General features: G+C 37.3%; 1 protein-coding gene across 4 annotated transcripts; it reads right to left on the bottom strand.

The window, feature by feature from the left end:
* Positions 1-707: 707 nt before the first annotated feature.
* On the bottom strand, positions 708-45,965 carry TDP1 (tyrosyl-DNA phosphodiesterase 1). Of its 4 annotated transcripts, none has more exons than XM_088057593.1 (16): positions 45,909-45,965; positions 44,451-44,995; positions 42,951-42,994; positions 42,221-42,276; positions 39,815-39,911; positions 38,673-38,707; positions 37,495-37,587; positions 35,778-35,948; positions 34,115-34,193; positions 31,123-31,308; positions 30,312-30,360; positions 28,181-28,247; positions 23,276-23,383; positions 21,611-21,713; positions 12,102-12,216; positions 708-1,206 (listed from the first exon to the last, which is right to left on the bottom strand). In XM_088057593.1, the coding sequence occupies exons 2-16, from the start codon at positions 44,989-44,991 to the stop codon at positions 1,133-1,135; spliced, it is 1,818 nt and encodes a 605-aa protein (XP_087913719.1). In that variant the 5' UTR covers positions 44,992-44,995; positions 45,909-45,965; the 3' UTR covers positions 708-1,132. The 4 variants fall into 4 exon arrangements, with proteins under 4 accessions (XP_087913719.1, XP_005520255.1, XP_087913718.1 ...); XM_005520198.3 differs by lacking the exon at positions 45,909-45,965 and adding an exon at positions 45,696-45,812; XM_088057592.1 differs by lacking the exon at positions 45,909-45,965 and adding an exon at positions 45,641-45,715.
* Between the last annotated feature and the right edge of the window lie 15,071 nt (positions 45,966-61,036).

Genomic DNA, 61,036 nt, shown 5'->3' with positions numbered 1-61,036 from the left:
ACTCAATGATCTTGAAGGTCTCTTCCAACCTAGTGATTCTGTGATTTAAGATGATTTAGTCCACACATTAGCAAAATACTACCAACTCTACCCATACCACTGAGTGTTACATCCACACATCTTTTAATACATCCACCACGTCCCTGGGCAGTCTGCTCCAATGTCTATCAACCCTCAGTGAAGTATTTTTCCCTAATATCCAATCTAAACCTTCCCTGGTGAAACTTAAAGCTCCTCTTGACCCCTCGCTTGTTACCTGGGAGAAGAGGCTGATTCCCACCTGGCTACAACCTCCTTGCAGGTAATTGTAGAAACAGTAAATTCTCCACTGAGACTCCTTTTCTCCATACTAAATATTCCTAGCTCTTCAGTTACTCCTCAGACAACTTGTGCTCCAGACCCTCCACCAGCTCCATCCACTGCCCTACTCAGGACATGTTCCAGCCCCTCAATGTCTTTCTTGTCATGAGGGATACAGCACTGGACACAGCATGAACTGGACATAGCACTCGAGGTGTGGCCTCACAAGGGCTGAGTATGGGGGAACAATCACTGCCCTGGTCCTGCTGGCCACACTATTTTTGATACAAGCAATGTGTTCCATTAATGGAATGCCACTGATTTTACAGAACACCTGGTAGTACACTTGCAAGATACAAGTCCCAACCCAATCTGAGATGTACACATTTAGAAGACAGAACAAAGGATATATTAACAAGATTGCCTTTATTTTTATTTGAATTTTACATATAACAACTTTTATTCCAGTTACTGGAATAACTGGAAGAAGTTACTGGAAGAACTGACAGTCTCACAGAACAGTAATTTTTAAATTAATTACAGCTAAAAATTCAGAGAGACTCTCTGAGAACAGTTCTCATCTTGAAAACTATATTAGGAACCACAGTAAAGAAAAAGCATATAAAAAGGTATTCAAAAAAGAAGGTTCACTTGTAATAATACGGTTATAGATTCTCCAAAAATCTCTCCCTTATTAACATTTTAATGTTTCAACTACAAATTAGCCATTATAGCAGACATTACAGATTACAGAACAGAAACAAGGAGTTTTTGCAAGTAGCACGGCAGGCTCAGTGTCAGCAAGTGGAACATCACAGAGTACTGGAAATATTTATGATGGAACCCACATATTTCCATGTGTATCAGGGGCATCAGTGTAAGGAATATTCCAAATCCACGGCTGATCTGTAAATCAAAACAAAAACATACTCATGACAAATCAATTTATCAAATGCAAAATTTGGTTCTCATCCTCTTTCTCCTTTGGAGGAAGCAGAAAGTCAAAATTCCCACTGATTTTCAGATAACATTATGTGCAATTTCAGTTTAGTGGAAATTTTTGGTAAATTTTTTTTTAACTGGAAGATACAGAGTTTTGAAAAGGCTTTGCTTTCCCCCCAGATATTTAAAGTATAGTTATAACCCAACATGCTCACCAGATGTATAAGAATTGCATTTCGGACAATATACAAGTACAGTAATGCAGCCAAATTTGGTTTGTCTAGTGCCAGCAAGTTTTGTGCTGCATCTCTCTTAACTCAATGGAATTATAAATAAGCACTGTAACTTATTAATATTTTCCACAGAGACAGTAAGAATTCAGTACTTCAGAAAGACACCTCAGTTTTTCAAATGTTACACCTTCAGATGAGCAACAGGTTTGCACCACAGCTCCCTCCCACTTCTCAGAATACAGCAGCTCTTTCCAATCTTGGGAAAGAGGAAAGGCAGTACACCAGGAGTTAGCTGCTAGCGCTGCAACCTGCTCTGTGCCCTACCTCCTACCTACATGTGGCAGAAATGCAGCTGTTCTATGAATCCAAGGTATTATTCTACTTCTTGCAGGCTACTCCTACTGAAAAGGTGAAAATTCCTTTAACCGTTTTTTCAGTGAGTTTTCTCAATTAAGAAATTGATATAAATCTAGCTTGTTTCTTCTCTCCATGTAGAAAATGAGCCCTGAAGGAATGCAATGACATTAATCTGTAATATATATATGTAGATTAAACTGAATTGTATCAAGGATGACAGGAATAGCTACTGATTGAGATTACTTTTATCCAATATTAAATTTACAGGATCCAATGACAACTCTGACAATAGAGGAAGTGAGAACAACTGTAGCAAGGAGAGAAAGAAAGAAAATGAAAGGTTATATAAATTACACAACAGCACACTGTGACAAGTACCACAGCAATTAAACGTGGGGCAGAGGGACCGTTGCTGCTAAGTACTCATTACTCGCTTCTAGAGTGTCCTTAATTCTCATACTGCAGTTCTGTACATTGCAGTAAAACATATCCCAACTATGCAAATGTTTTAAAATGTGTCTGTTTACAGAAGGAAGAGAGCAGTTGGGTAGTTGGTTCATTTTTTGTTAGAGTGGACAGCTGATTTCAAAGCATATAAAAATAAAAAGCATCAGAAACCAGAAGAAATGATACCACTTATCTTTCTGGCTCAACTGCAAGGTATCTAGAGTTTAAGTCATCTCTTAAAAAGAAAAAAAGAGTAGCACCATTATTTCCCTAAGCTTGTTTTATCAGTCCCCTGCTGGAGACCCATGTGTACTTTTTGTATTTTAGGTGAATTCCTTACCAGATAGTAAGCATTAACAGTTAAAAAAATGGGTACAGAATAAAGCAAATGTTGGGAAAAGGAATTCAAAAATACATTCAGATTTGAACACTGACCTCTATCTGTGACATCAGAATAAATCCAATCCCACTCAAGCACTGGAATCTGTCACTCAAGAGCACATTATGCAGCTTAGATCTATCCATCTTCCCTACTTCCCTACCATCTGGCAGTTACTCTGCTTAATTCAGCAAAACATGCGGGCAAACTTAAGATGTACAGAAATAACTTCAGTCACCCCCTTAAAGCATGCTGAGAGGCCTCAATATCTAATTTAGTTCTTTCTAATTGTAGCTATCTAAATAAAATTTGCTCAAGGTAGCTATTATTGTACTTTGGACTATTGTATTTGAACTTTGTTCCATTAATGGGATACTGTTAATTTTATAGAACAGCTGACACTATTACAGTAAGTCATGTGTAGAACTACTGCTGATACAAATTATAATTCAGTTATTTATAAAATGTCAGGTTCAATTTAAAATTATTCATCACTTTTAACAGTATCTGTATCAGCAAGACAAAGACAACGACTGTGAACGTATACCATATGATGGTAGCTGCTTGCTGTTGCACATGAAAATGACTGCCAAGCTTCTCAAAGTTAATTCCTTTGATCTTCTTGGAGGGGAGGAAACAAAAGCCCCATTAAATAATTTTTGAAGTGTCCTTAACATACTTACCTTCCACACATTTCAAGATCAGTGCTTCATTTCTGATATGCCAACTTTGTCTCAACTGCACCTCACTGGAGTTAGTGTTATCTACTAGGTCGGTACCACAGCTTCGCTCTGGCCTCATTTACAACCAGCAAAATTCCAGCAGCAGACTCAGCAATCAGTAAAATAAATGGGGCCATTCCAGTCCTATTGCTACTTAAACACTACATGAAAGCTCAGGAGGAACACTATTTCAGTTATACTCAGATTTTTGAACATTCTCTCACAACTGAATAGACTACTACATTTTACTTAAAGATAGAGAGGCTCTGGAGAACAAGACAAGTTCTTTTTGAGTAACACCTTGAGTATCACTCAAAGAATCCATGCTGGCAGGCCAGCTCAAGCCTTCATGTTCTCATAAATATGACAGGTGGCAGTACAGTCAAAACCAGGAACATGCAACTGAATAGTAAAGTATAAAACATAATGAAAGCACCTTTGTGATCCTCTTCCTATGGGTGTCTTGTGCACTGAGTGGAGATCTGGATGAGAGAATTCCTGGTTGACTTCTAAACCCAGAGACTAGATTCTTACTTCTACTTAATTGAAAAAGGTAGCTTAAAAGCAGTAAGTATTCACATATATAGAAAGGTTACAAATAACCAGACTTCTTCAAGTCCTTCTACATATACATAGCAAACTCACTCCCTGCTGCATGAATCTGGAAAGTTCTTCCTTAAGTGTTTGCAAAAAGTGCACACTTCAGTCTCTCTTGTCCCCTCCCTCTGGATGAGCATGGCATTTGAAAATGAACTAATCTTGTTCTTCTCAATGCAAAAATCATAAAGAGCTCAAGAAGGAGGAAAGGCAGATGGGGAATAGATGTGGGATCTGTATGAATATTCACAAATGAAGTGAAAATTTCTGAAGGCCAAGACAATGACCACTAGAGTTTGGGGGAAAAAAAAGAATAACCCAGAACTACAGTTTCAAACACTGGATTTACTTTGTTTCTCAAAGTGCTGAGGGGAAAAAAAAAAAAAAGTATTTTGAACTTCTCTGAAACCTCCCCCAAATTGTTATAAAAAACCCCTTGATATACTTGTGAATTAGAAGTTTCAAGTTCCCTCCACACAACAGATGATTTTCTCAGTCATTAAACTGTGTAATATCTAAATCACAAATGAAGAGAAATTCCTCAACTACAGCAAGCAACTTGTATTGGTAAGAGAGATAATTGCAATATTGCAACTGAGATGTGATGATGGGAGCTCAATGAGAAGATAATGTTATACAACAAAAATGTTATACAATAAAGTCACAGTACTCATTAAAAAGATTCTACAAGAAAATAAAAATCTGAGCACTATTAAAGACAAAAGAAATTTTATTTATAATGATATCTTGCTAAGGAAGACAGGCTATTGTGTGCGTGATTCCTAAATACCAGACTAGATAATTTTCAGCTTCCCTTTCAAGGAACTCTTAAATCGTACTGCTGGTCTATAGGTTTTATTCATCTTCGTATCATTGACACATTGAGCTTTGTGATAGTCTTTTTAATTATGACAGACTAAATCTGCTGGTTAACTACAGAGGCCTTCAGGAGATTGATGTATCTATAAGATTTATTTATCTAGATACTGAGTAGTACTGTCAGCTACTAGAATTATTTTTTTAATTCTTTAAATGCTTTGCCCTAAAGATGTGCTGCCCACAAATGGCCTTCTGCTGCTCAGCTATTGGAGGTGATCAATTGCAATTGCTCAAAACAGCAATGTGAAAAGAGTTAATAATGTACATGTTGCATGGAACAGATGTTGTCTACTAAAAATTAATGAGGTCCTTTGTCACATCAGAATAGCAATGATCTTATTCTTTATTTCAAAATTGCCAGATGTAAAATATTCATGTTATTCTCTGCAGCCAGGAAACATGCAAGTAATGTTGCATAATATAACATAATATAATAATGTTATATATCATAATATAATATATATTTATATATAATATAATAATATCATAATATCATATTAATAGATTAAATAATACATTAATATTATTATTTCTTTAATATATAAACATTAATATATTTAATATTTTAACATTTATAGTATTTATATTAATATTATTGATATTAATATAATAATAATAATATGCTGCATAATATAATAATGCATAACATAACTCCTTTGTGCTAGGAATTTAAAGCATTTGTGAAGAAATAGTCTGAAGGAAAAATGCCCAGGTAAAAGTCCTCTGTGCAAACTTAACTCTGATGTGTCAGGATGTCATACTGTTAATTTCCTCAGACTTCAACTACCAATCTTGCATTCTGTACAAGATGGCTCAAATCACATAAGTTCCAAAACTAGACTGAGCATCATACATCTGCCCTGAAAAAGAATACACAAGCCAAACTGCGTTTTAAAATTCTTGAATTGACCAACTGTTGAAGCAAAATACCAACCATCTGGTGAATCTGCCATCTCATGAGAGTGCACTCACCTAATAATCTGAAGCAATCTCCCCTAGCCAAGCATAAGCTTTGAGCTCAAAGAAGTATCATGTGGCAAATCAGACAATCAAGTGGTTCCTTCTGGCCTTCAAGTCTTCAGTCAGATCACAACATTACACAAAACTAAATAGTGACTCTGGAACTTGAGTTCCTTCTCATGCAAAGTGTTAATTTCTTCACAATCATTATAAGCAGATGAGAACAAGTGTACTCAAATGTTACACTTGGACTCTGGGAGGTCCTCTGAGGCAGTTTCTGATGTCAAGCTGCATTATGAGAGCTTCAGTCTCAAAGTGCAGGTTTACCAATAAATAATAATGCTTTTGGTTCTGCCAAGGAACGAAACTGAGATGGATGAAATTGGTTCCAACCCTGGCTTCCTCACTCTGGGCTATGATTTACAATGACAGTATAAACTTGTTGCTTGAAAATTTGAAAACTAAACTTCTAAACATACTCTGATTTATATTTACCATTGCTCTGAATGTTAAATAAGTGAAATATTTTCTGTTCAATGTATTAAAAATCACTAGAAACTGGACTAGCTTCTAGTTGTCATCTACTAAGAAGAAAGGCTATTTTCTTAGACTTTGTACTATATTAGGCACCATACTGAAGTTCTCTAAAAATTCATACAGGACATTTCTAGTCTAGTTCTTTCACCTAGAAAGTGGAAGTTCTTTTACCCTAGAAAGTATACAGGTTTCAAGCAGTTATGCAACGTTAATTAGGAAAAAAAAGGTGGTTACTGAAAAATATTACTTTCCCGGAAGTCTTCTATCTTAATTTCTTTAAAAATATGTTAACTACTTGTCAGAGAAAGTAGTTGAGCATTCTAGAACACAGAACAAGAAACAAAGGTGAGAGAAAGGTAGAGACCACATACAGTGACATTTTCCCAGAATTTATATGACCTCCTGAGGATACAACAAGACCCTGTGAGGGAGCTCAGAGTAACAAAGAATTCCTATAGCTCTGCTGGACAAAACACTGATCCCTACTTTTAAGCATTGTGCCACTAGAACAAAGCAGGATAGATGAAAATTCTTTCTGCTCTTTAGGTAACAGGTTAAACACAAATACCTAAGCCTGCCAGAGCTGGAGGCAAATATATGCCATAAAGTCTTTCTTCCTTTTATCCAGCACAACACGCTGTATGTAATAAATGAGATGCAGTGTTACTATAGTTTCCTGAAATCATTATAAATATTTACCAAATGTAATTTCACCATACTCCCAATTCCCACTCGTTGAAAATCAGACAAAATAACAAGCACTGAATATCTGAAGTTACAACAAGAAGGTCAATTTGCTTTTCCATGTAAGTGTGGCAATGGAACATTGAACAGGGCCCTTCAAAAGGGAGAGCAAGCTGTTCTTGTGAGCAATGTTAAAGATCGTTATGTGCATCCTTAACGAAATCACAGCTGTCAGAGGTTGAAAACTTCAGCTAGAGAACTAATGAATTAAGTGGACTGTCAATTTCTGCACAATGCCTGAACTTGTATTAAAGATAATTTTCATCTCATTTCCCCACCATTTTTTGCAGCCTCCTCACCATTTTTCCAGCATGAGATGACAGCTTTAGCCCCCAGTTACCAAGGGTAAAATAGATTTTCCCACAGGGACATAATGAAATGCATCTTAATACATTTTTACAAGTTTTGGGAATTGTTCAGAAAATAAATCTTCAATGAAGGGCAAAACATCTAAGGTAATTCATGTAATTAGCATGTACAGAGACTAATTTATAAATTAGACTAATATATAACTTCACTCTAGATTCATCTCAACTGAGCTGGAACCTTATTTTCTTGCATACACATTTATGTTCTATATACTACTAATCAACTAATAATTTATTTCTTTGATCTGAATATATACACTTAAGAGAAAATTAAATGAGAAACAACTTGATTATTAGAACTCATTCACCCCACTATTTTATAGGGTTCTCTTCTAGAGGGTTTAAGAAGTTTCAGAGCATTTTTAACTAAGAGCTCAGAAAAAGCTTTTATAAATTCCTGCTTATAACCCAGTCATAGCTCAAAGAACTGCTGATAGATATATTTTTTAATTCATCCCCTTTTCAATAGCACTTAAAAGTTCTGCAACAAGTACACCTGATTAATAAATCTAAAATCTGACAGAATAATAATGCAGAAAAATGTTTCACTTGCTGAAGTCTCCATAACAAAGGGGCAAACCAGAGCCAATTAAACATAAATCTCATCACTTATCTATAACTAGAAACTCACTAGGAAAAGCACCAAATGAAGCCCAAAATAGTGCACTATACTACAACAATGTATTTTACAATACATACAAGCCATAGATTCACTATTCATTGAGCTAATTGATTATATAATCATTTTCTAGATATTTTTAGGTCCAAACATACTTTTCTAAGCATTATAGTGTTTGTGGGTAGCTTTGATTTTTTTTTTAATCATCCTATGTAGTCAAAATAAGCTATTTAAAATATTTCTGGTTTGATTTCTCCCACAGATGAAATCTTACAAACTACCCACTGCAACTTCAGGTTCCTATGCTACTACCAGCTCTGGTTTGAAACTCAGGTAAATTCTACTATTCATCTGCTTCAGGGAGATCAAATGACTCGGGCTGGCAGAAGTAGGTAGAGTTTACCTGTTCATGTATTGTACAATATGTCTCCATGTAAGTCTGAAATACAGCTGGAAACTAAATGAAAGTAATGGCAGAATTTTAAATATGCATCATATTATAACTTCCCTACTGGTGACATCTTAACACCAATGAGCCCTTCAATGAGTGCAGGTAAGCCAATGACTGTGTTTCAGTGAGGGACAATCCATCTCTAGGAGAGAAAACCAATACAAATCCAGTAAGTTATCTATCTATCTCATAATGATCTCAACTTACACTCCTTAGAAATCTTTGGAAGAAAACCAGGAAGAAAATCTTTATGGATTTTTCTCCAAGTGATCCTATTTTTCCGTTTTGCCTAAAATTTGAGTTTTAGAATGAAACCGACTGAATAATGAGGCAAAGCAGGCAAGGTAGGATAAGACCTTTTAATATTTTTTCTCCCTGTTATATTGGTGCAAGAAAAGTAGGACAGAGGCCAAATTATTTCATTACTATTGAACTTAATGGACTTTAAAAGGTTGTGGATCAACCTCATGAATTATTATGGCTGAGAAAAGTTACTTACATCATTTACTGCTAAGTTTATCATTGTATGTCCTGAGATCTATTTTATTACTTTTCAATATGCCTTTATTTCACTGTAACCATTTTCATGCTGAAGTCCTTTCCAATATGATAAAAAGCAATCAGTATGACAGAAAGCCTTTGTGACAGAATGACAAAGAATCTCTGCAATTAAATTATTTCCACAAACGAGGAAACCACTTCTCTTTCATTTTTTTACATTATATAATAATAGAACCCTCTAATCATATCTGAACCATTATTAGAATTTGTACAAGTACAGGAAAAAACAATATATTTTGTTAAATTTTGGAATCTTCCAAGTAGAACTTTGTAACAAATGCATGGCCCTGCTCCTGACCATCTCTTTACTATTCTTCCCACTACTCCTTCCTCCTGCCCCTAACAGGACTTTTCTGATTATATGAAAGCATACTTTGTTTTCCCATGGTTAGAGAATCTGAGCTCATGGAAAATCCCCCAGAGCCTTTTCTCCTTCAATTATAAGGATCAGTCAATATGGTTTCTTTGGGGAAAGGATAATTACTTGCATTTTTGCTTCTCAAGACTTTATTAAAATAAATCTATTTATATCACACTCCAGAGAGTTTGGGAGTTGACAACTGTATTGTTAAGGACAGATTATTTTATGAGTCCATCCCTCAACATGGGAATTCTTTCAACATCTTTTCCACCAAGAGGCTGACAAACTGAAACAGAATATTCAGGAAAGATATATGAAAGAGCATAGGCATCTGACTTCATTTCCACTGCCAAAGCCTAGACAACCTGAATTCTGCACATATCACCAGAGAAAGTCAAACCGGTTCTCTAGAGAAGTAAGTTTTCCATGCAGAAAGTGAAAAAACTTATTTGGAAAAAAATCTTTACATTTAGTTAAAATATGCATAAAATTCACTGACAAAACGGGCTAAATGTTGGAATTAAACCAAGGACAATATGAACTATACAAGCAAATTTATGCAAAAGGAAGATAGTATATGAAACATTTGAGAACACACATGGACTCTGTTAATCTTTGTTTTAAAATCTCCAAAAATTTAAGTATAACCTCTTAGAAAAATCTTCCTAAACCCATCAGTTTAAGCATTGGTTAACAAGCAGACAGTGCATACATATCCCAGAGCACAACAGCCAGTTGATGTAGCTGTAGTATATTCCTACTCTGTCCTTAGCTCATAAGCCCAATCCCTGCCTCCACTCCCTGACATGACATTAACAGTAGTCAGACAGTGTCTTTTATACTGAATCAAACAGCAAAACAGTTTGCATTATCATTTCTACATCGGACCAGTATTTTTCTCTGGAAAAACTAAAACCACTTAAGGTCTTTTAGGTAAGTAGTAAGCTCTTAGAGCACAACAATCCATCCTTCCAGAAGCTACAGAACATGCATAATACTGAGGAGGTAAATGCCTGACAGTGTAGCTGTATTTAAGGTTTGGACTTGTATGGCCATGGGTCTAATGGTGAGAAGCCAGGCTTGTTGGAAGCTGAAGAGATTCACCTGTGTAAGTGGGCTGTGTGCCTCTTTGCCAACAAGCTGGCCAGAAATTCAAGTAAGGGGTTTAGTCTAGATGTAGTAGTGGAAGAAGATGGAGTTTTGAGAAACACACAGGAGCCAAGGGCTGCTGCTGCTGCATTAGGAACCAACAGGAAAATACCTGTGAAATGCTGCAAAGCACTTAGGGCCTGCTCCTCTAAAAAACAACAGCCTAGCTGTCACGGCTTTACACCAATGCACGCAGCATGGATACCAAACAGGAGCTAGGAGCCACTGCACAGCTAGAAAGATTTAATCAGTATCATTGAGACTCGGTGGCCTGTATCACATGATACATCAATCCATGGCTACAAACTGTCCAGAAAGAAGGAAGATGGGGGGCTTTCCAACATATAGAAAAATGTGGATTAACTGCACAGAGTTGTGTTTGAAAAGCAGTGATGAGTGAAAGTGTACAGGTAAAAAACCAGAGCTCAAGCCAACAGAGGAAGCCTCATGGTTGGTGTTTACTACAGGTCACCTAATGTAGAATATGCTGGTGAAACCATCTTACTTCAACTACAGGAAGAAGCATCAAGCTCACAGTCTGATCCTGCAGCAGAGTTTCAATCACCCTGTGCCTTCACTTTTATTTACTATGTAAGACTCTACTATAAAGTCTATTGAACTTCTAAGTTTTTATATGTTCTTTCTCCCCACATCATTCATTAGTTCAAAGATTTATTGAAATATTTTCGTTTCTTTAAATTATCTGTGTTACTCCTATTTCAAGCTCTGTTCTAGATGCTGTCTTTCTTAGATCAAGGCTTCTCAAAAAGGAAGTTAGTTACAATCTTTTGACATTAGCTTTAAGGACAAAAAGATAAAAATTTCCTCTCCCCAAATATTGCAGGTTGCACATCAACATTATCCTCAATATATTTTTATATTTTTCAGCCATCACCCCACAGCCACACTCACTTATCACTTTCCCAATTTGCATGTTCTAGAGATGATCTCAAACTGAGACAGTTGAGATTTTGTACACCTCTTCAAGTATTATGAAATATAACCTATGAAATACAGAATGGAGCAAAAACAGCTTTTCTTTCTTCTAATTTACAGCAATTCTTTCACATTTGCACTAGAGTATTTGTTTCACATTCCACTTCCAGAGGGCTGTTTTTAGCTCATGACTGCTCTCTTCCAAATATTCCCTTTTCAACACTCCCTCCCCTATTAGTTCTGTAAAAAACCATTTTGATTCCATAAAGAATATCTATTTTCTTAAAGCATAAAAGAAACACAAAAGAGGAATATAAACTAGCATTGAAGTTATTGATCCAAAACTTAAACTATAAAGAAAAATATTAGAATAAAGAACCTTATAGTTGCTTTCTTTGAAGTCACAAGCAGAACATAGAACTGATACCAAATCACATACAATCACATCACTAAACAGTCAAAATAAATCTTTGGAACACAGCAGTATTCAATTGACTCAGAGTTACTCAATTAGCTTGCTTCATGTAGAATGTACTTTTCTTCCAAAGTTACACCTTACCTTTGCTTCCATACTGTTCTGGTGGCAAGTCATAAGGTACAGGAAAATATGCTGCTGAATCTTTCCTTTCTGGCAGCTTTTTCTGTCCTACATGAAAGTAACCTCTGTCCAATCCCTATGAAAGAAGGGAAAAATACAGAAGATTTATTAGTTTCTGAGGAAAAAGACAAACTTAATCTACGATAGATGTTTTCTCAGTGAGCTATTTTAATGAACAAAACCTTTTGCCTCCTTTACTAAGATATTTCATGAAGCACCTTCATGTCTTAAAAACTCAGCTTCTCTTCTACTATTTCAGCTTTTCTCTTTTTTTTGCATCCATTGGCTTGGCCTCACGTGTGGGTCCATACTGGATATGTTCTGTCTCCTCAAGCCCTTACACATATACCAATGTATTTTCATGTTCACTAGGTGAACTCCTTCAGCATTTAATATTTAACTGAAGTGAAAAGCTTCTAGAAATTTCTCTTTGCTGCTTAGTTTCATCCTGACCACATTAATTAGATGCTCAGTATGTTTCACAGACTAAACGAGAAACCACTTTGTGTTATAGAAGCAAGTCTCCAAATCTGTGCTTTTCAGACATCTTGGGTAACATCATCCACATATACAAAAAAAATTGATGAAGATTTGAAACTGCTTGCACTAAAACTTCAAAGACTACACTTATATTAGAATGACAGCATTACTGTCAAACAAGGTTAAGGATTACAAAAAGAAAAAATGCAATACAGTACAAAGGCAGAGAGATTTAAAGCAATTCAAGTAACTTGGGCAGATGGTATTGCTTAGCTACTTCTCCAGAGGAATTGGATCCCAACTGTAGTGAGTTAGACAAAAGCAAAATCTCTTAGTTCTGAGATTTCAAATAGCTTACTGTCAATCAAATACAGTTTGATTAGAACAGACTAGAAATATAAAGACTATCAAGTTTTTTTATTTATAAGATATTACTGACAACTATTTATCTTTCTAAAATCATAGAATAGTTTGGGTTGGAATGGATCTTCAAAGGTCATCTAGTTCAATCCCTGTACACTGGGCAGGGACATCTTCCACTAGTAGCAGGTTGCTCAGAACCCCACCCAGCCTGATCCTGAATGTTCCCAGGGATCTACCACCTCTCAGGGCAACCTGTGCCAATGTTTCACTACCCTCACAGTAAAGAATTTCTTCCTCACATCTAGTCTAAATGTACCCTCTTCCAGTTTAGAACCACTGCCCCTTGTCCGGTCCCTACAGCTCCTATATAAAAAAATCTGTCCCCATCATTCTTATAAGCCCACAATAAAATTTCCTTGGAGCCTTCTCTTCTCCAGGCTAAAGTGTCCCAAGTTCTCTCTGTCTTTCCTCATAGGAGAGGTGCTCCAGCTCTGACCATTTCTATGTCTCTCCTCTGGACTCAGTCCAACAGGTCCTTCCTGTGCTGGGACCCCAGAGCTGAATGCAGCACTGCAGGTGGGATCTCACCAGGGCAGAGCAGAGGGGCAGAATCCCCTCCCTTGCCCTGCTGGCCACGCTGTGTTGGATGCAGCCCACGACACAACTGGCTTTCCAGGCTGTGAGTACACATCATCAGCTCATGTCCAAATATTAATTTACACTTTATTCAAGCTCTGTGGTCCAGCAGTCTGAGTTTTACAGCATTACTGTTTTGTGACAGAACAATCAAGTATTCTAGTTACCACTAAATATCCTGTGGTATTCAAATATTCAAACACACACACTACCTGAATGGAGAGTCCCATCTATATAAAACACTGCAAGTCTTTCTTGACTGAAGTTTTACACAATGTTACCATTCTAAGTTGGAGACAGCAACATCCACATGACCAAAAAAAGCATGGGAATCAAGGCAGCCTCGTGCCTTTTTCTTCAATATTCAAGAAGAACAGCAACCTAGACAATTAAGAGCTGCCAAAGACAATGTCAAACAGCAGTTCTAGCAAGTCTGTTCAAGAATCTCCTTTGGAATCTATATACATCTTTTGTCTCATGACCTACAGTAAGAGCAAACTATAGGTTATGATTTAAGAAACACTAAGAAGGATTAGGCAAAAGCCATTGCCTTTTAAATGAAAGAACAAACAAATGCTAAAGGACTGTGTGAAAGAAAATCCAGTTTGAACTTCCCTTTCTTATACCATTTAAGTCAGCTATTTTGACAAGTCTTCATTAAAACCAGGCTACAGCATTTTGTGGAGCTTAGCCTTGAGGTAACAAGTGCTATGTTCAAAACAAACCAATGTAAATATGCAAGATTATTTTTTAAAGCTCATAAACATCTAAGGGTTTGAAAATGACTGGAAAAAAATCATAATTACTTAGACAAAATGCAACAATCAAGTTGTATAGTCTTACTTCCAATGAATTTGAATCACTCAGGTATTGGTAGAAATTTAATGTAAAAATGCAAATAATCATTTGTAGTGGAAAAACCATGAAATATTCCAGGGATTCTATAGCTCACAAACAATAGGAACTCTGTAAGTGGTGATGAGATTTTTTCATAACTCACAGCAGTCAGGTTGCAGCTGTTGGGAGGGTCTGGGTGATGTGTATTCCCAGATACACAAAATGACATTTAAATTGTCAGCATGTATGTGACATATATGATGAGGTCTGATTGCCCAGACATTGTGTGAGCTCTCTTGTCTTCTACATCACCTACGGAAGAAATGTAAAACAGCAGAGAAGGTTTCTCTGCTGTATTGTGAGATGGTTCTTATGCTACAATAAACTTCATATGCCTCCTCAATACCACCAAAATTACAAAGCTGCTGCCTGGCACCATCTGAGTTGGGCATTTGTGAAATCCTTGCTATCACAAAGCCCAGTGTAAAAAACCACTTCAGCCTCGACCTACAAAGCAAGGACATTTTTCATTCGCTTTTTTTTTCCCCCCCTTGTTACCCATCATTTTCTTCAACCTAGCAATATTTTTGTTTCTGCTTAATATCTTCTACACTCCATGTCTGTTATTTCTTCAGCATTTCTTTTCAGGCATTTTGCTTCCTTCTTTTGTTCTATAACTTTGCTTTTCTTTGTCTTGTTCTTCCTCGGTATTAAGCAATTATATTTTCCTCTCCTCTGAAAGACTCTGATGCTGTCCACCAATGCTGCTTGACTCCACCAGTTTGTCCCAAAACTGGTTTATTTGTCTGTCAGAATTTAACCTATAGAGATCTTCCATTCAGGAAATATTCATCTAAGAAAAGACATTTAGTTTTCCTCAAGACACCCTGGAGTAACCATCTAGTTTGTTTAATACATTCTTTAACAAGGCTCTCTGAGGAGATTCACATGCTTTTAAAAATAACTCATGTGTCGATCTTCACACAGAAATTGAAGTAAGTCACACACTTTGTTTTGTGCATTTCCTGATTGTTGACAGCTCTCATTGCTATTTCCAAAAAACAAAACAGCAGGATCTTGCCTAAAATAATTTTGTCTGACTTTTAAGTTTTCCTCAGCCATATTCTATTCTTTCAGAATTTTTCCCTCTGCAGCTTTATTTTGGTCTTTGACTGATGCTTACAGCAATTCATTTTGAAATGTTAATAAACACATATCTCAATTGGGAAAGAATTTTTTTGTACTTATGAAACTTTAGGTGCTGATACGGCTTCTATTAGTGCCTTCACATCATATATCATTGAAAAAGCAGTCATTGAGAAGAATGGGGAAGGGAAACTTAACAGTTTTTAAAATACTGCCTTCCAGCTTTTGAGTTTTTTTGCCCCAAACACAAAGAAGACTGCAGGTTATAAAAAAAAAAATCATATACGATAAAGGCAAGAATTGCTAGCCCTATTAAAGTGGGAATTAAAACTGATACCATTACAGTATTTTGATCCTACTGAAGTAGCTTTTAACAGGAGACACCTGATTATCCCACTAGATGATTATGGGACTACTGTTTCCAACTCCAGTAAACAGAAAAATAGTCCTCTTTGGCAAAACTACTTAAAAACTTCCTAGTTTGGGCAGCAGAGAATTAAGGATGCACATGAACTTCACAGTGGCCAGCAGAATACACAGCAAAATCCTTCCTCAACACTAGGTGCAGTTATTCAAAAGAGTGCTTTATTCAACTGTATCAGAAGATTTATTTTTTTTTTAGGGAGCACACAGTGATAGTCTCAGGTATCTGAACCCAAAGTTTTTTCGTTTGGAAAGTAAGTATCTGGGCATCTTTAACACTGGAATTTGAAAACCTTGTGGCAGTTCTGTGAACACTTAACGCAATGCTTAACATCCTGAAGTCGACATATAAAATCTTAGTTTACTTGCATTGTATTAGCTTTCCCACTCTATTTTACATGGGATCAAAGACTTCATATAAAGCTAGAGAAACCAAAGAAGAAAGTGGTACTACATTGCCTTGGATGTTGTGTTACAGTCAAAGAGCTTAACTGACTTGATTTTGGTTCTGCTGTAAGTTGAGCTATGACTGAAGGTGCCTGGCTCAGTTATTTGAATGCAGCAAAAATTAAAGCAGTTCACTTCTGAAAAACACATGCAATAGTGCCTGCCTGCTCTCTCATCCAGATTCAGTTCATACATCCAGCCCCAGAGTCAACTACAAAACAGTACTTCACTCCAGAGAGTATTCACCATCAAATACAGCACTTCAGAATCTGAAATACTGCTGTTAGTTGCCTGAGTTTGATTATCTAGATATAATTGCAGGATTTGATAGCATTAGGTAGGCAACTATGGGTAAGTTTTCAGTTTAATAGCATCTATTGTATTTCTCTAAGCTTGTATTTCTAAAAGCTGACTGAGCCAGTATCATATTCAACAAACCTCTAAAAGATTAAAGTATTTCACAAATTTTTATACTATTGTACAGGTCAAGCTCAATTTATCTTAGCATCTTATCAGACACAGAAGCTGTGAGGAAGAACCATTTACTTAAAAGGCTTTCCATTAGTCACTTCCAAGATTTTTCAAACAAACTAATTACCGGAACATGCTTCCCCGAACTCTATGCTTTTTGGTCATTGTGTTCTCACTACATGTTTTACCTGTTAAAGATGTACTTTATCTCAGCCTCTGGAAAGGAATCCCCAGCAGCTGAAAGAGCAAGTTGAAAAAGAGAGTGTAGATGTAGGAGGTGAGAAAAAGAGATGGAAAGGGAAATGTAGTTCAAACACAGGACAATCTTTCTCATGAACATTATCTTTCACTCAGTAGAAGCTTGTGATCTAATGCCAGCATCAGCTGATTTTTCCCTAAACACTGGACTGTACATGATAACAGCTGCTGCTGTATTGAGAACAACCATTCAACATAATTCTGAGAGTCTGTATTAGCACACCAGGCCAAGACCCAACCTCAAAGCATAATTCTGGAAGCATTTTTTAAAAAAGACAAAAACTGGCAGTCAGCTGATAGCAAGTGAGGAACGATCCACTTCCAAATTTGTATTCAGCAGAAAATAGAAAGCACTAACTGTAGAGATAGAGGAGTTCTTAAGATAAGTGACATTAAGTGCATGCTATGCAAATACAGCAGGGTAGTGTGGGCAAGTAGTCCCAGATGCTGGATTAAGGCTCCAATCTCTTCTGGGACATGGGTTCAATTTCCCTCACTGCCAGGGATATTTTAATGGTTGGATTATATGATTTTAAAGTTTTTTTTTCCAGCCTAAATGATGCTGTGATTCTATGATGCTAAGTCTTAACTTCTACCAGAATACGTGTCATGAACTTTGTGATAAAACTGCATGAAATAACCTAAAGAAACAGAACTATCAGAAACTGGCAGTATTAAATCAGCATTTTGATAGCTAGGGCATGGTGAGTCCCTTGTGGCTTAGGAAAGCTCAGTTATATTTCAAATCACTTCATGTAGTTTATATTTTGCATCACTTTAGCTGTAAACAAACTTTTCTGTTTCTAAAAAATTTAGTCTATTCCCAGTTCTCTGTTACCTTCACTTAAAGCTACTCTGCCACACAGCATTCTAAAACCACAATGATCTAGTGTGACAAGCAGACTAAATTATCAAAGAAGCACTTTTCATGTAGAGTTCACTGCAGGACATATGCATAAGAAATTAAAAAAATTAAGCACTGCAACTTGAATATCAGATGACTGCATGTACGTAAGCCCAGTATCAGTATTGTCTGATTACCTCCTTGTTACCAAGAATCTCTACAAGCACTTCTCAGTGAAGAAAGAAAAGCAGCTGCAGTGTTTCTCCCTGCTTTGCTCCCACGTACATCATATCATGTGACTAAGGTAACTTGTTCTCTTCTGGTTGCCAGTCCTCATAATTAATTATCAATATGTAGGAAACTGGGAGAATTCCCCTCTAGGAAAAACTGAGCAGGATAAGAACTCTTGAGTCTAGACAAAGATAAAGGTGTCTGGAAATAGAGGTATGAAAAGGATGATTAGGGATCACATGGTTCTTGCATCTTTCAATGCAAGAAGAAAAAAACTTCAAATGAGTAACTTTCAGAACACTGCTTCATGTGACATTATTACATTGTGAAACTCAGCCAAAGCAGATTGTGACTGCCAAAAGCCTACAGACATTTAAGAGAAGACAAGAGATGCTCACAGAATAGGCTTCTAAGTCATGAAATATGCAGGGACAAACTACTACATAAATGCCTGGCATTTATACTTTTCCACAAGTGTCTGCTTTTGACCACTGAGTTTTGAGCACTCCTTTGATATGATAAAGTAAAGCCTTCTACTCCCCCAACAATGACTACTTTAAAGTAACCAGAGTGACAAAAAGGGAAAGCTCTGGAAGCTTGGTTCTACTTCATACTGCACATTGTGTTTTTCTTACGCAGACCTTCGCTCTTTATTCCTATTTTCTATCCAAAACTTCATGAACCATCATTCTCTGCAAGGTCTGGTTTCAAAACCAGGCCAAAAGAAGGTTACCTCAATATCATTTCCCCACTCACATTTCTGCCCCTTATATTCATCCTTCCTACTTCTTCCTTGCATTAGCCCTCACTTGACCATGTTGAGCTGGTTCATGGAATGACTTTGAAAACCTGTCCTGTTTTGTTTTGGCCAGTCTGAGCTGGTTTAAGGGAAAAGGAATTCACTGAACACTGATGCCAGTACAACTAAGGGAGTGAAGACAGCCAGAAAGTTGTGGCCAATGATTCTATATCCAAGTGGAGGCTGGTGACAAGTGATGTTCCTCAGTGCTGTCTTGGGAGTGGTGCTCTTAAACATCTTTACCAATAACACAGATGGCAGGACTGAGTGCTCCCTCAGCAAGCTTGTCTATGACAGCAAGCTTAGTGGTGCAGCTGAAACATGTGAAGGATGGAATGCCATCCACAGGAAGCTGGACAAGCTCAAGAAACGGGCCCACAAGAACCTCATTAGCTTCAACAAAATCAAGAGCAAGGTGCTGTACCTGGGTCAGGGAAATCCCAGACAGGAGCACAGACAGAGAAGTCACTGAGAGCAGCCCTGTGGAGGAGGACTTGGGGTACAGGCCAGACACAACCTGGCACTTGAAGCCCAGAAAGCCAATTGTGCCCAAATGGGCTGCATCCAAAGCAGTGTGACCAGCTGGGCAAGGGAGGGGATTTTGCTCCTCTGCTCTGAGACCTCACCTGCAGTGCTGCATCCAGGTCTGGGGTCCCCAGCACAGACCTGTTAGAGCAAGTCCACAGAACAGCCATAAAGATCATTAGAGGGCTGGAGCACCCCTCCTACAAAGACATGCTGAGAAAGTTGGGATTGTTAAGTCTGGTAAAGAGAAGGCTTCTCATTTCAGCCTTCCAGTACTTAAAAGGAGTTTATAAAAAAGCAGATAGAGAGAATTCTGCAAGATTCACGATAGAGTGCAAGCCAAGTGTTTCTCACATGGGTTTGGAGGAGAGGAGAGTAGTGGGAGGGGTTTTTGTTGTTTCAATGAGTTTTTTAAGTGAAAAGTTTGCAGATTAGCAAGATCTAAAACAGGTATGGTCATTCCTGGAAAAAAAAACTATTTCAAATATTCCTGATTTTCCACCCATTTGATGTATGCACAGAAAAAACAGGGTTAGAACAACCCAAATTACATTAGATGACTGCATCATTTGGTGATCAGTTGTGTTTATATAAAACCCATCATTTACTAGGTACAAATATACCAGTACCATAAATTCTTTGCTTGGCAACACTTGGAGTTAGCCAGCTGGAAGTTGGAGTAGCCAACTTCCAATAACATTAATTTATTCCTTTCAGGTAAACTGCTGTTGAAAGCCAAATTTCTGTACAACTTCGTTTGCCCAATGGTTCATTATTCTGTTCTTTATAGTTGTTTAGACAAATGGTTATTTAATTATTTTAGAGCTCATTGATATAAAAAACAATGCTTCCTACTATAAGAAGCTGTAGGATTTTTCTTGTTTTGCTCTCTGATAAACATGTTTTCTTCCACATAAACCATGCTGGAGAAAAACATCTCTAAGGTTCTTGATATCAGAGACCTCACTACTATGCAAACTCATTATAAATGCCAAGAGTGAGACACAGGAGTTATTTAGCTGCAGTCAGAAACCATCAATCTTAATATGCAATCTCAGGAGAGTACAATTATCCAGTTATGGTAGGCAAACATTTTTACAATGTCATAATATTAGTAAATATTCATTTGGGACTACATTACTTATCAGTAGAAATGACAGAACATTATGTGATCATCTGTGAATGTTATCTAGGAAATAAATACTCTTCATCAGCAAAATATTTCTAAGGACTTTTAGCATACAAATACTTTTTCAGAGTAACTTGCAGTTTCTTCCCTGACCAGAAGAAATTTCACACAGGAAGAAGTTTGAATGGTTTGTAATCATAGACTAACTGCTGTTGAGAACATTTTGGTACTATCAGACCACCAGAGAGTAGAAGGAATCAGCCATACAACAAAAAACTCGCATCTCCCCCATCAGGTAATAAGACAAAACCCAACCTAAACAAAGAAGGGAAGTTTTTTTCTTAAATACAATGTACAATTAAGGACTTTCTATCACAGGATTTTGTAGAGGGCTAAAAACCAGCAGGTGTAGTTCAATAGGGAACTTGATGTTAAGAGACAGTCACATGACTGCAACTGCATTTCAGAGAAATGCACCAGCAATAACAGGGACTGGTGCAACATTAGGATTCGTTTCTCAAGTTACAATGCATGCACCTTACCTCAGTGTGAATATGCACTCACAGCCTAGTTTTAAAAAGCACAAAAGAAGAGATGTGGCCATCCTTTCCAGTAACATTTGGAGTATACGTTAACATTTTAAAATTGTATTTTAAAATATTACTTGTCAGTAAGAGGAAAGAAGTCACAGCAATACCAAATCCATACCTACTGTGCAGGAAAACAAGACCCTACGAACACCTCACAGATTCCATTTCCTATTAATTTTCTAATATGGAAATACAGAACCTACTGATTGGATTATTCAGTTATGCTTGTATTCATAAATATTTGCAGATTTTTTTCATATCTCAGGATTTGTGCTTGAACTATGAACTTACAAATGCTGAAGGCAAGAAAAGAACTCCAAGTTCATAAGAACGGATCATCAGTTGGCTGCCATTTTTCTCCAGAGCTCCCCAGGCTGCTTTAGATAGATTGGCACTGCAAAGAGAAACAAAACATATTAGTGGGGCACAATCTTCAGGGCAGAAAACGCTTAAATAACAGTGTAGCAAATCCTTGTAGCAGAAGAACTTAAATTCAATCAGAATAGTCTTCTCCCAAAAATGACTTGGTTGTTATTCCTTATTGCTATTTTTACAGCACAGTGGGAGCAACAGAGACAATATGTAGAAAGGCATTCATACAACACATGTGGATAATTATACAAGCCTATTTCTGTCACACAAATCTACGAGACAAATTCAGCCTTTTGAATCTTCTCTGCACATTTCAGAAAGGAATTTGGTAATGGTAAATAGCTTCAATTTGATGACCTAAGGAAATTAAAGGCTAGTTCAATTATGACTAGTTACAATACATTTAGTACAGAGTGGGTTTGCATTTTACATTTTAGTACAGAGTGTTAAACAGCATCTTTTGCTCTTGGCATTTTGTTCTTTGATCTATTTATGAAAACAAATACTTATTAAAGAGGGTTTTTGTTTCAATTTGCTATTCAGCACCATGCTGTAGCTAATCTTTCATCAGCATCTACTACAAAGTAGACCAATTTGGAAATCAAAAAATATACGTAATTTTGTTGTGAAAACCTACTTCTATAGCACAATACAAAATTTACACACTATGTTTTGAACTGATGGACATAGCGGATGTCCATTTGCTGTTTGGTAACAGCAAATGGTGGAACAGAAGAAACAGGAGAAGAAAATAAAGCAACCATTATTTTCTGTATTGGGTGGAGTAAGCATCACATGTAAATGACTTAAAACCTTTTTAAGAACACATTAATCACTACCACTATTGCAGGCAACCATATCAATGAGTGATGAAATTTAAAGAGACCAAATATAAAGAAAAAAAAATATTAAAGTAACTGAGCATTTAACAGTAAGGACAGATAATAATCTGTAAAATATAGGGTAGCATAAAAATCAGTTTTGGCAAAACTGAAACATATCTGTATTCTTAATTCACAAGACAATTTTCAATTCTAGAAATTGAAATTCTAGAAATCTTTCAATTGTAGAAATTTCTTGCTTCCTCTTTTGGCTTCTTTAACAACAGAACTATAAAGCTTATACTTCAAGGCAGACTGCTAAACAACTCAATTGACAAAAGATCAGATTCCTAATTCCAGGTATCTGTGTGTTTTATAACAGTAGGGCAGCCCAAGGATGACTTCAGCTAACCCAAACTCTATTTTGTAGAAACCAACACATTCATACCACACACCAGCATAACTTTAACTTAACCCAAGATTTAAAAATATTTATCATTTTAGTTGGTGTTGAACCCCAAAACTGGCAGTCACAACTCAGACAAGATTTTAGTGTGATTACCAACAGTTCCTCACATAATAATTTCAATCTGCAGCCTCAAAAAGGGCAATGCAATGGAGAAACATTAAATATGGACAAAAATTCCTATCACTAATTGAAGTATTATGAGGGCTATGGAAGTGACTTCCCTGGGCCAGCAGCTGACAAAAAAACCCCATATATAAAGTTCTTAACTGAGAGCTGTACTGGTTAGATGTTTACCTTGTTACCAGGAACCATGCAATCTTCTGGAAGTCAGGAGAGAGTCTCATGTATGTCTTAATGTGAGGTATAGCATGAGTTCGACCTGTGACTTCTGCTGACCATTTGCTAGAAAAGTAAAAGGAATTCTTTTCACATATGGTTTTATTTTGAGGTCTAAAAAACACTCACCATATTACAGTGCCATGATTTCAGGAACACTACTTATATTTGTCACACTCAAAACTTATTTCTCCTAAAGAAAAATCTTAAAATACTACATTTAATTCAACTGTTACCAATTCTACTAGCAGTCAGAAGGGCAGGGCTTTTTTTCCTTACAGCCAAACCAGAGAGATATTCTCCTCAGTGTGTCAGGTTCTCCTAACAAGTTTTTTCCATTCCTCTGTTCCAGATAGCACACAAGGAACCAAGTCTAAATTTCTGGCCAATGTATCTTCTTTGAAGACTATCAATGGTTATGACTTTACACAACTGAGTTTGGCACCAAACTAAACCTCACAGAATTCCCCAAGTTTATCACAATTTACTCTCCATGACATAAAAGCAGGAAGCAACTGGTAGGTTGCTGTTGCTACTTTTCCCCTTTCTGTGCCTCTACACCACTGAGAAATTTGAGGGTTTAAGATAATAGAGATCATATCTATGTGTATACAAAAAAACTAGTTTAAAATAACAAGTCATTGAATCAATGTAACACAACTAAACTGTAAGCAAGCAGTAAACATACATATATAACTGAAGGTATGTAGTCATGGCACTAAGAAGCACTTTCTGTTCACAGCTGCTAACCCTCACCTCAATTCAGGAAGAAAGCTTCTTAACACACCTTCCTTCACCCAGAGACATGTCTTTCCCCAGATTTGAAGGAGGAGTGGTTTCAGGTGTCACAATCCTGTTTCCCTATCTTGGCATTCTCTTTGAATAGGCAAATCAAAAAGAATCAGTTAAGTCTGAAAAATTTAAGTGCACTGTGTTCCTCTAAAAGCCTGAGTAGACTGACTTGGAAGGGCTGGAATTATTTACCTATGTTAACTTCCAGGACTAACACTTATATACAGTGCACTTAAAACTTAGAGTCTTCGTATTTCATGGGTGAGGACCTAGTTACTTTAACAACCCTATCTCCCTTGATGAATGAAAAAAACCAAACCTGAGAACTGGTCCTGTATTCTTAAAGGGTAAGAGCTGAAACACTGCACATTTGATGCAAACTAGACTGCTTTATATTTTAATGCAAGCCATATCAAAGTCTGTTTCTATAGGGCAGATTAAGATATATATAATACAGAATTATCTGACTAAACTTGTCTTCCCCTACAAAATCCATACTTTCCATACATACAGATTTCAAAGCTGAATCATGACTCAGCCACCCTGGTTAATAGCTTTTCTCTCACTAAACTGACAGTTAAGGCAAGCATCTTTAAATTTGTGAGACAAAAGTAATCAGGTAACTGCAATAAAATGGTAAGAATGAAAAACAGGAAAAATAGTAGAACTGGGAATTTAAAATTTATCTTCTTTACATTTACCTCAGTGCTTTAGTTCAGGACAAACTTTTCCCCTCACCACTAATTGCAGTTTTTCTGAGATACTATCTCAGTCTACTGCTTTTTTGTCTCCTTGTCTTACGACAGATACAAGTAGTGTGCCCTAATAAGAGTAATACCGCTTCTATCTATTACCTATATTGATTTAATCAAAAGTGATTGAAACTCCTATTTTAGAAAGTAAAAATCACAAAGGGGAACATGTATTTTGGCCATGTTTTCCCTAGTAGGGCAGCACAAACATAGAAGGATTAAAAGAGGAAAATGCACTCTAGTTTTGGCTGGGATATAGTTAATTTTCTCCATACTGGCTACTATGGGGCTATTGTCTGGATTTGTGTTGGAAACAGCACAAACACACAGATATTTCAGCTATCACTTACACACAGCCTTTTCTGCCTCTCACACCACCCAGCCAGCAAATAGGCTGGGAGGGGACACAGGCAGGACAGCTGACTCCGGCTGACCAAAGGAATATTCCAGACCATTATACTCAGCACATGAAGTTGAGGGAAGAAGGGGGTGATGGCCTTTATCTTCCCAAGTAACAATTAGGCACAATAGAGCACTGCTTTCCTGGGGGTGACTGAAAACCTGTCTGCCCATGGAGCATGGTGAAAAGACTAATTTTGCTTTGCTTGTATGAGCAGCTTTTGCTTTATTAATAACCTGTCTTTACTTCAACCCAAAAGTTTTCCCAATTTACTCTTAGGATTCTCTCCTCTATCCCACTAGAGGGATGGGAAGGAGGGTGGGAGAGGCCAAGTAAGTGGCTTTGTGGTGCTGAGCTGCAGGCTAGTACTAAACCATCAAAAAGTCCTGAAAATTTAACTGTACAAACATACCCAACTCATGAACAGAGACAGGAATAACTAATTTTCTATACCACCACCTCTTTCAGCATTTAGTTCTTTTACTTCAAGTCTATCTTAAAATACTGGCAACAAGGCTTGAGCAGCATTAGAACAACTCATAGCCTTCGTTTCAACCTAAGAGAACATTATGCTCTCTGTATAGATGCTCTCTCATCTTTTATGATTTTAGGGGGAACAACACTGTACTTCTGCAAACTGAGAAGAAAACTCCAAAGTTATTAAAAACTTTATAAATCTAAAGAACACACAAAGCTCTAATACAATAATCATTATGGACTTGTCAGGCATATATCAAACAAACTCTTGTCAAACCAACTTCTTCCACTCTTTGAAAATAAAAATTTGACAAAGTAACTGCACAAACATAAGGCACATGATATTAAAAACCAATCAATTAAAAGGAACATTAAAATACAATATTTTATCTCCTATTAAAACTGATTAAATGTTTTGAAAGTAGCAATTAGCAGAAATTATTAATCATTGCAAATCTGTCCTCATAAATTACTAATACTGGAAGGAAAACCAAGCAATAATACTAGAGAGAAAATGCAAATGACTGCACAGTAGCTATTCTAACAAAATAGTCTAGTAATCATTTGCTACAACTAGAAAAGTAAAAACAATATTAAGTTTAGTCACACTTTTTTTGAAAAATTACAGTTCACAGCTGCATTATAGGTTAAACACACTCAGGTGGCAGAAGAGAGAAAAGCAGCCCATAGACATTATAAAAGTTACATGCCTGGGGCAGACATCCTGCCTCTTCAGTTGAGAGGCTACAGGGCACCATTTTCCAAGTCCATTAATTTCTCCCTACTTGCAAAAAGGAGTTACTCATTCTCCTTTACTGTAAGCATAAATTATTTGTTTTTTTTTCCTTGCAGTTCTGGTAGAATCCCTAGTTTCCTGCTGGTTTCATCCTATTTTCCAGTAAGAAGAGGAATTTCCTAAATTCCTATAATCCCCCCACTGGCCAAAGACTTGCATTATAGCAAGTCTTTCAAACAGCTAATCTTGTGTTTACATCTATTGAAACCTGCTGTTTTCTGTGTGCCCCAGGTCCCATGGATAAAAAGCTGCTGTCTCCTGCCCTATGCTAACGGTTTACATGCAGGCTCTCCTCAATGACTACTGTCCTGCATTACTGCAGGGTAAGAGCCTGCATCTGGGCAGTCACTACAGAGCAATTATGCAGGGCCACTGCCATCTGCAGCCAATTTGACAGATGAATTTGAAACAGCACTTTTGCTGCCAGAGTAGGTCCCTGTATGTAAGAAGACAGGTATGTGGATATTTTCTCATTGAAAAGGAATAAATCAATGAATTATTTCATTATTAAGTAATGTTCTGTGTACTAAATAAGAGACTAACTGAAAAAGGTTCTTTTTTCTAGTAAGATCCTCTTGAGGTATGACTACAGAAACTGAATTAAGACTGCACAAACACCCCCAGATTTATGATTTTTTTGCTTTTTGAATCACGACTGAACAATCTTGAACACTTCAAGTTGATTGCAGCTTTCCTCATTTGCTGAATATATTCAGAGAACACAGTTTAAAGACAGGAGACAAAGCCTCACACACTTTCTGCCTGTGCTCCATTCCTTAGACACTGACCAGCATGGTTCACAACAGCAATCACCTTCACTATAGAATGGAGGATGGTCTCTGCCACTAGCAATGTGATTTCACTCTCCTGAATATATACCCAACTGAACACAATCTTATTTAGTAAATTCTCTTAATAGAGCAACTTCTGACCAGAAGAGTTAAAAGTTTCTGATGAAAGGAATGGGAAGTTGTGGTCTTGTAAGAGGTTACAAGTTTTATTATTTTTTTTTAATCTTTGCAAAACAACTTTTCCCATTGTTCTCTAAACATGCCTAAGTTTTTAACAATTCGGCCTGAGGGAGACATTTGGCATGGAATGTGTCAGACTGTAAGAATTCAGCACAACTAGTAGCACATGGAAATAGAAATTCTTAATAGAAAATGTCAGGCATCTTTAACAAAAGATATTGCCATAAGGGACTTAGAATTTATGCAGCAGGACTGCTGCACTTAGAAGAAAAAAATTAAGCAACTAAAAAAAAAAGCCTCCCTAGTCCTGTTGTGGCTCAGTTGAAATCCCATTAATACAGAGGCACAAGCGGGGAAAGTGAAATACAACTAGAATTTAAAAAAAGAAAGGAGTAACATTATTCCTGTTGAGGAAACATTAGATAGAAGTTTACAGAAACCTAAATCCAGTAGCAACATTATTTCATAATCTTTATAGGTAAACAGCATGTTTTCTACTAACTGGAGATAAGACCTAGAAGATAAGGAACTAAAGGCCTTTATCTTAAGAAGCTGAAGAATATCATACTTGTAACCATTTCCACTTACTTGCTTTTAACACTCAAACATTACAGCACTGTAACTTTAAATATACAGTCTGAAAAAAAAAACCTCAAAGAACTGAGTTCTACTTACTGAAAATAGGAATGCAACCACAGCTGTTTCTGGGCTGTCTGTATACTGTATGGAAGCGAGCCACCAGCTTAAGGAAAAAAATAGAACATGTACATTTATTTTTTGAAAGACATTCTAAAAGCAGCAAGCATCTTGGGGAATAAGCTATCTGCCCTACCTTCATGAGTTATTTTCAGGAAGTTGTTAAATGCTCCAGTAGTATAAAATGGTATATACTTGCTTGGTTTTTTTCCATTTTCTTATAATTTAGCAAGTTCCTAAACACTACATAGCACTTTTACACTAGGAAAAACAGAACATGTATATAGGGAGAACTATGGGTATTTGTTTAATATTCTACTTGATAGCAAGAGATTGGAATCACTACCAATACAAACTAGAGGAAATAAACCAAGCAGAAGAAATAAACCTTCCAAATCCCAAACAACGTTTTTTAAAAAGCAAGAACTTCCATGATGAAATTATATTTGTATTGATTTGGCCTTTGGCTAATGCACATTGTGATTTCTTGAAATGGATTTAAGAAGAATCAGCCAGGCATACTGAATTATATTACTATTGTGTAGTGAAAGCATGATGCAAAGCCTACTGTATTCAACATGTCCTAAAAGACACCATAAGAACCTATTACAAAAGCTTTACTACTCTCAGAAATGTACTAACTGCAGGGCTCCACAGAACTCTTCAGAATATACAGTAACAAGTCACTGGGCTGTAGATAACAAGTTGTATTTAAAGACACCATAACTTAATTTTGGGAACCACAGGTGTCTATAAATTCTCTGGCTGCAATTTCTACGTATGTCCAAACACTAACCAGAGGAAAGACAAAAATTTGTGAAAACATTCATGTTCAAAATCCACCAGCTGCTAGAATTCAAAAGCAACTCTTGTCTGGCATAGGAGCATAGGTATCCAGCTTGGAACAGGAACACTTTTAATGCCAAAATCGTTGAAGCTGAAAGCACCTCTCTGCAAGAGGCTGCTGTCTGCCCATTTCTCCAGCCTGCACAGCTCCTCTGACTGACTGCATGATCATCCAATATATCAACCACTCCTCCCCAGCCTGCATTACTTGGAAACTCCCTTCAGGTGTACTCTGCCCCACCATCCAGGTCTCTGATGAAGACACTAACGCATGACCCCAGTACCAGTGCTTGGCACATGCCACCACTAGTGGCTGACCTGCTGGCCTTTGTGCCAACACTCACAATCTCTGAGGCCTGGCAGCTCAGCCAGCTTCCAATCTGCCCCACTTTCTACTTATCCAGCCTGTACTTAATCACATCATTGTAATGATGTTAAAGACAGTGGTTAAAGACAAAGGTAAGCTAAACAACATCTAGGGACACTCCTCATTCATCAAGCCACTTATAGAATGACATCAGTTTAATTAGGCATAATTTCTCCTTTAAAAATCTATGTTGACTACTCTGGGCCACCTTTTTTCCATCATATGTTTGGAAAGATTTCCAGGATTCCTTGGTGGCTGTCAGGCCTATGGGTCCCCAGATCCTTCTTCTTATCCTTCCTATAGACAGGAAAGAATTCTTTTCTTTCAGTCCTCATGAATCTCTTCCAGTTGCCTTGATCTTTTCAAGACTTGTTTTTGAGTAACAGAAGCTTCCTTGTATCAGAATACTGCAGTACCCATTGCTGTTTCATGTTGGCTGGGGCTATGCTTTTACAAATATGACTTAATGAAAATAAACGTGGGAATAATGAACAACAGTTGTGTATTACCAATAACACCCTAGTCTCCATTGTAACTGATGTGCAGAATGACATTACAATCAGAACAGAAGGAAAACTTGACACACTCAAACCTGAATTTTCTGCCAAAACATATCTGGAGTAAGAGCAGTGGGCAAGAGCTGTTGTTTTCCTATACAGTGATATATGAACATGGCTAGGACAGACAAACATTACATACCAATGCCCACAAAATCTTTTCTATTCAATCACAGCAGGAGAGCTGGAGTCAGAGCTCCAGCAAAAGATTCTACTGCCACCTATTCTATCACATTCTCAGCAAGATGAGAACTTCATGTCCATTTAACATCAACCACTGAACTGATTTTGCAGGACATTATGACCACAAAAAGCAAATAAATGTTATCCATCAGCTTACCAGGATAGCCTTCTAGACTTTGCCTCACATTGTTCACAGTAGGATAAACCTTCATGGAGGTAGAACAAAAAGTAACTTTAATAACACAGGTCTAAATAGACAAGCTGTCAATTTTCAAACAAGCACCTTAAAGAAAACTTGAGAAAAAATAAATATTAAAAGCTTAATTTTCAGAATGAATAAATTTACACTGCAGCTTACAACTACAATTGTGCCAGTAACACGGAAAGTCTAATATTTTTACTCTTACAGATTTAACCAAAATTAGCTAGCAAGTCTTAAGTAATACTGCTTCAGCCACTTCCACAGTAGCCAAAGCTAGCTCTTAACACTATTTTATTAGATTAGTCTCATACCTCAAATATGAGATATAAAAATATAGGGGCAATTACCACATGATAAAGGCATGGTTTGGCCATCACTTTCCCTTGATTTAACAAGCTCCTGCCACAAACTTTTCTGCTCCTCCCCTTAATTGTGCTAATAACCAAAGGTATTAGTGAGTAAGGATTCGGTTACATCTCAGTAGGAAAAACAGCTGCATCTACAAAACCCAATGGAAGACAAGCTATAGAATGAGAAGATAATTTTGATGAGATGATACATAATCCAGTGTCATGAAGATGGAAATTATGGTACATTTTTATAGCAAACCATACACAATTAAATGGCATTAAGTAGCATATATATGAAATTTCATGATGAAAACTCCATTATTGTCTTCCAAAAGTTAAAAGCAAACCAAAGACTAAGATTTCCAAAACAAATGAGTAAGTGTTAAATAAAGGTCACCAGCATCTAAAAGACATACCAAATGAATTGGGACATCACATTTGCGGAAAGTTGTCACACCGCTGCCTGCAGCCACCAGGCTCTCCTGGAACTCCGAGCACAGCCATTTGGACCCATCAGCTCCCATTGAACCAATGCTTGAGAACTGTCCAACAAGAGGCCAAGATTCCTGTGCTGGAATTGACAAAGCATGCTCCTTCAAAAGCTGGTGAGGGGAATTAAAACACTGTTAGACTTCAACACCTAAAGAACACCTTAATCAGTTTGATATCACTTTTGGGGTATAATAAATCCTTTATAATTCACTTCTGATAATGAAGGAGATTAACATTCATACTACATATTTAACTTTGCAATAAAAAAAATCATCAGGCTTTCCAAATTAACTCACTTCAAGAGAAGATTAAACATCACAAGTTTTATCCAAAAGCACCAAAGCAAACCATTAAATAACGGGTGAAAAGAATGTTAGCAGCTCTTTCTAAAGACATGAAACATTAACTTCAGAAGTCACAATAAATAAAACAACTAAGTATTTTTTATATTTGGTGTTTGTTTGCCATAAAATTCCTCTTGTATCCTAAAAGCCATGACACCCAGCTACAATAGAGCCTACAATAATAGGGGAAATAAAGAACAATTAAAGAGAAAACTGAAGTGATCCTTTTAGAGGAGTTCTTCAGCTGTGAGTGGAATTTGAAGTCACATTGAAAACAGATGGATATAGACAGATATTAAATTGTATGTAGTTGCCACCTTTACCCCAGTCTAGAGAAAATCAATCTAATGGCTTCAGTCATCAATGTAGTATCATCAGGTCTATCTGCATTGTCACTAAAAACCTTTTTAAATTACAGAGACATCTGCCACAAGATCATCTTTCTCCCTTACAAACTTTTTTTGTTTTATTCTTTCTTCATTCTATGTCTAAGTAGGCAAAAACCATCAGACAATGTGTACCAGAAAGGACAAGCTCTCAATGAGCAAAGGGATGTCTGTTAAGAGTCACCTCATGTTGAAAAATAATGTGATACAAATATTCTGTATGTCACATAAGTTTGCCACAGACAGCATTAGAATTTCATATAAAATTCATGACAGTATTGAAATAATGCCACTTCAGCAGGAGGTAGAGGTTAAAAATTCTCCAATTATGAGAAGCATTTAATGACATGAAATATGATGATGACATGAAATACCTCATCAAATTGTGAAAAAAAAAAAAAAAGGTCCAAACCAAACAAGCAAACAAGAAGGGTCCCTACAAACTTCATATATGCAATCTTGAAGATTCACCATTATGGCTTACCAAAATAAACGTAAGACCTTTAAAGGCAAGAGACTTCAACTATTAACATAATACTGTCATATTCACCCCTACAGATGTCACACCTACACATCTGTTAAATATCTTCAAGGATGGTGACTCCACCACTTCCCTGGGCAGCCTGTTCTCATACCTGACAGACTTCAAAGGAATTTTTCTTAATATCCAAACTGTACCTCCCACGGCACAGCCTGAGGCTATTTCCTCCTGTCCCATCACTTGTTACTGGGGAGAAGAAACCAACCCCCACTCAGCTATAACCTCCTTTCAAGCAGCTGTAGAGAGCAATAAAGTCTTCCTGAGCCCTTTTTTCTCCAGGCTGAACACCTCAAAGTCCCCGAACTGCTTCTCATCAGAACCGTGCTCCAGACCCTTTGTCAGCTCTGCTGCTCTTCTCTGGACACACTCCAGCACCTCAATGTCTTTCTTGTCACAAGGGGCCCAAAACTAGGCACAGCACTTGAGGTGTGGCCTCACCAGTGCTGAGTACAGGGAGAAAGTCACTGCCCTGGTCCTACTGGCCATGCTACTGCTGACACTGGCCAGGATGCCATTGGCCCTCTTGGCCACACACTGCCTCATGTCCAGCTGTTGCCAACCAGCACCTCCAGGTCTTTTTCCACCAGGCAGCTTTCCAGCCACTCTGCCCCCAGCCTGTAGTGCTGCATGGGGTTGCTGTGGTTCAAAAGTAGCACCTGGTACATGGTCTTGTTGAATCTCACACAGTTGGTCTCCACTCATCGATCCAACCTGCCCAGATTCCTCTGTAGAACCTTCCTACCCTCCAGCAGACCAACACTCCTCCAACTTGATGGGCTCAATAAGGAGCCCTGGGGAGCACCACCTGTGACTGTCAGCTGGATGTAACTCCATCCACCACTGTGAGATCAGCCATCCAGCCAATTTTCTACCCAGCAATGAGTGCACCCATCCAGACCAGGAGCTGCCAGTTTCTCCAGGAGAATTCTGTATGAAACTGTCCAAAGTTTTACTAATGTTCATGTAGACAACACTGACATCCTTTCCCTCACCCACTAGCCTGCCACAGAAGGAGATCAGGTTAGCCAAGCAGGACCTGCCTTTCATACTCATACTGATTGGGCCTAATGACCTGGGTATCCAGTCAACTGGGACCTCCCCAGTCAGCCAGAACACCTGATAGATGACTGAAAGTGGCTCAGTGAGCACTTCTGCCATCTCCCTCAGTGGCTCCCATTTGGTCTCATGGACTTGTGTGCCACATTTCAGTGTTGCAGTTCAGGTTGTTGACTGGCTCCCCTTGGGTTACGGGGATTTCATTCCATTCTCTGTCCCTGTCTTCCAGCTTGGGGAGCTGGATAGATGGAGAACAGGTCCTGCTGTTAAAGACAGAGGCAAAGAAGGCATCATGTACCTCAGCCTTTATTTCATCCTTTGTCACTATGTCTCCCCCTGCATCCAATAAATGATGGAGATTCTTGTCAGTCTCCTATTGTTAATGTACTTATAAAAACATTTATATTGCCCTTTTCATCAGTAGACAGGTTAAGTTCTAAGTTGCAAGCTTATACATGCTATTGCTAACTACAGCTGTAACAATGACTGATGATAACAGTTGGAATAATTAGAAGGATCTGAAGAATTCTCTTCAAAATACTTTTTACACTGTAAAGGATATTAACAAAAAAGTTTACAGTTTTGGTACCTTTCTGAGCCTAAGATGGCCCCATTTTTCTTTATCACTGCCTTGATATCGTCCAGGGGTAGAACCAAGCAGATACACTCTAAAAAAAAGAAGAAAAACAACAGATTTTTGTAGATCTTGAGTGCTGTGGTTTGTAAAGTAGCAAGGTATTTAAATAAAACTTACAAGCAAGATTGAACACTCCAGTACAACCAGAAATATTTAATGTCTCTCATGAGATTTATAATACAAAGAAAAGTGGATTTTCAGCTGTACAATTTATTATCAGCATTCTATATGGCTGTCATCCATCACTAGGCTATTCTACAGTAGAGACAAGAACTACATCTTTTTCAGTGTATTAAAGTGCAGAAGATAGATACTCTTACCACAAATACACACAAATTGCACCTAACTGGGCACGTAATTTTGAGTAAAGCCAATCTACTGCTCCATCCAAATCAGCAGATTCAGGTCTGAGTTTTCATTTGGGCACCTAATAGTTCAGATGTAAAGTACAGCTTTTTCAACACTTCCTAATAATGGGTTTAGTAGCCTATCTGACTTTGCCCTGTAAACAGGGAAAAGACCTGCTTAAAGTTACAATGAACAGATGCTTTAAGAAGCCGCTCCCTACTGCATACATCTAATGTCTAACTTTATCCACGGCTGAATGCCTCCTACAGCACATAAAATTGCAATCCTTACCCTAACAAGTGACTCTTAGCCCATGTATAAACTCCTATCAACTAGGGCTCAACTCATCTGTTTAAACTCATGCAGATGATCAATGCCAATCAGAGCAGCTGTTAGCTCACCTGATTATAAAATACATTTTTGTTTTACCCTCTTCAATCTTTTAAGATTCCTTGTTAAGATAAAAGCACTTTAATGTCTAAACTAGACACGGTTTCAGTCTCTATTTCCACCACAGTATATGAACATTTTCAGCTCTTCTTTTCAACAATTTTTGTTCAGATTATAAAACAGCAATTAAGTTGCCAGGGAGATTTACACTTTCTGAATTAAATGCTCATATTTAAGTGGAACTACTTATTAGAAGTTAATTAAGCAGCCTGAATTATTTTTAAGTAATATCAGCAATGTGATATTAGAGGAGACTATTCCAAGACCAGTTAGACACAACATTGCCCACCAAAACCAATCCATGCCTGTTATAGGCAAAATTCTATAGATAAGTATGTAGATTGAACTCTGCCTTACAAACAGGAGCCTATTCTGACTAAAATCCCCATTCTAGTAATGTTTGCTTATATGATCATTCTTACATGACAAACCCTATACAACACAGTTTTTTCCCACTAGTAATATTACTGGAGTAAATACTTGAGCCAGATCTGCTCAAATGAAATCAAGACCTTATTACTTTATAGCTACCTTCTATAAAGTGCTGCTGGTGCATCCTTCTTTCTTCTTTTAAAATGCATGCTTATAAAACTGGAGTTAGTCAATTTGACATAATCTACATAAGAAATTATGTCAAATTTTTAAAATTTTTTTTTTAAAACCACATAGAGCCATGTTTGCACACTCAAGCCTGAAACAAGATTACCTTACAAAATAAGCACAAGATCTAACAGAGCCTAAAACAGATATTTAATTTTTGGAAAAAAAAGAAAAAACCCACATGTGCAAGTTACAAAAAACTTAAGATTATGCATACCTTGTTTCTGATAAATCATGTTCTTGAATCAGATCTATCCATTCCTTGAGTGCAGGAGAATTGTAAGCTGTCAAGTAACTTATTAGATCAGATTTAAAATTAGTTGCAGATTCACCAGCAGAACCAGATGCTCCCTTAGATAGCCTTGGATATAAAGGGCTTAGCCATATTCTTAAAAGAAAAAAAAATTTAAAAAAAATCAGCCACATAAACAAGCACACTACACATTAGTAACTCATGGGTTTAGTAAGTAAGTAAAGCACATCTGAAGGTCCTAAACAAATATTTGACAGATCCATTGTGATACTAACTATAGATGTCTTGTCTTTACATCTACAGAATCAGCTCATATTTGAAATCATAAAACTAATACTTTCAAATGACTGGTCAGGCTCAGACTTAGCAACCATCAGTCATTTCATCAACATTTTCTACAGGACCAGAGATCTGAAATGTGTTCTGCTAAACTACTGGTTTGTGCATCTGCATAGAAAACCACCAATTAAAGCATCTGAAAGGTTTATATTTTGAAGAGTAGCCCACAATAATAGGTTGCCTCTTAAGAACCTCCTTCTAAGTAAAATAAAAATAGGATGGGCATCACACAGGAAAAACATTTAGCATTTCTTTCCAGTCACACATTATTGCAGCCATGGGAACCAAAGATTCTGCATTATCAACTTTACAATGTGTTGATACTCTCCTTTGAAATTCAGAACCACCATATTGTGATACTGCATAAAACTGCAGTATGTAAAAGCTAAAAAAGAAAACTATTTGTATTTGACAAGTAGGGGAACTTACTTAGTATCCCAATAGATATTTTCATACCTTAACTTTCTGAAAAGCTAACTGCCATAAGATACTAAAGCCACCCATAAGATTTAGAGGCAAAAAAAACCAGTGGCTATTTTTGCCACTTGAAGAGCTTGTCTCAGACAAGTAAAGGCTCAAAACCCTGCCATATTTAATGGCAGCAAAATGGATGTCAAAGTGATAGCAACTTGTGAAAAACAATTTTCCATTACTTTCAAGAAATTTTATACCCTGATTTATTGTGGTCATCTAACTAAAAAAATGGTCCCATAAAAATAGCCAAGAAACTGAAGAGATTGAGGATCCTTATATTAACATGCTACTTAATCCTGGTTTTGGTGCTCCCTACAAAACTATGTCCTAAGATGATTATTAAATTTAAAAACTTCTAACAAAGAAAAAAATTCCTTCCCAGGAAAGGATACTGATCAAATACTAGGTCATCTACTGTATTACAGAACCAATAACACTCAAAATTTATCAGACTATATTCTAGATACAGTCACAACAAAACCAGAACATTTGCACATCCACATTATTCTTGCAGTATTAAGATAATTTTTAAATAGCAGCCTCAGATCTATATAAATGGTACTTTATAGCTACAAATTTTTTTTCATAAAGAGACTGTGCAGCATAATAAATTTTTGTATCAGTAAGACGGATTTTAAGCTATCAGCCAACTGGGAACATATTTTTTTTACAGGAGAAAACAAGTAGAGTTCAGACTTAGACAGCTACCAGCACTCTAAGCCAAATTTTTAAAATTTTGTTTCAGAATAGCTCTATCTGAAGAGCTTAAGATAGCTTGCAACACTAGATAACCTAATATTGCATCTCTAGCAGTAGGAAATACCTATGGAAAGTATTAAACATTCACCTGCTAGGGATTGTTGCTTACCCCTGAGTTTTCTGGTGCCAATCTTCAGCAATAAGGTTGGATGTATGTATCACAACTCGAAGACCTTCTTCATATAGCAACAACATCATTTTCCTTTAAACAAAGATATATAACTCTCATCTATTTCAAGTGTACTGAGAGTAGGAGATAAATTAGCAAGTCATCAAAAAGCTCCAAGGTAATTATTTTCAAAAATTTGTTCTGCACCATGTAAGCACTTAGACTTCAATCCATGTGCATGCCAAGCTCACATGGCAGTCATTAGACTATCCCCATATATATTATTCCAGAGTACAGCTTAACATCTCATGCAACTAATTACCCACAACAAGGTGAATACTTGCAGAACACTTCCTATATTTCCACAGTTCTTCAGATAAACTTATCTCTTTGCAGATAGTCAGAAAAAGAACTAAGGAACACTGAAAAGCCTTTTCTTACAGCTAAATTTATTAAAACCTAGTTACTTCCTCTTAAACTGACTCTTACATTAAAAGAAGGTATGTATATAGCTAACCATTGCAATGGCAAAAATGCTATTTATTTATCATAACTCTTAACTCAAGCTACAGCACAAAGGAATTTTAAAACTAGTAGCTGAGATAAACACACATCTGTATCTTTTGTAAAAAAAACTACTCAAATTTTCATATGCAAGTTTTCATTAGCTGTGTAAAGACAGCATACCTGCATGATCCCAAAGGATGAGATATGAAATCCAAACTGAACCCAAAAGATTTTGCTAAAACAGATCTGTTCTTATCTCTAGATTTCTATCTACAAAATTCACTTTGTCACACTTGTATTATATCCAATTCAAGTTTTTTCTTTGAGAAGAGCCCCAGATTCGCTAGCTATTTCCAGATCCTCCATATGAACTGAAAAACATGATCAGTAAATCAGTATTGTGTCGCTCCTGTCTATAACTGATCAGGTTTTCATTACAGTTTTGGTATTAAGACATGAGTTAAGAGCCAGGACCCGCAGTCCACCTGTCTTAGACCAGTTCAACTGTTTAACTTACACATCTCATATCTACTCAATAGCTAATTTGTCTCATTAAACTAGAACAATCCTGTCATCTCTAAATAGAAGATATTTATGGAAGCTTTAAGACTCAACAATTTCTATGAAACCCATTTTTGCTGAAGACCTTTCTGCATCATAGTGTTACTTACGTATGGTGAGTTCCAAATGCAATATCCAGTTTAGCCTACAAAATTAAAGGTTTATCATTACAATTGCTATTGTGCATTGCTTCTTATTTTGTTTAATTTCACTGCTCTCTAGTGGACAGATCACAAAATACATTACCTTTCTTCTCAATTATCCTAATGTACTCTCTGCTTTCTACAAGCTAGATTTTAAATAGTAATGCAACTCTTGCTGGAACTGTTCCATAATTTGTGCTTCTCTTACTAGCAGCATTTTCAGAAACAGACAGCAGAAAGTAACTCAAAGCTCCTGCCGGTCATTAAGCTGAACAGAAGCCAGCAATGCACTCTTGCATGAAAGATGATTACAGGGTCCTGGCCTGCATTAGAAGGCCAGCAGGTCAAGGGAGGGAATGCTTCCCCACTGTTGAACACCAGTGAGGACACACCTGCAGTACTGGGTCCACATTCAACAGGAAACTCAGGATTACCAGACTGTTTCAGAGAGAACAAAATACCAAGATCATTCTCCTCCTAACAAAGAGCACAGTGTCCCCATGATAATTAATATACTTCACCTGGCAAAATCTTGGAACACTGGCAAGTTGCCATAGCCACACCCTCCCCCAGGATGAAGCCAATGGCTTCACCACTTAGGGACAACAAAACAATGAACGTAATGTCCTGGGGTGACATATAAAATCAGAGATAAATGGCATGTGCTGGGAAGCATGCTCACAGTAATTCTAACAGTATTACAGAGATTGTTTGTATCAGTACTTTCTTGTGTAAAACATATTTGGAAAATAATAACTCTTCAATGAGATTTAAGATTATAGTGACACTAGGACTAAGTTCTGTGCTTTACACAAAAATAATGCTTCCTTTTCAGCCATTGTAAGAACTTAAGCGTAACATGTTAGTGGAGAAGATGAGCAGCTCTTCTGTGAGCCCTGTGACATTTCTGTGGGCAGCTGCTCTGTTTTTGTGGGTGAAGCCTACCATAATCACATCTGACTGGCACCACTGTTACCATGTTCCTGTGCTCCTGGTATGGATATTCCTCAAAATGTAACAGAAAACTTCACACATAAGGTGTGTCTTTTCATCAGTAACAAGACTTTGAGTCTTAACTTCAACCAAAGGATGATACATATGTTACTTACCTGACAAAAGCTAATATTCTCATAAGGCCGTGCTTGTGCAATTAATTCAGCTTTGGATTCTCTCTTCTCGCCATGAACTATCAGCAATGGCTTCTTCCTTAAACAAAAGGAGATTACCATTAAAACATCAAGTGAATCAGCAATTAGCCTAAACCATTCCTTCACATAGCTATGACATCTGCCCCTAAATCTGATAGTCCAGTAAAAAGATGGCACTGAAATCAATATGCCTTATTAACTAACTCAGAATAGCAGTAACTACAATAGAACCTCTAAAGAATAGACACTGGAAAATTATAACAGAAAAAAAAGGGAAACAGGAAGTGTGGAGTAAAGCAGACACCAAAATAAAAACTCTTAATACAAGATCATAGAAGAAATGGTTGTCTCTATAGCTGGAAAGAGACAAATGTACGGCCTCAAAAGCACCAATATACACAATGCAGATCCAAGGCAATTTATGAATTATTACCTTACAGAGAAAGGAGATGGAAGATTGCTAGGGAAAAGGAGAGGGACTATTCTGGCAGTAATTTGGTGTTCGCTTCCTAAACCTAAATTTCTGGTTCTGCCAACCACATCTGATCTGTAGGGAAGTGTGTTGCCTCCCCAAAGTACAGGTAAGAGACACCACCAAGAAAATTCCCAGCCTGGCTCAGCCCACTGATTATTATGGGTTTTTCAAGGGAGTACCAACAAAGTCCCAACAAGACTGCAGACAAGCAAGAGAGACCTCAGGGCCTTGGGACAGCTGGTGAAGACATCTGGAGCACAAGCTATGCTCTCTTCTCTCCTACCAGTTACAGGGAATGATGGGACAGTGTGGGAACTGACAGTGGTCAAGTAAGAGATTTTCAGGCTTCAGGCACTAGCTTGAGCCTGTGGGAAAGTCAAGTACACAACTTTCTCACTCTAGCCTGAGAAATCATAAGGAGGAATCCAAACAATCCTTGGAAGGTGAAAAACCATTAGCAGGTGGTATTTTTCTAACTTGTTGTTTATTTGGAAATAACAGTCAAGGGGTGTTATTCTAAATGAGCAATCATATTCATTGTACCAAAGTGCTGTATAAAAAGAGCGTATTTCTAATAAAGCTTCGCTATATGCCCTCTAATGTAGGCTCAGAGTCTTGTACCATTATTTTGCTGTCCCAAATAGTAATGATGGGACAGGACAGAGATAACTGCAGAGAGCACAAACAGCCAAATACATAACCACAAGACAGCACTATGGGGCATCCCTTTGCACTCCCACTGGGATACTGGCAGACTCAAATACTTCTATAAAGTACCTGCATATCATAGTACAGGGAACAAACAGGAGGAACTGGAGATCTGTGTGCAGTCACAGCGCTTTGATCTCATTGCAATTACAGAGACATGGTGGGAGAGCTCACACAACTGGAATATTGTCATGAAGGGCTACATGCTGTTTAGGACAGACAGGAAGGTGTAGTAGTGGAGTTGCCCTTTACACGAGGCACCAATAAAGATGTTATGGGTTAGGATACAAGAGCAGATGAATAAGAGTGACACTGCTGTAGGTGTTTGCTGCCTGCCATCTGATCAGCAGGGCTAAGTTGATGAGGCCTTCTACAGCAGCAGTATGAGCAGCCTCAGACCCTGATTTTTGTGGGGGACTAACTAGCCTGACATGTGCTGGAGAAGCAAGACAGCAAAGCAAACAGTACAGCAAGTTCCTTGAAAGCACTGATGACAGCTGACACGTGTAGTGGAGGATCCCACAAGGAATAGTGTGCTACTCAACCCAATGTGGTCCCTTCTAACCTTACCCACTCTGTGATTCTGTGAACTCTGGTTCTACTGCACTTCCAGCAAAATGAAAAAAAAAAGGCACATTATAGGTTCACTTCATCTGCAGGATTTACAGATGACATTTGCAATTGTCAGAAAGGAATTTCAAGCAAACAAGAATTGCTTTTATAACAATACTCATCAACTTAGTATACCATATCCATCAAATCATCCTGATCCTTGTCACACTGTTTTCTTGTGCCCTTCCTACATTCTCTGTTTTCTCTTGGACCATCTAGCTCTTGACTAGGTAAACTGTATGGCAAAATGTGTCTTGTTCCATATTTACAGGTCATCTACTGTCATGTCATTGTGGCCTACAATGGGACTGTCTCAGTGTTAATTAATAAAAATCAGAAACCAGCTATCCCAAACTCTGACCATTTACCAGTCTTGAAAAGAATCAAGAAATCAGAGAACTACAACTGTTGAATAAGAGTAAAAAAAAACTAAGAGACTATACATATCCAATTGGTAACAAGCATCTGCACTGCAAAGAAGTGTTTATCACTCACTTAAAATGAGACCTTGTATGAACAGAAATGAAAATGAAAGAAAATTTCATCACATCACCTTTGTAAAATAAACATACCTGAATTCCGGTGGGTACTGTCTTACAAGCCATCCCACATCTATACAGTAGTTAAACTTGTATGTAAGAAAAAGAAAACAGACTCATTAAAAAGAAAAAGCCAGCTAGATCAATGAACTACAGCAAAAAAGCTTTCTATGTAAGGTCATCACACATTACTACTTACATCATATATAGCATATTCTAAAAGCAGGTGTATTTTGACTTTCACATCCTTTCTTTCATATCTCTTTAATAATTCAAGAATTAATTTAAGTTTCTCAAAAGTGTGCACTAGTAATCATAAAATTTACCATCCAGGAAAAGAAAGAATCACAGGCAAATAATGTAAAGCTTAGGTTCAAGGATCATCTCTTTGCCATGTGTTTATCATGAATGATAGAAAAAGCTTCTAGGCATAACAAAGATATCATTCCTAGATTGCAAGGCATTATTTCTTTCAAAAAACCTCATTTTTTATGAGCATGACTACATGCTTCTCACTTGCACATTCCTTAAAAACAGGAGAAAGTAGTTTTATAACTGCCTGAATTCTACAGCAGAACATAGGATGGTGTTTATATTTCAATAAATAGTTCCACAGTTGAAAACATTTAGAATTCCCTCCATATTTTAACAAGGTTCCCTGCTAATATCAGCTACATGGCACAAGCATGGATTATCAAGTTTAAGATTAATGAAGTGAAACAAGCAAGTGAAATCAATTTGGCAAATCAGTTTGGAAACTCACCTGGGCAGAAGATATGAGAGTTCCAAAAATAGGAGACAAAATATCTATTAAAAATATTAAAGCATGAATAAGTAAAAAAATACTTCAAGTAAACATTTTGCATCTTGAACAGTTTGATAGCTACCACAGCACAAGGGCCAGATTGTTCATAGTCCTGGTGTAACAGAGGCATTAACAAGTTTACTTATATTCCAAGTCATTGACTCTTCTGTGAATCACTTAGGATCATATGCTTATAAAAATTAATAATCTTCTCAAAGCAGAAAAGTTTTAAAAGCTGATTAGGAAAAGGTGTCCAACATCATATTGATAAAGGGACATTAAACTACTCTCTCCCCTACTGAGTGGGCTTGAAGAACCGTGGCAGCGTAGCAGCAATAAGGGCATAGTTAATGCTCATTCATCTGCTGCAGACTGATTGTGGGACACGTGTATCCATATTTCAATCACAGTAACACAGGAAACTAATCCATCTGGGGATTTATAACCTCAACAACTGAAGCACAGCACCAACTTGAAAACACACCCTACAAGTAATTTCCAGGACGTGCAAATTATTTAATGCCCTACCTCTACAGAAATCTGATTTAGCAGGTTAAACGAACAAAGAATATTGCCTATCCACCAGCTTAACCAATGACCTAGCAGGACTCCCAAGAGAGGACAGGCTGAGAGTCACAAATTCACAAAGCATATAAAATCATCCTGCAGTAAAGCAACTAAAATCTCTGACACCTGCTTGTGCTAATAGGCATGAGCTTAAGTTACAAACCAATTGTATAGATCTTGAGTAATTTCTTCTCCCCCAAATGACCACAATTTTTTTTTGCCTTATTTTGTTGTATTTCTGCACACAATTCTCTTATTAATACTTGTTTCTGATTCTGTCTTGTGATGTGCAAGGTATTATTTCTAACAGGGATGTTTACAGGTGCACAAAGCTCTTCCACTTTACATCAAAGGACAACAGAGCATTTCTGAAGCATCAGTATTGTGCATCAAAGACTCCACAATACCCTGACTGATAGACAGCTCTCTCCCAACTGAATTTAAATGTATCCATCAACTCCAAACACAGAACTTCACAAGTACTGCATCTAGTAATAGTGAATTACTAGGTCCAAACCACTCAGCAGCACGAAGGCAAGTGCAAACAACTACTCAGGGAGTTATGCACCCAAGAAAGTTTAAGTGCCACAAAGACAACTGGGTTTCCCCAGATTAGCTCACAGTGAAGGCAGCAATAAGAAGCAGCACGACTTGCCTTGGCTAAATACAACTCAAGTTACAACAAAATATCAGCAAATAATGCTTCATACACTACACTTCTAAAAGAGAAAAGTCCAGATAACAGAACCAATTTCTACAAAATGCACATTTAGAATATGAAACCTCAGTGACACAAAAAAATACAAGCATTTAAAAATACCCACAAACTAAAAATAAGCATTTTCTTGCTTTCTCCCAAAAGCCCTCTTCTAGAAGAAGCCACTTGTTCACCTTTTATGTGCAGGGCTCCAGAATTATAGTTCTGTTCAATTCCACTGACTTTAGTGAGAAAAAATCTGAAAGGATTGCCTCCAGTCACCAAATCCCAGGTATCTTGGGCGTCACTGGCACTACACTCCTCTTCTTTCAGATTCTCTGAGAGTTTGTCATCTTTGCAAAGATTCAAAGGATGTTCTTCGGGCACATCATATTTTTCTTCTTTCACCGTTTCTTTGTAGGCATGCTTTTGCTGATCTTCAGGCTCTTCATCACTACTAGAAAGAGACCAACCTGAACCTTCTTGGCTTGGTCTCTGTTTTAGTGCTGGAGGTGTTTCTGCGGAAAGACTTTTATCACTGAGCTTCAGGGGAGAAGCTTTTCTCTTGTGAGCAGCTTTCCTAGCATCAGAGCACGGATATTGTGGTCCACTCGTTCTACCACATGCAGCATCCGATAGTGAAGATGTACATGGCTTTTCACTGTCAGAATTTTCCGCGGCACTTTCATCGCTGCTAGATACTGTCCATTTACCGTGTGCGCCTTCCTGAAGCATGGTCCTAGGGATGAAAAAACACCGAACAAAAATTGTACGTTTTTATTATGCTCAAGTCTGTCTCCCTTCCTAGTTCCCATTTGTTCATTACTAAAGAACTGTGCTTTGGTAGTTGGCAGAATCTCCGGGGAATTTCATAGCGTAAAAGGCTTCCTTCTGTGCCCGGGAAACAAAGAAACACGTGCAAAGGGGGGCAAACCATCAAATGGGAAGCAGCGAATGTGAAAACCTGCACAAGAACGTGCCAAGATAGGCACCTGTGGGAAAGCATTCTAAAAATCACAAGTGAGAGTTGCACGATACAGCTATTTCCCCACGGCTGAGCGATCCAGCGTGCTCTGCTGAGCGGATTCAGGAGAGCGGGGCCGAGCCGGAGCGGCGCTTTCCAGCAGCCTCCGCGGGAACCCTCCGGGACCGCGGCCTCCCTCCGCCACCCCCGGCGAGCTCCTCCGCCGCGCCTCCCCCGTAAGCCGCGGCGGCAGAACCCGCCCATCGCCGTCCCCACCGCCGCCGAGGGCCGTGCGGCCCCGACCGCGGCTCCCGCCGCCGCCCCACAGAAAACGCAGCGCCCGCGGCCGGGAGCGGCGCCACGCGGGCCACGGCACCAAAGAGTCCCGGCAGCCGCTCCGGCCCGGTAGCTCCAGCCCACCGTGCCGCCCGCCGTGCCCACCGCGCTCCGCGGCCGCCACCACACACTCACGAACCCGGGGCCGCGCTCTGCCCCAGCAGCGCCCGCGATGGGCAGCGAGAGCAGGCCCGGGCCCGCCCCCTCCGGTACGGCCCCGCCTCCCGAGCCGGTGGCGTGCGGCCGCCGTGAGAGGGGCGGGCGGCCGCAGGGGCCTGAAGCGGAGCAGCGCGGCACGGCACGGCAGGCACGTCTCAGTGAGCGGAATTATTCTAACGAGCCGTCATTTGACCTTAGTGTTAGTTATGGGCAGGTGCGGAATTTGCATAATGGTTCCTTCGGCGCGGTGTTAATTACTGTGTCTGAAGTGCCCCGCTAATGAGATAACTGCGTGAAGACTTCGGGAAGGAGTGGGAGCAAAACAGGTGTAAAATTAATCAAAGGAGGAGCGCGGCCCGCATCAAAGCACACTTTGGCTGCTGCAGTGAACTAAGCGCTCGGTTCTCGTTAGTCTAATTTGTTGTAAGCTCGTGGCTGCAGTTAACAAATTCTGGAAGTGCCAGCAGCATGCGATGAAACCGGCAGGCTACTTTTAGCTTTCCTGAAAATTTAGCGGGTTTGTGTAATTCTCTTAGTGCTTGTCTGCAGAGTTGTGTATAACTCTTTCCTGAAATGCTCCGTGGATAAACCCTTTGCTACCGTACGATACGATACTGTATTATCAACCCTTGCTGAAGGTGTTCTGTGGGAACAAATCGCTCTTAGGAACGTTGGATGGTTGTTATGTCTGTAGTCTCTTTTCTAAGTGTAGGCTCTGGAAACGCTTTTTTGTTTTCTACGAGTACTTCAGAAAATTTGATGGCTTCTGACTACACTTTCATCACACCCTCCCCTCATAGTTCTTGTCTGTATGGTGACTTAACTGAGAATTACAGCTATCTGGCGTTTTTCAAGGAAAAAATTACAGTCTGGTAGAAGCAAATTTCATGTGATTTGTTTCCTAGAAGTCTGTACTATATATTCTAAGTTTGCAAAAAGCTTTTTGCAAATAAGCATGTAAAATGTAGCAGTATGAAAAATTTTATTTTAACCTAAAAATCCTAAACTGAATGGTCTCAGCCCATTTTCAATTTTACTGGAACAGAGTAGATGAATAGAGGTGATTCAACAAGTGCCTCTTTTATTTTTCTTGTAACAGTTACACAAAGTAAAAAATCCTAGGTTAGTTTTATTGGTTTTTAATGCAAATCACTATTTCTGTGGGTTTTTGAAACGTGCAATGAAGATAGCAGAGGCTGTTTAAGCAGAGAAGGCCCTACAGTTAATCTAGTAATGTTTTTTTGCTAGAAACCCTCAAAGGTATATAGTTTTTCATTTACGTTCTGAATATCCAGCTTGTAGATGTCTCACTTTTGAGAGCACTCTGTACTGACTGGTCTACACTAATTGGAGTGGATTGCTGTAGGTGTGGTAAACAGAAATACCTACAAATCCTGAAAGTAATTTTCTAAGTTTCAAGTATTTATTTCAAAAGAAAATAATCAAACCCCTGCTTTTCTGCTGAAGACTGTGATGAGCAGAAGGCTGTATTATATTTCATATGGGTAGAAGACATATAAAGTAAATTACTTTGCTGAGCTTGTCATTGGTTTTTATTAGTGATACATTCAATTTCTCTATTCAGTGGTTTCAGTAAATGTGAAACTGCTGCATGTCCCAATAATAAATGTGTATTCTCCAAAATATATTTGGTTTTAGTTCAAGTAATAGTTGGACATTTTTAGCCATGAATCCTCAAATGTAAATCTACAGCTCTACAGAAATATTAAGAAAAGAATGTTTGAGAGAAATAATGTGTTTCCATACTTAGAGGAAAATACAAGACATGTTATATAGCTTGATGTGGTTTTGAAGTCATATTTTTACTCAAGTACAAGTGAATTGAAAAAAGGGTGTGAAGAAGACAAAAGATTTCAGTATACACAGTGTGTCTGTGAGTCTTTCTAATGGCAAGTCAATAAATGAGACCAATCTACTATAAAGTGTATTTATTATATATATAAAGTTTAGGAAGGATGAACATCTTTCTTCTCCAGCTTGAGCGATCTTCTTCCCCAATGACCACTTGCAACTTAAGTGTTTTTTAATTACATATATATTTTGCAAAAGCTATTTCGACAAGGTTGTAAACAAAATTGTGTCTATGATAATTTAGAGTAAAACCTACAAAAATGTTTTAATAAACTATGAAAGTAGTAATTTCTGATGGATTTCAGCTGTGGGTAAACATTTTCTCAATGAACTATGACCAGATCTAAAAATGCTTAAGGCTTCTAACATGAGTCTTAACTGCTGAATTATAAATCTCAAAATGCTTAACTTCTTATCTATGTTCTCCTAGCTATTTTTACCATGTAAAAATTAAGTGTTCTGTCAAATTCCCTGGATGTTTCTTCCAGCAGGAGTACTCAAAACATGCTTAAGGCATTTAAACATGAGCAGGCTCTGTGCATGAGTCACTGATGGCATCTCCTCTGAAAGGAAATATGAGTAGAGGACTCCTGGGAAGCCAGGAGATGCAGGTTTAGTTATTTCTTCCTGAAAAGGATGCCAAGTCACACCTGCTGTGGCTTTAGGCACTTCCATGACCACCTGTTAAACCATTTTGTCTGTGCAGCTGCACAAGAATTAATTAAGAAACCTTTGTTCTAGGGCTAATTCTGTCATCTAGTGGTTTTGCTAGCTCCTTAAGTGGGCCCAATTCCAGCAACTGTTGCCCTTTACACAATTACTGCTTATTGTGAAGATCCCTAAAAGGTCCCTGGGGAAGCAGATACTTTTTTTTGTGTGTGGCTTCTGCTAGTGTGCATTAAGTAAGGTTTGTAGCACAGCCACATGTTTTGCTTTTGCTGATGACTAGTCCTGTGTGCGGTTTTTAATCGGGTTCTGAGTAACACAGCTTTCTCTGTGCACCAGAGAGGAACCAAAGACAGATGTTGCAAACCTAAAAGTTGATTGTTAGGATCCAGTTCTTGAGCGTGTTATTGTGCATATTGCTTTGTTGTCAAAGTTCACAAAATCCTGGGCTATGGGAACACCCCTACTATTTTTTTGGAAACTATAAAGAGCAGCCCTGGCAATGGGAGTCCTTTCAATTGCTTTTGCAAGACATGGGGAATAGTGTGCACACATTATTTCTTAAGGTGAAACAGGATTTCAACTGCACTACATACTAACATAATTTTTTCAGGAGAAATGGCAATTTCTTAGCATCATCAACTGCAATCAAGCAACTGAATTTTTAGTAAATTGTTACTGCATTTTTTTTTGGTCACATTTGCATTTATTCTATAAATTAAAAGTAATACTAACTTTACCTACTAGATGTCATAAATGAACATTCATTGGAAAAGGTAAGCACTAAGAATTTGAATCACATTCCTACTCCACTTGATTTTTCTAAATAATTTGTTATAACAATGCTATATTGTTAGTAAAATATTATTATAGTGTGGTTATTAGTATAAGTTTTGAACTTTATGTAATTTTAATGTTTAAAATTAAACCTTCTGAGGCAAATAACTGGCAAAAATGTAAACAGATTAAACTCATTGTTGAACTGATACTGTATGTACATTTGCAGATAAATACTGTAATTTCTGGGAACTTTTGTGACATTTTTTTCTTTCTCTGTCAGTTTGGTTCAGTGATCCTCTTTTCCCAAAATTATTTCAAGTCATCTAAAATGCTCTTATATTTCAGCAGCCATTCATCTAACTAGCTACTAGCATTTAATCTTCCAAATGAAAAGGGGACTGCAAGAATTGTAGTCATTAAAATATGTCATTTCCCAAGCTGAAGTTTCCTTCCTGGTACTGCTACATTTAGATCTAACTAAAAGCACTCTCTACACTGCTCCTGGGAGGCCAGGCTCCTGATGTGCAGTGTTTTCCGTGACCCAACGCTGTACCTTCACAGGAGGACACCAGCAAACTGACAGCTGCTGCTGAAAAGGTTGCTACTAGTAGGACATCCAGAGTAGAGAAGTGCAGTCTGAGCTCAAGGCTGCTTCCAGCTGCTCTCCTGGCACATCTTATCAAAGCTTTCTAAACAGGACTCCCTAGTCTGTTTATGTACCTGATATGGTCATGGGGAAAGTGTGGCAGCCCAGGTGGAACAGGTTAGTTAGCCTGGAGAAGAAGCAGCTCAGGGAAAACCTTATCATTCTCTACAACCACCAGAAAGGAGACTGTAGCCATCTGTAGGAGGTCAGTCTCTTCTCCCAACAACCATCAGGAGTCCAGGAGGCAATGGCCTCAAGTTGCACCAGAGGAGGTTTAGACTGGATATTAGGAAAAATTCCTTCAGCAGAAGGTCTGTGAAGCATTGGGACAGGCTGCCTGGGGAAGTGGTGGAGATTGAAGATACATAGCATACGTGTAGTTGTGGTACTTAGGGACATGGTTTAGTGTTGAACTAGGCAGTGCTGGGTTAATGGTTGGCCTAAAAGATCTTAAGGGCTTTTCCAACCTAAATGGTGCTATGATTCTCATCTTTGATTCTATAAATGACCTGACCATGGCTATTAAAGAGACTTCACATAGTTTTGTAATACTTTTAGTGCTTCTGTGTTACATTTAGCTTGAACTTATTCTTGCCACTCAAAGTGGCATTTTTTAATAGCAACATTATATTGCTAAATGGCAGAGAAAAGTATTTAGTAATTTTCAGTGTTCAAGCTGGTAAGTGATGAAAATTTCTATGCGTTTTTTGATAATGACACTGTATTAACTTGGGAGTTTTACACCGTAATTCAATAAATAAGCTTCTCATTTATATAGTTCTACTTGGGTTTTTTTGTCCTTGATGTTGCCAATTACACTCAAACTTCTGTTTGTGCGGTTGTGACAAGTCTTATTGGCTAAATTATTCAAATAAAAAAGAAAATGGCAAAAACCTAAGGTTGCTTTTATCAATAAATCCCATCTTCCCTTTTGTCACATGGCTCAACAGGTATTTTTGTCAATATATTTGAAAGGCATTATGGAAGCTGTTTCTGTTTATTCTAGTGTTGATGCTGGAACACATGCTCATTAATCCACATCCTTACTTGTAAATCTTTAATTTAGGCAACAAATACAAAATAAAGATTGTTTGGTTTGGGTTTTTTTCTGAAAATAAAAACACATGAATATCTGAACCAGAAACAGTGAACTAAGATATAAAGATAGATCATGGATTTTTTAATATCTGATGGCTTTTATAATTTTTAAGATGTCTTTTATGTGTTGTCATAGCTTTACAGTCTGTTCTAGTAGCACATGATTCGGCAGCTCTCCAAATCAATGAATAGGCGGGACTCTATTATAGGAGTCATTCTATAAAAGGAAAATTGTATACTATAATTTTCTGGGCTCTTCTGTTACTCTGAAAGAGAAGGAATAAATGGATGGAAAGCTTATACTGCTTTTTATCGTTTCAATTCCATAGTTATCCAATTGAATGGAAAGCTGCTCATGCAGACAAGTTCAGCATGTTTGGGCAACCTCTGTTATTATAGAAATGGTGCATGTACAAAACCTAGCAGTTGAAAGCAGCAAGACTGTGTAATCCTGGAAATTGAGATGGTAATAGTTCTTAATATATGATTTTCGAAGAAGAAGCAAGCCATGAGACTGGAAATCTGTACACTGGTACACAGATTGGAATTGAGACAGCAGGTGGAGCTGAAGGAGTTGTGCTTTTGAACCACTGCAGAAAGAAGAGAATATGAATGAATCAAAAGAAAAAGTGCAGAGCTTTTGTTATGTTATTAGATAAAGGAAAAATTCCTGTAGGATACAGTCATCTTGCCTTCTGAAGAAAATTAATTTCTTTAAGATGAGCATAAGTCATGTATCAGAAATTATGATAAAAAAGTATTCATCTGTGTTTACATGTTGAGCTGAAGTGGGATCCCTTTTCCAAAAAAAAAATGCGTCTGCTGAATTTTTGTATCAGGATTTTTGCATGTTTTATGGAGATGCCTTAACTTTTAGGGGTCAGATTTTTGTTTCTTAATTTTTGTTTTACTTTGATTTTAGAAGAAATGGTCAATTAAGAGCTTACAAACTAGATTTTCATTTTAATTTTTTTATTTTCTGTTTATTGGAAAGGTAAGATAAATGTACAAGTAAAGACTTTAATATAGCATACAGAAGAAATTCAGTTTTACACTCAATTTTATTATGAGTTTCACAGGAATCTGTAGGTGGGGTTATGCATTATTTCAGACTGCATCTGGGAATGATGCCAGATAGATTGTTTATGCAGCGTGGATCTTTATCCATGGCATGCAAATTCTATTGGCTTGGAGAAGTTCAGGTTTCTCTCCAGTGTAAAGAAACATGAGATGGCAGGTAACAAGAAAAAAGTAGAGGTAAACAGAAGTATTATACTCAAGTTTAGAAAATATGTGAGAAAAATTAAACTATATTGAAATATTTTCATGATTATGCTCTAAGTTTGAAGGTTATTATTTCAGTTTTATTTTTATTTATATAATTAAAATTATTCATAATCAGTAGATCTTAGTCCTATATATTTTTAAGTAGAAAAAGGAAGCTGGCTGTTTGGGTTTTTTTTGGCAGGGAGATCTATTTAATTTTACATTTTTCTAGGTCCATTATTTGAAAAGTTTGTTACAGCTTATGAGCTCAAAGAAGGTTGCACAGTAATGAAACATGTAAATATTTACAGCTCTTGATATGCAACATAAGGATTTTTTCTTCTTAATATTTGAAATATTAATTTAATTCTGAAGCAATTAAGCAAAGCAGGACATCTGAAGAAAATAAAAATATACGATGCAGCAAAGTTAAATAAAGCAGTATTAAACTAATAACGATGGTGATGATGTGACTAAATAAAGTCAGGGTCAGTGGACTGCGGTGTTCTAGACTGTAGCTCTGTCTATGGTAGTAGGAGCTCCTCCAGCTGTTAAAGGAAATCTCTGGCCATTCACCCCACCTATTTCTTGCTACTGCCTCTCATTATGTCTCTATGACTCATATTTCCTCACTCATTTATGCCACAGGCTTTACCAATTTCCTTGGCTGCAGCTATAGATCTTATTTACTTCTCATAACGGACCAAGGAAGGGAAACGAAAACAACAATGTTTTTTTTTCCTCATTTTCTTTGGGAAGTAGATGTGGAGGTTCTTTCTCATTGCTTTTAAAAAGCAGAGGATGTCCCATCACCAAACTGAAAAAGGGAAAACTTTATCAGGAACCTCTGAGCTGATGGATTTTCAGATCCTCTGCCTTTTTCTTCTTGATCTCAGACAGGACTATGGTCCTTGAAAAGAGGGAAAGCGAAACATATGGCAGATCAGATGTTGGGATGATCTGATAAGCATGAATTCAGCTTTTTGCTGTGAACTAAAAGTAGCTTTTCAAGCGTTATTTTTAGTGAGTTATTTCAAAGTACTTAACTGTTTCAAGTACTGTGCTTTTGTTTGACTTGCTGTCTGCTGCACACAGTCTAAAGTAGCCTTGTTTGAGATACTTTATTTTCCAGATAACTCTGGAAGTGAATTCATTACCCAAGTGATTGATCAGCTGATATTGCTCTGATATAATGCATTCATCAAGATTAAACAGAACTAATAATTTGAATAAGTGGATGGTAAAATTTGTGAAAAAGCATGTTGAAACACGATGTTCAAAATACCTAAGTTGTCAATGAAAATGGTAGATTTGAAAAGGAATATTGAATATCTTATAGTCTATATTTTTAAAGCTTTGTAAATTTGAAATTTTCAATTTGTTCAAGTTTTCAAAATGTCTACTTTTAAAATGAAAACTTGAGAGTTGTAGATGTAGGCTCATTACCTTTGAACAGTTAACAGTGGCAAAAGGGAATAGTATAAAATCTGTTTTAGATTGTTCATCTTTGTATTGTACCCTTTCTAAAACATTTTGCTAATGCAGTAACTTAGAGTGTATCATCATTTCAGAACTGGGAATTGATTAGTTTACATGCAAACATTGTATTAGTTTCAAAAGACACCATAATTTACATTCTTTTTCTCTTACCTAATCTTGATTTAAAAGATTGAGAATTTTTGGCTTTTGATGACTTTGAGAGCTTTCCATTTCTCCTAAGTTATCTGAAAAAATAATGTTTGAAGCCACCAGGTAAGATTAATAAATTGATCCATATTCCTGGATAGCAGTCTTTTTGTTGTTTCAGTTAATTGAAATTATTAGATTCTATCATGCAACTGAAGATAAAAGCTTCAGCACCATTACTGTTTCAGTGCCTTTATTAATAAAGATTATACACAAATGTGTAAATAAAGTAATAAGTAATACATACCTTATAAATAGAATTTTTAAAAGTAATAACTAAATAAACATAAACAGGTACAGAAAGTAACTTGTTGCCTGTACTGTTCCTTAAGAAGCTTAAAATTATTTGCTTTTACATTTTCCAACTCTAATCAGGAAATCCATGTTCAAGAGCTGTCTAGAAAAGATTTAGTTAAACAGGAGTGTATATTGCAAGGTAGTAGTGGTGAGATTTCTTGCAAGGTGAGATTGGCTCAAAAATACAGATGTTGAACTATATTTAGGGAAACACAGCTAAGACTTTTTCCTAAATTGATCTGTACAATTGGATTAAGATTGTATGAAAGGAAAGCCATAAGAAATATTTTGGACACAGATATTTGTCAGAATTTTCATATATTTGTGACACAGAATCTATATTACAGTAGATTGTTGTAACGAGTGGAGCATATATATTTTCATATTTGTAGATATGTTTCTTGTTCTTCCCTTTTTTCACCAAAGAGATTAAAATAAAATTTTGGGATTGAACATAATTTAAAAAGATTTATGTTAAGGAAAATAATGTACAATACTTAGAAGATCTTTAGAGTTTTTAAATGTGATGACTGATCAAATGTGGGTTCTAAAATTATCTGTGTATTAACAATTAATACAGCACACAGGGATCAGGTCTGTAGCACAAGAAGTTTATGATGAGGACCCAATATCTGTATTGAGGGGGTTAGTCAGCCTAATTCTAGTCTGGTCAACAGACTGAATGATCCCTAGAAGGAGTCCTTTGGGTGTATGCCAGCAGCATATCCTTCATTTTAATTTCATCTGGAATAAATGCAGTTTGTATACTGTGAGCACTGGGATGTTTCCCACAGTACAGTGATGAAGACTGGGAAAATAAACTTGAAAAAGCATTCCAAGTCTCAATTAAAACATAGGTAAATAATGAAACAAGGGGAAAAAGCTTAATATGTATATTTTATAGGTCTGTAATATTGTTAAATGAAAAGGGTTTTTTATGTTTATTTATAACATTTTCTCTTTGGTGGAAATGCTGTCTTCAAACCTTGTCAGCTACTGGTTCATTTAATTTGGAATGCATTGTTACATGCATTATTTTCTTATACTTTAAATTAAGGAAAATATTGCAAAATAAGCAAAGTTTGTGGCTAGTATCATAAAGGCAGGAGTGGAACGGAAGTAGGAAAAAAGTTAAAGACGCATTCATAATACTTAGCTTGTCTACTTACCATACATAGCAGGGAATTTTCTGCTATGGAGTGCAATTCCCAACATATTCTGAGATGTAAAATTGAAAACAAGTGTATTCAAGCTATGCAGAACACAAGGAAGGAATAATACCAGTAATTGATTTGCATGAAGATTGAAGGGCCCCACCAGAGTAATTTAGCTTTCAGAGAAAGTAGACTTAATTTATATGTGTGCAAAATACTCATAATAAGGGTATCCATACATGTTGAACTAATTTTAATGAACTTAGGGCTTGGAAATGGAATAATTTTATTTATCATTCATATACATGCATTATTAATACAAACAAATTTTAAATGCTCAATATAATATAGCAAGAAAGAATAATGAATTATTCTGGATTATTCTTCTAACCTTCCTGTAAAGAGCTGTTAGGCTCAAAATCTTCATATGGCTACAAAGGAGACCCACCTAATACTTAAAGCCAATATTTATCTTTAATATATACTAAAATCTTAGCAATCTAATAAAATAATTCCTTTCATTACAGATTTTATAATTAAAAAAAAGAAGGATAAAAAAATACTATGCAGCAAAATGTCTCAATGCAGGTAATTATGTTATGCACCTCCTCCTATCTATCCCTTTCTCTGTAGTTACTCTCAATCTTCCACTGTCCCTCTCAGTCCCCAAGCTGTCAGGCTTGGGGCAGGCATGGTAGAGTGAATTACTATTATTCCAACTTTTTCACCAGAAGGAATATAATAGTCATGTTTTCTTCTCTCTCTAGCATCTACTTTGTGTTATGTAAATACTTTTGCCAATCCAGTTTACACCTTCTTTTTTCTTCTGAGGTCTGCAAGCCCATATTACGTCCTAATTTCCAATATATGGCACATATTATATATTTCAGATATTTGTTCTTTGCTCTGTCACCTAAAAATGTTTTTGTCCAGTTCCTGTCTGCATGTCTTTAGTTGACCATAAGTGAGTTTTTAGTCTTGGTCCTCCAGTGTTAGCCTGTGCCCTGTATCTTAATATCCCATACCTTTACTACTCCATATGCCATGTCTTTACATCTGCTGTTGTGCCAGGCCTATATTTCTGTACATAAATATATCATTTTACATAGAAGAAATTCTTGTTACTGCTATCTGTGTAAAGCTATGTTGTTTGTATATAAAGTTAAGGAGAACAAATAGGCATAGCCACCTTGTACTTGAAAAAACTGTTGTAACAGATAAAGCAAGTAGAATCTCCAGGGCAGGTCAAACAAGTTCAGACAAAGCCTGATAAGCCTCAGTCCTTGCAAACTCACTGCAGAGTTTGTGGTCTATTACTAGCAGTGGCTGTACTGAATTTACTGAAATCTCTTGAGGACCATATCTAATCTCATCTCATACTGATAAAATAATATTTAATGTAGATGTTCTTGCTCCTCAGGGATTGTTTTCTTACATATATCAGTAATATACTGCACACAGCTGTTGCTGAAGTTTGGAAAATATGGACAGGTTTTCGGTTTATATTTGATTGTATTTAACTGACTGTAATCTTGCCTTAACAGTAGAGTAACATTTGTTTCTGATCTAATATTGCAGTCATATTCAACAAAATGATCAGGAGTTTATTATGCACCTGATGTACACCTGATTAGAATGTCATTGTACCATAAAAACTCAATGTTCTTGACACAGGAGTTGCAGAAGTGGCTGCTAAGGTACATGGTATGTTCCTTCATGGTGAGGTTCTCTGTAATGGGTAGCACACAGAAGAATTGCTTTATAGTAGTGCTGCTGATCTTCATGTAGCTACATGTATATGAAGTGTGTCGAGTCCTTTGCAACAATTAGTTGTGATAAATGGCTGTTGGTAAGTGAACATGTTGTCATTTAAAGTGGGATTCAGGTTCTTATAAAACTACTTTAAGTACTGGGGTTTTTTTGTTATTAATATGAATGTCATATTTGAATTATACAATATTATTAATTACAGATGCTGAAAAAATATTTGTCCTAGCTGTAACGTTTGCTCAGAAAAATAGTTTATTTGTATGCTAAAGCCTCCAAGCATGGGAATAGTAACAGAAGTAAGCCAACTACATGTGAATGTGGATGAACCTATAAATGATGAAAAATGTCTTACAAACGAAAAGTGGACAGAAAAGTCTCATACAGTTTTTAAAGCTAGTAAGCATAACTCAGACCTTAAGGAAGAAAAGAAGGCATTCATGATTGGCTTTTTATGCTATTGTGCCTTTAGATTGAGAGTATCTCACAGTAGAGGTATATTAGTACTTTTGTATGTATTGGTACTTTCCATACCAAAAAATGACCTAATTGTCTCATATTTCTTTCGTGTAATTATCTAGTAATGAGAAAATAACCTGTTTTTCAGAGCTACTCCATGGAAGAAATCTTATGCTCTTTTATGCAAGTTTGATTTATAGACATGTACTGCAGAGCACAGTGAATATGAGACATTCATCTTCCTATGGCTAGTTGCTATGGCAACATAGTACACAGTACAATGTCATTCCAGCTCTGGTGATGCCTGCAGTAGTTTATCCCTTTGTTGTTCTTGTTTCTTAAGCAACTGTCTTGCAGCCTTTCATATTATCACACTTCATCACCTATACAAGTCTTTTTCCTTATCTCTTGAGGACTGTATCTAATAGACAAGATCCATTTTTTCTCTACCTGTGCATGTCAGTGTATTTTTCTTTTTTTTTTAAATCACGGGTTAAAAGCTTATCCCTTGCCCAAAAATAATATACCATTGCCCTAACATTGGTAAAAGAAAATGCAAACCAGACTGCACTTGATAATGTAAGGGACCTGTCTCAGCATGTTTGTTTACCATTTCCAGTCAGGGACTAGAGTTAAGAATGAATTTCTCTAACCAGTATCCCACCCAAGGAAGACAGAAAGGAAAATTAATCAAACTCTGTCCTTAGCTGGTATTTGTGAAGTGAAGCAAAATCGAACAGCGGTCTTAAAATTCCCACTGTTTCACCCTTGTGAGGGAGGAATTGGGGAAGTAAGAGATCCTCATAATTTACCTAAAAAAATACTAAGGATTTTATGGGGAACAAGCCTCAAATTGAATGTTTATTGTATTAAGAGTCTGTACCCTAACTCAAGTTCTTTGTCAAGGCAGTTTCTGTTTCATAATTCATTACACAGGGAACCAGCATGTTAATTAAGAGTGTATGTGTCCCAGGTTTTGTGTAAGTGGGGTGGTACTTTGTAAGAAAACATTGAGTTAACACCTATAGATAGATACATCATTTGGGTAGTGGTAGTAGTAGTACTAATGAGTTTTGCTTTTCCTATCTCTAACTCTGTTGCCAAATCTGTCATCCAATTACTTGCTATTTTTGGTGGGTTGACCCCAGCCGGTGACTCACTGACTGCTCCCACAGTGGGGTGGGGGAGAGAATCAGAAGAGCGAGAGCAAGAAGACTTGTGGGTTGTGATCAGGACACTTTAACAAGTGAAGCAAAGCTGCGCATGCAAGCGAAAGAGAATACAGAATTTATTCACTACTTCTCATCAGCAGATGACTTTTCCTGGAAAGCAGCACAGCTAATTGTTACTTGGGAAGACAAACACCATAACCACAAACTTCACTTTGCTTGTCTGTTCCCCAGAATTTAATTGCTGAGCATGATGTCAAAGAATCATAGAATGGTTTAGGATGGAAGGGACCTTTAAACATCATCTGGTCCAACTCCCCAGACGTGGGCAGGGACACCTTCCACTAGACCAGTTTGATCAGAGCCTTAAGCATTTCAGGTGTGGGACATCCACAACTTCTCTGAGCAACCTGTTCCAGTGTCTCACAACCATCACTGTAAAAATTCTTCCTTGCAGCAGATCTAAATCTACCCTCTTAATAGTTAGAACTATTTCCCCTATCCTGTCACTTCTACTATAGATAAATCGGACACCAAATCACCCTAACAAAAATTTCAAGTAGATTTTTTAGCAGTTATAAGCAAAGTCTGTCTGTTATCTGTATATATTCCAATCCTACAGAAAATTAATTTAAAAATCTGAATTTTTTTGCTTATCACTTTTTCTGAATAAAATTTTGCATAAGTACGGGTATGTATTTTTTTGAGTTTGAAAGCAAAACTTAGCATGTGAGTGTTATACAGTGTGCCACACACATTTATTTCTTCTAAATAGTTCAACATACATTTTTCTAATTTGGGCAAAATTACTACATGAAGTAAATATATCAATATTTTTAGCTATTAATTTAAGTTCATATTTAAATTTAAATGTTGTGTTTTTTTCTGCTTTTGAGGGTATGTCCAAACAAGTATTCAAAATTCTGTTAGCAAATTTAAATAAGTCACTGGTTCCTACCTCTTAGTTATCACTCCTGCCTTTCACACTGACCTTCTTTCATTGGTCCTTGAAGTTCAGAGTAAATTGTTTTAACAGAGACCATTATTATTTAACATGAATCCTTTTTATTTTATATTGCTGCAAGTAGGGATATGCATGTGGTCAGTTGCCATAATGCATTCATGGTAATACAACTTACTAAAATATGTTAATTCCACAGCAAGTGCTTAGCTGGTCATATCCTTCTTTCAAGCTATTTTCTTTCAGATTCGATAAAACTGTGACATATAATAAAACTATTAGAATGTGGCAGCTATAAAATAGACACCAAAGCTTAATTTTTTTTTATTATGATTAACATCTGTGGTAATAGCAGTACACCTGCCAACATGCCTCAAATGTGAATCAGTTCTTTTAGCAATAGCTTATATTCAGTTTGGTGATGTCTTTACAGGAACTACCCACACAGATGCTGATGATTTTTTAATTGCATTGGATGATAGAAACTGGAAAAAAGACTGACCCAACCAAACTCATTTCAAAGAAACTATTAAACAGCCATTAGATGACAACAATTCATGCTTATTTTCATCCAAAGCTGAACCTCTACCCTGAACAGAAAATTATTACTTCCCTTTCAGAGCATACATTTTATTAAAAGCAGATTTTTCTCAAGAATTAAGAACAGAAGATTTATTTTCAATATAAACTGCATCTTTTATTTGAAGAGCAAGTTGTGATGTATACTGATAGATTTAAAAACTGCTCCATCACCTCTCTAGGAAGCCTGTTGCAGGGTTTGACTATTCTCTTCGTAAAGAATGCCCAGTCTAAAGTCCCCTGATGGAGCTTTGAGCCATTCAAATGTCCTGTCACACAGGACACAAGGTGAGGCCACAGCACCGCTGAGTGTGGAGGGATAACCATCTCTGCTGAGCAGCTCTTTGTGCTGGGTTTGATGCACCCCAGCACGGAGTTCACACTCTGGCTGCCTGGGCACATGGCTGACTCACATGGAGCTGCTGCCAGCCAGCACCCCCAGATCCCTCTCTGCAGGGCTGATCTCCAGCTGCTCCTCTCCCAGTCTGTACTAGTGCAGAATCTGGCATTTTCCTCCCATCAGTCATTGTCCAAAGCCCCGATCTATCTAGATCTCTCTCCCAATGTCTTCTGTTCCTCAAGAGAGTAAACAACACCTCCCAGTTTGGTATAATCAATAAACCTGCTAATGGTGCATTCAACTCCTGCATCCAGATCGTTGATGAATGTATTGAACAGAGATGGCCCTAGAACTGAACCTGAGGCACACCACAGGTGACCAGGCACCAGCCAGCTGCAGCCCCATCCACTACAACCCTTTGAACTCAGCCCTTCGGCTGAGCCCTCAACTTCTTCATCCTGTACACAATCAAACTGCTCTTTCTAAATTGTGAAATCCACAGTTGGACAACTTGTCTGGAAGGAAGCTGTGAGGGACAGTATAAAAGGCCTTATTAAAATCCAGAAAAAACTACATCCACT

The sequence above is a fragment of the Pseudopodoces humilis genome, chromosome 7, assembly GCF_049639895.1.
Source record: "Pseudopodoces humilis isolate 2021_Gansu_Grassland_sample_001 chromosome 7, ASM4963989v1, whole genome shotgun sequence".
Taxonomy (NCBI): Eukaryota; Metazoa; Chordata; class Aves; order Passeriformes; family Paridae; genus Pseudopodoces; species Pseudopodoces humilis.
The sequence above is the reverse complement of the archived record's forward strand: the minus strand, read 5'-3'. Positions and strand labels throughout refer to the sequence as shown.

What these genes read in the sequence shown, in the direction of transcription:
- TDP1 (XM_088057593.1), bottom strand. Translation starts at nt 44,991, where the DNA reads ATGCTTCAGGAAGGCGCACACGGTAAATGGACAGTATCTAGCAGCGAT. An exon ending in AAGTCTAGAAGGCTATCCTG is followed by an intron (nt 28,248 to 30,311) that starts GTAAGCTGATGG and finishes TTTTTCCTTAAG; the next exon opens with CTGGTGGCTCGCTTCCATAC. An exon ending in TTTTCTTGCCTTCAGCATTT is followed by an intron (nt 12,217 to 21,610) that starts GTAAGTTCATAG and finishes CTTCTTTCATAG; the next exon opens with GGATTGGACAGAGGTTACTT.